General features: G+C 44.9%; 2 protein-coding genes, 1 pseudogene and 1 gene segment (V, D, J or C); 1 reads left to right on the top strand and 3 right to left on the bottom strand.

Annotated features, from left to right (window-relative positions):
* The window catches only part of LOC144674151 (galanin receptor 2a-like), a 2,316-nt gene extending 217 nt beyond the window's left edge, over nucleotides 1–2,099 (bottom strand). Inside the window, exons 1-2 of the mRNA XM_078535640.1 lie at nucleotides 2,030–2,099; nucleotides 1–712 (exon numbers count right to left, since the gene is read on the bottom strand). The exon at nucleotides 1–712 is cut by the window's left edge and continues 217 nt beyond it. Coding sequence (XP_078391766.1) covers nucleotides 1–712; nucleotides 2,030–2,099 — 782 coding nt within the window. The remainder of the gene's footprint in view (nucleotides 713–2,029) is intronic.
* A 21,631-nt stretch (nucleotides 2,100–23,730) lies between these two features.
* Nucleotides 23,731–24,273, bottom strand: LOC144674150 (T cell receptor alpha variable 21-like). The segment is given in 2 exon segments: nucleotides 23,731–24,038; nucleotides 24,240–24,273. Coding segments are annotated over 2 exon segments (342 nt in total).
* An 18,854-nt stretch (nucleotides 24,274–43,127) lies between these two features.
* On the top strand, nucleotides 43,128–49,800 carry LOC144674149 (uncharacterized; annotated as a pseudogene).
* Nucleotides 49,801–52,398: 2,598 nt separating this feature from the next.
* LOC144674148 (uncharacterized) lies at nucleotides 52,399–56,487 on the bottom strand. The gene is made up of 4 exons (XM_078535638.1): nucleotides 56,445–56,487; nucleotides 56,007–56,297; nucleotides 55,567–55,623; nucleotides 52,399–52,712 (listed from the first exon to the last, which is right to left on the bottom strand). Exons 1-4 carry the CDS (start codon nucleotides 56,485–56,487, stop codon nucleotides 52,399–52,401), a joined length of 705 nt encoding a protein of 234 aa, XP_078391764.1.
* Nucleotides 56,488–72,089: the final 15,602 nt, after the last annotated feature.

The raw sequence follows: 72,089 nt of genomic DNA, 5'->3' as shown, positions 1-72,089 counted from the left end.
TCGCCTGTGATCCGCACGTAGAGGAAATGTCCGATATAGGTGGCCCACAGGAGGAGGAAGCTGAGCGAGATGGCGAAAAGCAGGACAATGGACCTCTTGCGTTTGGTGATCTCCGCGTCTCCATGACTCTCGGTACCCCGGAGCCTCCTGCGGGCTCTGCTGGCCGCTAAGATATGCCTTACGGTCAGGGCATTGACCAGTAGAATGAGGAAGACAGGGAGAAAGGGGTTTAAAATGTGGTCCAGCCAGTCGTAAGCCTGCCAGACGAGCGAGGTGTAATAGATAGGCTTAATGCTGCAGAACCAGGGCACCCCGTCCAGGATGTACAAGGGCTGGTAGATGAAGTAGAAAGGGACGTTCCTGGCGCAGCTCAGGGCACTGACCAGTCCTATAACAAGTAACGCAATTTTCCCGGTGCAGTATCTGGCCTTCAGGCCCTGACAGCAGATGGCCACAAAACGGTCGATGGTGAAGGCCACAGTCAGCCAGACTGAGCCATCCCGGGTGGCAAAGACCAGCAGGTTGCTGAGTGTGCATGCGGGAGTGGTGGACAGGACACTGTCCTGAAAGTAGATGCGGCCGATCCGGTTGAGGATGACGGCAGTGATGATGACCAGGAAATCACTCACTGCTATCGCCACCAGGTAGTAGGTGATGCACCGGGAAAGTCCGCACCGTCCTCGGGATAATATTACGGTCCCCAGCAAGTTGGCTGTGAGAGATCAGATGAGAGAGTTGTTACTGAGCGGACTCCAAACAACAGCTACTACCTCATGCAACCAGTTACTGGATCCCTCCTGATCCACTACTCTGCCTTCCCCAGACTCCAGCTGTTCCAAAGCCTTTGGTCAGTGTTCGGTATCCAATGCTGCACCAAACACTTATCAATGCAGACGGCATTTCAATCGGGCCCCACCACAAATTCTGCTCTCCGGCCACTGAGCCAATCCCAAGGCCTAGCTATCCAACTTAAGATCATCCAAAACATGTGCTGCCGATGGCCATTGTCAAAGCAATACCCGTACATCCATTAAGCTTATGCTCGCTGGCATAGGTTGGGTCTCAGGCGGCAACGTCTCGGCTTTAACAACCAGCCCTCAGCTTTAACAACCACCCATTTCCAATTTTGGAATCGTTCCGTTTCCTCGCCTCTCCCAATCCCTCTACAACTATAACTAACTGAGATCTCAGTGTACGTCCTGTTCTGCTCTCTTGTGTCTCCCTAAAATTAACTGTTCCATGAGTAGCGTTTATGCCTGTAGCTACTGAGCCCTCATCTCTTTAATCCCCTCCCTCAACGGCTCCTTCTCTCATTCCTTCGAATTTTGATAAAACATTGGGTTAAATATCTCTTCCTGGTGTTCGGTATTAAATGTATTTATTCAGGCTCCTGTGAAGCATCCCCACCATACGCACTGCAGTGACTAAAGAAACAAGCGCAACTCCGCCTTTCAAGTGAGAAATAAAGATGAGAAATACACGTTGACCTTGTTGGTTTCACCCACATCCCGCTGATGATTAAAACATATAATTCTTCAAAATATGCAAACCGACCAGCACAACAATCGATTAACAATTTCGAATCTCCGCTAACCTCCATCAAACGTTTCCATAGTTAATTGCTAAGATTACATTAACAATCGGGACTGTCCAGTGAGAACTCACTGTACTAAAACTATCACATTATTCCACAGGGTCAAAAGTACATTGGTGTAATTACTAAATGTATTTTTATATTACAATTCATCTAATATTAGTTTTCTGATACTATGCACGAAAATGTATGTTGCTACACTATGATTTGCTATTATTCCGCTAGATTGTATTTGACTACCTTAAAATAAGATCCAGTGTTCAACAATATGACAGTTTAATGTTCATGCAAAGCCATACATTACAATTCATATTTCAGCAATCGAATAAACGGTATTCCTATAAATGTGCGGCATAATCAATAGTCCGGTCTTGAAAGGGGGCAGAAAAACTTTCTGGAGATTTGCAAAATAAAAAAAACTTATCTAACACTTACCAGGGGCACCAATGACTGCGAGAATGGGATAGAAAATGGCAAAGAAGATGCCTTTCGCTGGCCCGTGCATCGTCTCTCAGAAACGAAAGGAATTCCCGACGCTGTATACTTTAGTTCTGTGAGGCATTCAAACCGTCCCTCATTTATTCTGAATGAGCGTCTCCAGAGGGACAATTAAGTTACAATATGTACCTTAGTTACAGTTCAGTAAACAAACAGATTAATCCACGGTTTCAAGCCTCCCATTCGTAACATTGGCAAGGTGGATGATGGGCCAACTGCTGGGTGCAAATTCTGCGGCGCCCCCTCTCTACAAACCATGCCTTCGCGCCTACATCAAGTGGAGCCGTTGATGGAACATATTGACTTGGGTCGTATCTCTAACCAAAACACGTCTCTTCCTATGGCTGTCACTACGCTGGGCAGGGTTTGTGTCTGATAATTCACCCCTTCATCACTGCCTTATCCCTCTTGCTCAAACAGTAATACTCGTGCCATGCAAGACAACTGTTGAAAGCCTTTCATATTGCAAACTCAGAACGAATCACTGAATCACAGAACCACACAATGCAGAAGAGGCCCTTCGGCCCATTGAGTCTGCACCAACACGTGAGAAATACCTGACCTACCTAGCTAATCCCAGTTACCAGCACTTGGCCCATAGCCTTGAATGTTATGACGTGCCAAGTGCTCATCCAGGTAGTTCTTAAGGATGTGAAGCAAACCGCCTCCACCACCCTCCCAGGCAGCGCATTCCAGACTGTCACAATCTCTGGGTAAAAAGATTTTTCCTCACATCCCCCTTAAACCTCCTGCCCCTCACCTTGAACGTGTGTCCCCTCGTGACTGACCCTTCAACTAAGGGGAACAGCTGCTCCCTATCCACCCTGTCCATGCCCCTCATAATCGTGTACACCTCGATCAGGTCGCCCCTCGGTCTTCTCAGCTCCAACGAAAACAACTCAAGCCTATCCAACACTGTTGTTAACTTAAATGTTTCATCCTAGGCAACATCCCGGTGAATCTCCTCTGCATCGCCTCCAGTGCAATCACATCCTTCCAATAATGTTGCGACCAGAACTGCACACATTACTCTAGCTGTGGCCTCACCAAGGTTCTATACAACTCCCACATGACCTCCTTACTTTTGTAATCTATGGCTCGATGATAAAGGCAAGTGTCCCATATGCCTTTTTCACCACCCCACTAACATGCCCCTCTGCCTTCAGAGATCTATGGACACACACGCCAAGGTCCCTTTGTTCCTCAGAACTTCCTAGTGTCATCCCATTCATTGAATACTTCCTTGTCATATTTGTCCTTCCAAAGTGCATCATCTCATACTTTTCAGGGTTAAATTCCATCTGCCACTTACCTGCCCATTTGAAGATCCCGTCTATATGTTCCTGTAGCCCAAGGCACTCAATCTCACAATTAACCACCCGGCCAATCTTTGTGTCACCCGCAAACTTACTAATCCTGCCGCCCCACCACCCCCGCCAACCCCACCCACATAGTCATCCCTGTCGTTTATACAAATAACGAATAATAGGGGACCCAGCACAGATCCCTGTGGTGCGACACTGGGCACTGGCTGCCAGTCAAAAAAGCAGCTTTCTGTCATCATCCTCTATCTCCTACAACTAAGCCAATTTTGAATCCACCTTATCAAATTACCCTGTATCCCATGTGCATTTGCCTTCTTTCTACGCCTCCCATGTGGGACCTTGTCAAAGGCTTTGCTGAAATCCTCATACACTACATCAACTGCACTGCCCTCATCTACACACCTGGTCACCTCCTCAAAAACTTCAATTCAAGTTGTTAGACATGACCTCCCTCTGACAAAGCCATGCTGATTATTCCAGATCAAACCTTGCCTCCCCAAGTTGAGATCGATTCCCTCCTTCAGAATTTTCTCCAATTGTTTCCCTACCACTGACGTGAGACTCACTGGTCTGTCGTTCCCTGTTTTATCTCTACAGCCCTTCTTAAATAGTGGAACCACATTCTCTGTTCTCCAGTCCTCTGGGCACCTCCCCCGTGGCCAGAGAGGAATTAAAAATTTGGGTCAGAGCGCCCGCGACCTCCTTCCTTGCCTCCCTCAGCAGTCTGGGACAAAACACATCCGGACCTGGAGATTATTCCATTTTTAAGCCTGTCAACACCTCCAACACCTTGTCACTCCCGATATCAATTTACACAAGAACCTCGCAGCCTCTCTCCCCGAGTTCCATACCTTCATCCTCATTCTCTTGGGTGAAGACGGATGTGAAGTATTTGTTCAACACTTTACCGTCGTCTTCTGGCTCCACCCATAGATTGCCCACATGGTCCCTAATGGGCCCTACCTTTTCCCTGGTTACCATTAGACCATTAGACTATTAGACATAGGAGCAGAAATTAGGCCATTCGGCCCATCGAGTTTGCTCCGCCATTCAATCATGGCTGATAAGTTTCTCAACCCCATTCTCCCCGTAACCTTTGACCCCCTTACCAATCAAGAACCCATCTAACTCGGTCTTAAATAAACTCAATGATCTGGCCTCCACAGCCTTCTGTCGCAATGAATTCCATAGATTCACCACTCTCTGGCTCAAAAAGTTTCTCCTCATCTCTGTTCTAAAAGGTCTTCCCTTCACTCTGAGGCTGTGCCCTCGGGTTCTAGTCTCTCCTACTAATGGAAACATCTTCCCTACGTCCACTCTATCCAGGCCTTTCAGTTTCCTGTAAGTTTCAATCATATCCCCCCATATCCTTCTAAACTCCATCGAGTATAGACCCAGAGTCCTCAAATGATCCTCATATGTTAAGCCTTTCATTCCTTGGATCGTTCTCGTGACCCTCCTCTGGACCCTCTCCAGGGCCAGAACACCCTTCCTGAGATACGGGGCTCATAATTGCTCACAATATTCTAAATGTGGTATGACCAGAGCCTTATAAAACCTCGGCAGCACATCCCTGCTTTTGCCTTCCTATCTACCGACTCACCCTGAAAGTTAACCTTAAGGGAATCCAGGATTAGGACTCCCAATTCCCTTTGCACTCCAGATTTCTGAATTATCTCCCATTTAGAAAATAGTCTATACCTCTATTCTTCCTACCAAAGTGCATGACCTCACAGCTCCCCACGTTGTATTCCATCTGCCACTTCATTGCCCAATCTCCTACCCTTTCCAAATCCTTCTGCAGCCTCCCCGCCTCCAAAATACTACCTGTCCCTCCACCTATCTTTGTATCATCTGCAAACTTAGCCAGGATGCCCTCAGTTCCTTCATCTAGATCATTAATGTATAAAGTAAAAACTTGTGGTCCCAACACTGACCTCTGCGGAAATCCACTAGTCACTGGCCCCCATCCTGAGAATGACACCCTTATCCCCACTCTCTGCCTCCTGCCAGACAGCCAATTTTCTATCCATGGTAGTACCTTACCTCTAACACCATGGCCTCTTATCTTACTGAGCAGCCTCATGTGCGCCACCTTGTCAAAGGCCTTCTGGATGTCCAAGTAGATAACATCCATTGGCTCTCCTTTGTCTAACCTACTCGTTACCTCCTCAAAGAATTCTAACAGATTTGTCAGGAATGATCTCCCCTTGATGAAACCATGCTGACTTTGCTCTATTTTACCATGCACTTCCAAGTATTCTGAAATCTCTTCCTTAATAATGGACTTTAAGATCTTACCAACGACCGAGCTCAGGCTAATCGGCCTGTAATTTCCCGTCTTTTGCCTCACTCCCTTCTTAAACAGCAGGGTTACATTAGCGATTTCCCAGTCCTCTGGCACCCTTCCTGACTCGAGTGATTCCTGAAAGATCACCACTAACGCCTCCACTATCTCGTCAGCTATCTCCTTCAGAACTCTGTGGTGTAATCCATCTGGTCCGGCGTGATTTATCCACCTTCAGACCTTTCAGTTTTCCTCGCAACTTCTCCTTGGTAATGGCTACCATACTCACCTCTGACACCCGCCTCTCTTGAACTTAGGGGATGTTATTCGTGTCTACCACCATGAAGACTGACGCAAAGTACCTATTCAGTTCCTCCTCCACTTCTTTGTTCCCCACTACTACTCCTCCAGCATCATTTTCCAGGGGCCCAATGTCCACGTTTGCCTCTCTTACCCTTTTTATATATTTAAAAACTCTTGCAATCTTCTTTTATATTACTGGCTAATTTACCCTCATATTTAATCTTCTCCCTCCTTATTTCTTTTTTAGTTGCCCTCTGTTGGTCTTTGTAGGCTTCCCAATCCCCTGGTTTCTCTTTGCTCTTCGCCGCATTGTATGCTTTCTCTATAGCTTCTATGCTGTCCCTGACTTCCCTTCTCAGCCATGGTTGCCTCGTCCTCCCTTTAGTCTGCTTCTTCTTCCTTGGGATGAAGTTTTGCTGTGTCTCCCAAATTTCTCCCAGAAACTCCTGCCATTGCTATTCCACTGTCTTGCCTGCTAGGCTCATCCCCTAGTCAATGCTGGCCAGCCACTCCCTCATGCCTCTGTAGTTGCCTTTATTCAACTCCATTACCGTTACATCTGATTCCAGCTTTTTCCTCTCAAATTTCAGGGTAAATTCTATCATATTATGGTCACTTCATCCTAAGGGTTCCTTCACCTTAAGCTCCCTTTTCAAATCTGCCTCATTACACATCACTAAATCTAGAATTGCCTGTACTCTAGTGGGCTCCATCACAAGCTGCTCCAAAAAGCCATCTTGTAGACATTCCACAAATTCCTTTTCTTGGGATCCACTACCAACCTGATTTTCCCAGTCTACCTGCATATTGAAATCCCCCATGATCATTGTAACCTTGCCTTTCTTATACGCCTTTTCTATCTCCTGGTGTATCTTGTGCCCCACATCCTGACTACTGTTTGGAGGTCTGTACATAACTCCCGTTATGGTTTTTTACCTTTGCGGTTCCTCAACTCTACCCACACAGATTCTACATCATCAATGACCCTACGTAATTTCTTGCTATCGATTTAATTTCAATTCTTACTAACAAAGCAACCCCACCCCCTCTGCCAACATGCCTATCTTTTCGATAGGGTGTATATCCTTGGATATTTAGCTCCCAGTTCTGATCCCCTTGCAGCCATGTCTCCGTGATGCCCACCGCATCATACCTGCCAATTTCAATCTGCACCACAAGCTCATTTACCTTATTTTGTATACTGCGTGCATTCAGCTACAACACCTTCAGTCCTGTATTTCCCGTCCTGTTTCTCATTGTCGTCCCTTTATCTGATGTGTTTGAAGTTAGATTCCTAGCCCTTTCCAAACATGCTGTCCTATTTGGTGTTCTGGGGACTTTAATAGCCTCTCCTGGGCTCTCCATCCTTTTCAGTTTTTTCATAATTTTCCATGAAGTTGAATCCACCCTCCTCCCCCCCCTTCCCCCCACACGCTAACCTGCTGCTTTGTTTCCCATTAGTCATACTTCTTGGAGTTTTACCCTTTCCTTCCCATCCACTTTCTAGTATAAAGTCCTGTTGACCACCCAATTTACCCTTTTCGCTAGAACATTGGCCACAGATCGGTTCAGGTGGAGACTGTCCCAACGGTACAGATCTCTCCTATTTCAATACTGATGCCAGTGCCCCACGAAGTACAGCCCCTCTTTGCCGCACCACTCCTTTAGCCACATGTTTACATCCCTTATTCTCGCGTCCCTATGCCAATTTGCACTTGGCTCGGGTAGTTATCCAGAGATTATAACCCTTGAGGACCAGTTCTTTAATTTAGTTCCTAGTTCCTGATAATCCCCAAACAGGTCCTCCTTCCTAGTCTTACCTATGTTATTTGTCCCGACGTGGACCACAACAAATGGATCCTCCCCCTCCCCCTCCAATATCCTTTCAAGCCGGACAGAAATGTCCCTCACCCTGGCACCGGGCAGGCAACATACCATGCAGGACTCCAGATCCTGCTTACAAATGATGCTATCAATTCCCCTAATTATAGAATCCCTTACAAATACCGCTTGTCTTTTTGCTCCCCCCTCTTGAATGGCCTCCTGTGCCACGGTGCCGAGGTCAACTGGCTCATCCTCCCTACAGCCCTGTTCCTCATCCACATAGGGAGCAATACCTCGTACCTGTTGGACAAGGTCAAGAGCTAGAGGACGCAACAGAATGGTTATCAACAAATTATTACAGTATTAAACAATCTACAATTAAAATACATGAACTGTTTGTGTTTTAACACATTCAGTGAAAGCGCGATGGGCTGAAGGTTATCATTGAGAGAACTGAAGTATAATTGTTTAAAAAAATAGTTTTCCTGAAGAGATTTCTTAGAAAATAAGAGATTTAAAATAAAAGGGGGAATGTCTCAGAGAGAGAGAGAGAAAGGGGAAGAGGAAGAGAGCATTGAGAGAGAGAGAGAGAGAGAAAGAGAGAGAGAGAGAGAGAACAAAGTGGTTTAGTGAATTAGCCGCTTTCTCAGACAGACAGAAGAGGGAGATTAAACGATTTTTCTGACAGACATGACCGCCTCAGCAACGGAATGGCCAATATGAGACGAATTTCTAAACAAGAATGCATAACAGAAAATGATATCAATAAAAATGTTCGGTATTAAAAGATCTGCAGTTAAAGTTTGAAGAAGAGAAAATAAAACGCTGAAACATTCTGGTGAAGATAAATCTTATATCTCTGTGGAATGACAGTGGAAGCATGAAAAATGATTTGCTTTTATACAAACACGCAGAACAGGCGATATCTGAAATGTAATTCCATTGCTGCACTGAAACAGAATATCAGGCGCTGCGCAGAACGGACGGCCACTTCGGTACCGCTCGTTTTAGGCCAAAGCCACAGGCAAATTACGAGTACAACATCTTTACTTAGAATATTATCTGTCCATCCCACAGGGACATAGACTAATACAGTAATAACAGAGACTGGGTGTGTTATAATATAAGCAGAGATATGGGCTAGTGCAGTAATAAGAGAAACAGGGACTAGTGTTATATTAACAGATACAGGGCCCATTGCAGCTTTAACTGATTTAGGAAACTGTGTGATATAAACAGAGACATAAACTAATGAGGGAGAAAGATCTATCTATCTAAAGATAGAGACATTGACTTATAAAGAGAGCGAGTTAAAGCGAGAAAGAGACAGAATGACTGATTACGTGAGACAGAGCAAGGGAGCGAGAAAGACAGGCAGACACAGCCAGGGGTGGAAGGTGATTGGTCCGTCTCAGCTGTACATTACCCTGAGCCAACAGTGATTGGTGCATAGCTGACTTCATATCTGAGAGCCCAGCCAATCGTAGGGCTGAGAAACGCCCATCAGTTCCCCAAGAAGAGAAAACTGCCTTTGGCATAAGACTCCAAGCGTCAACATATTTTAAAGAGTGTGCTGTTTACTATCGAATCAGGGACCACGTGTTCCTTGTGTGCTTTACAAATAATAATGGTCGTGCTGCCCGGTGAGTCTGAGCTAAAATCCTCAGTGTCATATAACCCTTTCATGGGTTATATTTACTCACAGATTTTGACACATTCTATACACATTCACCTGTTAACTCTTTCAGGGATGAACCAATCGGCTGCGAGGTCCGGCTGATACTCAACAACTAAAACAATTCTGGTGAAATTCATTGTGTTCAAATCCACCATCAGCTCCGCGAACATGGCGGGTGTTACGTTTTACTCATTCCTCGCAGCTGCAGCTCTCTTAACTGGTAAGATTCACAAGTTACGCAATTTTCATCCTGATGGTGACACTGAGATAGTAATCTTCCCTTTAATTGCCTTTTCGCTGTATTTGCATATATTCCTTTAACTCGGTAACAATTGGTTATAATAAAATTCTCATAAAAAGTTTAAGTTCTGTATTTTTAAATTTGTGCAGGTGTTCATGCTGCAGACTCTGTCTCGCAGGAGCCGGTGACAGTGAAACAGTTTGAAGGAGACTCGGTGAACATTAATTTCAGTTATGCGACCACTGCTGGTTTCTATTTCATACAACTGTACCGTCAGCACCGGGATCAGGCTCCCACATTCTTTATCTCCACCCCTTCTGCTAGGGATGTTTTCAGAGCAGAGGGCGTGGACCTGAAATTGTTTTCATGAAGAGTTCGGTCAATATTGCGCAACATCCGGCGTCTCTGCCTATTGGTTCATTCCTGACAGAATCAGCAGATGGCATCCAATCAGGTTCTTTATTCTGTTATTCGTCCAATCGGCTGAGAGTTCCTTTACTCTCCAATTCGTGACATCAGGTCGGGCAACAGTGAATGGAACAGAGAGTAGGACAGGAATTAAACGCAATGTTATCCCTTCAACTGTTTGAGGCTGCGAGGTGTGTGGAATGAATGGAAAGACATCATATTGTGCTGTTATCAGTGTCGGAAGCTCACGTTAAAGGAGCTGCTGTCTGATGATTAGGGCAATTCACGGCTAATAGAAAAGCGGTTATAGAGGACCAGGGTGCTCTGAAAGCTTTGAATAAAGCCACACGGTTAAATGGACCAATTTCACCTATCATATGAATGAAATGTGGATTGACTGACAGGGTTAAACAGAATGGGAGAGGTAAGCAGCAGATGAGTTCAGACAAAACCTACTCAGTGAAATATATTTACAACATCTTTACATTCTTAATAACTTAAACGTTCATCATAAGTTTTAAAATGAAACAGACTTTTCATTTGAAATGGTAATCTCTATTCCCGAATATTTTTCGTTACTTCCTTTTTAAAATGAATTAATTGAATAATGTTACAAACATGTGAATGAAGAATTGTCTTGGGTTTGGGGAAAGAGTGGAGATGTGGGATTAATTGTATTGGTCATGCGAAGAGCTGGCACAAGCACAATGGGCCGAATGGACACCCCGTCTGCTGTATGGTGCTTTGATCTCCGCCTGACTGAACTAAACACTGTTTCCGGCACAGACCTGGCCAACAGTCAAGAGCTGAAGGTTAGCAATATGAGAAAATGATAGCAACAAAACAGTAACAGGCTTCAGCCGACCCTGTTAACCCTTTCCCTGCTGAACGGATGTTGTCTGTGGACCTGTAGTTCACAAAGGAGTCAACCGTATTGAGGACAACAGCGTTGGGTGTGGAGGTTGTCAGTCCTCGCTAAAGATCAAAAGGATGAAGCTGTAATTCCATTCATTGTGTTTCCTAGTTTCTGCACTCGGTGGATCAGGAATATTACTGGAGATTTGATTTTATTGGGAATTATTGGGATTTACAATCAAGAATATTACTTTCGTGGTAAATATCTTTCATATCGTCACGGAGGGCAAGGGTTCAATCCAACGCTGATGCGATGCTCTCGCTGATGCGATGCTCTCGCTGATGCGCTGCTCTCGCTGATGCGATGCTCTAGATGATGCGCTGCTCTCGCTGAAGCGATGCTCTCGCTGATATGTCCCCTGGAGCCAGATTTCTCATTTATCCTTTTCAATAAAAGCCACACTATCTCCTTTAGCTCAGGAAGTACTAGGGGGCCAGTCCGGAATTCGGAAGGAGAGTAACATTGGACACGAAACGTTCAATCTGCTTCTCTCTCCGCAGGTGTTACCAGACCTGCTGTACCTTTCCAGCATTTTCTGCTTTCATTTCAAATCTCCAGCACCCGTATTATTTTGCTTTCATACAAAGGTACACATCTATTGTGTCTGATGCAGACTGAGCGCATCAGTTGTTTTAATACTACAATTTCCCCTGCATTTAATTAGAGCTCAAAAATGATGAATTACCGCATTTGGTTTTGGAAACGAATGCCTTTAATGTACGCGCATTTGAGGCCTGTTGTGCCCAGGCCCGGATACTCATGAATTGTATTGCCTGCCGTGGTTGCACATTATTGACTAACCTCACCTTTTACAACAGGAAGCGGCATCTAACGCTGATGAATCTCCAGGGAATGGAATGTACAAGGAACACTTGGATATTTTCAATGCATTGAGAACTTCAGGTGGACTAGAACACTGCCATTCATCTAAATACTTGTTTTTTTTAAAAAACCTGTCTATGAATGGGGAGTCTGGGGGAGAATCATATCGACTGGCAGACAGAAAAATATCAGGGAGTGACAAAGGTAGAAACACGGATTGAGAAATAGAGAGAAAGTCTGAGTGAGAGACAGTGAGCAAAACACAGATGGATATAGAGGGCGATAAGCAGGAGGGAAGGCAATGCTAGAAAATGAAGGTGAAACATGGAGATACACAGAGAGAGAAGCAACGAGAGAAATGAGAGAAGGATAAAGGGTAGAAATAAGAGAGAAAGAGAGGGAGAGAGACCCAGAGAGAGATAGAGAGAGAGGATAGGATTTAGATGCAAATACAGAATGAGAAACAGATGTAGCAGTACGGGCACATTAAACCACGAAACGAAGAGAAACAAATGAAAAGACTGTGAGTGAATCAGAGGGAGAGGCTCTGATAAATATAGAGGCAGAGACAGAGGCAGGGAGAGAAACAGATGGAGATACAGGGAGATAACTAGAAGGGACGGGAACGATAGAAATGAAGGAGAGACTGGGAGATAAACAGTAGGAGAGAGTGAGAAAATGAGGGAGAGACGGAGATAGGAAGGGAAATGGATGAAGATACAGGGAAGGGAAAAGTTGTAGAAATATGAAGATATTATAGAGGGAGAGACAAAGAGAGACAAACGAACAGACAGCAAGGTAAACAGAGGTATACATATGAGAGAAACTGTGTTATTGTGAGAAAAGACGTGCCCTAATTAGAAGCAGGAATCCCAGGAGGGAAAGAAAAATAACATTATGCAGCACATTATATGGAAAGGCTGACTTCCGAGAACTACATGGCCTCCTGGATTACTAGATCAAGATCATAACCGCCATGTTATTGTGCCCGTACCTGCGGCAGTAAACAAACAAACACAACGTAGGCGCTCCATCTGCTGGTGACCTGGGGTAAACGGACACTGCCTGGAAAAATCACCGGATTCTCAAATTATTGAAGGATGTTGTTGCATGATTTTGTTGTATTATTCCTGTTCATATTATTACTATTGTAATATATTGTAATGCAGAAGAGTAGATACACGGGAGCTAATTCCAACTTCATTTTAAATCCGGCGATTCCCTGTGTTTATTTACCTGCACCACATGCATTGAAGCGGTTCAAGAAGGCAGCTCGCCGCCACCTTCTCAACGGCAATTAGCGATGGGCAATAAATGCTGGCCTGGCTAGCGAAGCCCACATCCCCTAAATGAATAAAAAGATGCACTGGTAATGATGTTGCTGATGATGAGATGGTGACTATTCCCAACATTTATGTCAGAACTGAGCCATCAACACACAGTAGAATAGTCGGCTGCTGAAATGACGGCAGGTGAGGGAAGTAATATCACCCTGAACTTCACCTTCAAACCAAGCTATTGTAAGCCCTATGTACTGTGGAGTAGTCAACACTTCAGGCACCCTCCGCTGTCCACCCTCTCCATGGATGGATAGAAAACTGGAAATTCTACTTTGCGACCCGATTCTCGCCTAGGTTTGGTAAAACTACTAAGATCACCGAGTTAACGATTAGTAAAGCCCTGATCTCAGATCCCGGTGTGTTGCTGTGCCATGATTCCTTTCTGCTGTAAGGAGATATACCAGGATGCTGCCTGGGCTGGAGGATCTGAGCTATGAGGAAGGAATTAATCGGCTGGGGTTGTTTTCCTTGGAGTAGCGAAGGTTGAGAGGGGACCTGATAGAGATGTATAAGGTTATGAGAGGCATAGATTTGGTGGGTAGGAAGGCACTTTTCCCGTTAGTAGAGGGATCAATAACCGCGGTGGGTGGGTTGGGGGGGGGGGGGGGGTGGAGCGAGGGGGGGGGGTGGGGGGTGCGGTGGCTGGAGGTGGGGGGTGGGGGGAGGGGGAGGGCATAGATTTAAGGTAGGGGGCTAGAAGGCTAAGAGAGGTGTTGAGGAGGTTTTTCTTTCACTCAGAGGGTAGAGGGAGTCTGGAACTCGCTGCCTGAACGAGTGGTGAGTCAGAAACTCTTGTAACATTTCAGAAGTATTTAGATATTCACGTGCATTGGTATAGCCTCCAGGGCTATGGGCCAAGCACTGGAAAATGGGATTAGTGTGGTCAGATCTTTGTTCACCGGCGCGGACAAGGTGGGCCGAGTGGCCTCCTTCTGTGCTGTAAATGCCTGTATATCTACGCGAGTAAGGAGGAGTTTGCAGGTCCGACAGGGTTAAGTTTGCCGTTGTCGTTTCCGATGTCTTGGTCGATACGTGTGGTCCGCCCGTTCCTTTTTGAGATTTCGTAGTGTTTTGATACAACCGAATGGCCTTGTAGGCCATATCAGAGAGGCCAGACCAGGTAAAGACAGCAGGTTTACTTCCTTAAAGGACATTAGTGAACCAGATGGATTTTTACAACAATCGACAGTAAGACTTTTAATTCCAGATTTTTATTTAATTCAAATTCCACCATCTGCCGTGGCAAACCGTGGGCCCCAGGGCATTTCCCTGGGTCTCTGGGTTACTACTCCACCGACAATACCAGTGCGCCATCGCCTAAGTCTGTTCATTTGTTTGTGCAGTAACAACAGAAATCGTTGCTCTAATATGATCAGTCCATAAATCAGTCCGACAAGATATAAAATCATAGTCAGATTACTCGTTAAGTGGTTTACGAGGGAAATCTCACTGTTGCTCGTGTCCTGATAGTGAGGCGAAAATAATTATAAAGAACAAATTTACCCGGAATAAACCAAACCCATGAACAATCCTGTGTTTGACAGATTCACTATCCAGACATGGGTTTAATTACCGCCATCTTTTGTGCAAAACTGAAACAATCACCCGATGAAGCCACTGACTGAATCCCAGTTCAGGGTGCTTCTTATCACTGGCAGCCAGCTCACCATCTACCCTTGTCACAACAGCACCGGTGAGACAAGGAAGTGAGGTGAGGACATCCTGAGACATGACAGCAGGTTATTGAGGGTGGGGCTTAGAACGAGTATCTTCGAATATCCAACTCCCCTTTTACAGAGCAGACAGCGACAATGAGGCTACCCAGCATCGGGATTGTGCGGGCGGTATTTCCGACAAGTAATTGTGGACCACACACATTTAATTTTTTCTCAGTTTTAAACCATGAGGGGACGCGGTGTAATCCAGAAACTCAGGTTAATGCTCTGGGGTTCCAGGTTCGGATCCCGCCATGGCAGATTATGAAATTTGATTTCATGAGAATCCTGGGATTAAAATTACGATGAATCGATGGTTGTAAAAACCCATCAGATTCACTGATGTCCTTTGGGGAAGAAAACCTGCCGCCCTTACCTGGTCTTGTCTCTGCGTGACTCCAGGCCCACAGCAATGATGTTGACTCTTTGAAAAAATGCCCTCTGAAATGACCGAGCAAGCCCTCAGCTGTCACCACCAAGGGCAACTGGGATGGGCAATAAATGCTGACCCAGTATACATCCTGTATCTCCTGAATATTTAACAAAAACGTAAATTTTGAACAGTTCTGGTGAAGAGTCATTCGGACTCGAAACTTCAACTGTATCCCTCTCCGCAGATGCTGTCAGACCTGTTGTGTTTTTCCAGGTATTTTTGTTTTTGTTCTAACTTTGAACAGTCGTCGTTTTTCTGTTTGAACATGTTTTTCAGATGCAGGTCATGGAGACTCTAGCACTCAACCGCTGTCCTCACATGTTAAGACAGAAGGAGAAGCGGTGACTTTAATTTGTACCCATGAAACTACACGGAGGAGCTGTCATTTATATTGGCACCGGCAACACCCAGGTACACAGCCTGAGTTTATATTATGGAAACATTGGAGCGGTAGTGAAGGTAATGCAGGCTTTGCTAAAAGCCGTTTCTCAGTCGAGCTCCAGACCTCGAATAAATTCACCAGTTTAACCATCTTGGGTCTGCAGCTCACTGACGCTACCGTGTATTACTGCGCTCTCAGACTCACAGTGATGGAAAACTGCCTGGCCCCTGTACAAAAACGGCCTTTAGACTGTGGATAGGAGCTCCTGTGTGATGGAGTTTGTACCGAATCTCGGGAAGATGCAGCGCCAATCTACAGAGGCGCTGTCAGCCCCTCAAACACACATCGAGAAGAAAACACCTTCACCTCGGATCAAACTGTCACCAACTGTTTCCAGGAGCGGCCAGGAAAACAAACTGCAGAATCCGATCCAACCAAAAGGCCATCACAGAGTCAGATTTGAAGGTATCAGTTCCAATCCCCACGCTCAATAATTTGCTGTCATGTCTAGGAATGTTCTCACCTGACTTCCTTGTCCCTTTCTGGTTCTGTGAGATCCGTTGGTGGTGAGCTGTCTGACATTGAATGGAAACACTCCGAGCTGGACGACAGTCAATGGCCTGATGGAGGAATGGCTGCACTTTTAGAGATGGGAGTAGGAGGAGTGAAACCCTGGTCTGTTAATTATCACCAGTGAACTCGGGATTAATAATGGTGACAGTAAACATCCCAGCATTAAGGAAGCATTCTCAAACTCGATGGGAACTCTGTACCTGAGGTTTGTGTTAAAGATCTAGTGAACTCCGCTCATTGTGTACAAACTGTCTCTTGCCCAGCAACATACTCTGATCAAATAAATCCTGTGAACAGGCCGCGGCCAAAGGCTCCAGGAACCTGACAGGGGAGATGGGGGAAAGGGGAACTCACTATTAGAGACAGGCACTGAAACTGCATTAAAAGGCAAAAAGGAAATTAAAGTGATCAAATAGCTTTATGACGGTCTGTTATCCTACAAATTCGACTTGAAATTAACTAATACAATTTCACAAGTGTTTTTCACCTCTTAATGTTGAGTTTTGTTATTTGTTATGATTTTTTTGGAAGGTCGCTGTGACTCTCGCTGTGGAGGCGGGATTGTTGTTTCTGTTAATCAGGGAATTAACAGGAACACCCAGTGGGGTTTTTGTCTGGCATCCGCTATCTCTCTGCAGCAGTGTGGGCTTCATGGCACAGAAATACACGGTGGTGTTTTAGAGAAGATCCCAGGCGATATTTGAATGAAGAGTTTTGCTTCCTCAGCAGAGAATCTACCTTGTAAACCTGAAGACATTTCTTCATTTCCCAAGCTATACACCTTCAGTAAATTTCTCGGAACTTCCCTGAGATACTGGAAGAGAATTGGTGGCAGGGCAGGATGCCGAGTAACGGCAGTCCGGAATAATGTTCTGCCTTTCCCAAACCGCTAATTCACACTGAAACCTCGTAATTCATTCCTGCACCACAAATGCATACCTTTTAAACAACTCCTGGAGGCACACTGACTATTTGAACATAGACTCACCAAGCAGCAAGACCATTATTATCAATTAGGAACATGGGGAACATATACTGTTCGGTTTAGAATTTGACAGAAAGTAACATAATATTCTAAACATATTGATACTCCTAGTATGATATTATAATATAACCCAGATCAGAATCAGATTTCCCTTACTGAGACACTGAGGAGTGTTTTCCAGGGACAAGGTTGCTGTCAGAACTGATTACAGTTGCGCTACAATCAATGAGAGCTGCAAACCAGAGTTTTCTCTGATTGGTTCTTTATCTCTCTCCGATGTTATCGGAGTCTCGGTCTGTTTGCCGCGACCTCTGTCTCCCTGGTGAGGCAATCTCTCCTCGAAATGAATTTCCTCGCTTCTGTAAAAATGCATGGAGGTGAAAACAAATAATTCAGGGAATGAATGCAGAGTTTGACAAATTCGGCAAACACGCAGTTACACTAATACACCACCAGGAGGCATGAACATTAATGTGGATATCAGATATAATTGTGATATCAGACTTAAAGTCAATCAAACAATGTCGTTTCTGTTTGTCTCTTTCAATGAAACCATAGTGACCAGAGACATAGGGGTGGCATAGTAAATATAAACTAGAGGAGTAAGGAAAGGAAATATGAAGCAAATATGCATTTCAAGATAAAGGAGCAAAAGGAGTTACGAGTCCCGAGACAGTGAATAAGGAACAAACAAGCAAAGCTGTTAAATTCTATGATTCTAAGGAGCGATGACCTTTGGAGTTTGAAATACTACACATCAAACCTTCCTGAAGCATTTAATAGAGAGTGAGAGAGAGAGAGTGGGGGTGGGAGGAGGAAGAGAGTGAGAGAGATATGTACGTAGCTAGATAGATAGATAGATAGATGAGTAGGTAGATAGATAGATGAGTAGGTAGATAGATAGATGGGTAGATTTATAGACGGGTGGATGGATGGATGGATGGATGGAGGGAGGGAGGGAGGGAGGGATGGAGGGATGGACGGACGGACGGACGGACGGACGGACGGACGGACGGACGGATAGCTAATATTAATTGGGTGGGGATCTTTAGCCAAAATCACAGTGTGCACTCCCATCTGATCTATTATGGATGTGGCCTGGGTAGCAGCGTGTGCACTAATATACCGGGGGCATGGTGGTCTGAGGATGGAGAATTCACTGCACATTGACACACAACATATATAATCGTTTCATCGTATTAAACAACCAACATAACCATTGCAGAGAGAACATTTCACCTCCTGTTCTGAGCTTGCTCCAGGGCCGGGAGCGAAACGTCCATGTCTGTCGTGCTGCCAGAATCAGTCCCCGAGGAGCGAGTGGAAACATCCATCCCAACTGACTGGTGCAGTAGTTAACCCTGGATCCCCAGAGTTGCAATGTCATTGCCTGATCTGATGCTCAAATCCGTTCCCGAGGTGAGATCGATCTGCATCTCCTCTGTCTGGGTCTTAATTTAACCCCAATCCCAGGAATTAGTGGAGAATATACCACGATTCTCACCAATCCTGGCAATACAACGAGTCACGCATGAGGAGTCCAATCCAAGAAGCATTGGTGGGAGGAGTCTGAGTTTCCTTTGACGTAGGCGAGTGGAGTTATTAGATCAACTGCTGCCTGGGAACTATAAAAAGCCGCCAATCCTCCCAGCTGCTGATGTCTCTTGGAAGTTGGGTGAAGGGTTGTCTGAAAACCTTTCACTTTTATCTTGCTCTGCTACTAAAACCGACTCTCAACAATAATAACACATGACGTTGTGAGTCCACGTCGATATTCACTGATACTGGATCAATTTACAATTACTTCAGTCCAAAACGTAGACATTGGGAGAACGTAGAAAATGAGCGGCGCTTTCAGCAGTTGTATGAACAGGGCTAGATTCGGCGCAGAAAATGCAGCGGTCAAGGATAAAGAACGGGGATGGGTCAGTAGCGATCTGAAATGGTTGGGAAAAGAATGGGATTTGGAGCGTAACGAGTGGGAATCAGAAATTCGTCAGTGGCGATAGGGGATGAGGAGTGGAAATAGGACATTAGAGAGATGGAATGGGGGATTAGACAGCAGGGTTGGGAGAATAGGAAATGGGCATCAGAGAGTAAAATGTGCGGGCGGGGGCAGGGGGTGGGGGTGTGGGGGTGGGGGTGGGTGTTGTTGGAGAGCGAGGGATGTTTGAGCAGATATCGGGAATGTGTAAGTAGATTACTGGGGGAGGAAGACTGAAGGACGCCGGTCATTCTAAATAAATATCCGCCAGAATAGACCGATAAATACGAGTGTGCATGTATATCTCTCAGGGATACTATCTGAGAGACACTGGGGAATGCCCAGCAATGTGGGAAATTGCCCAGGTGTGTCCTGTGCACAAGAAACAGGACAAATCCAACCGCCCGATCAGACTACTCTCGATAATCAGTAAAGTGATGGAAGGGATCATCAACAGCGCTACCAAGCAGCACTTGCTTAGCAATAAGTTGCTCACTGACGCCCAGCTTGGGTTCCGCCAGGGTCATTCAGCCCCTGAATAATTACATCAACAACAGTGCGAGAAACACTGATCCTCAGATGAAGAGAGTACCTGAGATACCGAGAAAGACAGGGAGAAAGAGAAAGTCAGGGGAAATAATCGGTACAGAACTAATGGGTGTTGAACCCTCATCAGTTCTGAGACACCAACCAATCATAGCGCTGGGAAACGCCCCTCAGTTTCTCAATAACCGAAGCCTGCCCCTGATCCGAATTTCCTCTTTATATCAGAACAGAGTGTCAACGTATTTCAAATATTACCTGATTTCTTCCGACCTCTAATCTTGACACCATGTGCTCCCTCTGTTCCTTCATGATAATAATAGTCTTGCTGCCTGGTGAGTCAATGTTTAAATGGTCAATGTCTGTTCCACCTGCTATCTTCAATTCCAGGTATTTGACACATTATGTGTTTTGTTATAGGAACAAATGGCCAAGATTCAGTGTCCCAGGATCCCCCTGAATTAACGGTTCTGGAAGGACAGAGAATAAAATTGGACTGTAATTACTCGACAACTGTTCCAGCTCTGTTCTGGTACACCCAATATTCCGGGGAAGCTCCGATATATTTAATGAAGATATATAGCTCAGGGAATGCAGATAAGTCTCCAGATTTCCCAGACAGGTTCACTGGTGTTTTGCACAAAGAAATCAAAACGGTTCATTTGAATATCGCCGGGGCTGTTCTCTCCGACAGCGCCGTGTATTTCTGTGCCATGGACCCCACACTGCTGCAGAGATACAGCGGATGCCGTACAAAAACCCCAGTGGGAGTTCCAGTCAGCGCTCAGCAGAGGGCGGTCTCACACCGATAAAGAGAAACAATTCAGCCTGTAGGTGTCACAGAGTCATTAATAAAATATCAAACCCAAGCATAACACTGAACAAGAACAGGTGAGTAGCAATTGAGCAATTCTATAAATTGGGTTCTTGCCATGCATCTATACTAAAAATGAATTTCACAAATTAATTTGTGGTGCGTTAAGTCACATTTTGCATTTTGATGATCTTTCCTTGCCTGTCTGAATTATTGTTCAGCTCTCGAAAACTGTCCTTTTCGAGGTTTCTTTGGGCAAAGCCGGCACATGCTGTCTATTTGATCAGAGTACTTTTCTGGTTCAGGGAAGGTATATGGAAAATGAACACATTTCACAAGGTAATGATTGCGCTCTTTTAAACAAGCCCCAAGTACAGAGTTCCCTCAATGTTCATTGTCCTTTCGAGTGTCTGTTTCATGTTTTCTGACATAATTCACAACCCAGTGTTTCTGTTTTTCGATAACCAGACAAGGGGAACCATCCCCACCCCTGTCCCTAACAATGTAACCATCTCTGTTATACGGACACTGACTATAGACCCGCTCGGACTGTTTCCACTCACTGACAGCCACTCCCCCACTTACAGGTCTTAAAGCGTCAACTGAGGCACAAGGAAATGAGATGAGAGGATCATGAGAATGACAACCGATTATTGATGGTGCAGATTAGAGTGAGTTTCTTCCAATCTCAATTTCCCTTTTACAGAGCCGACAGCGACAATGCCGTCAGGCAGCAACGGGGTTGTATGGGGCGTGGCCGGGGTATTTCTGACAGGGAACTGTGAAATAAACACATTTCATCTCATTTTCAAAACATGGTTTCAATCTGAATTTTAAACACTCTTCGGTATGAATATTTCCTGTTTGACTATGTGTTTCAGATCTGAGTAATGAAGGCCCTGTCACTCAGGTACTGTCCTCAAATGTTAAGACAGAAGGATAAGTAACTGCTTTAAATTTCACCTATTATATTACATGGAGTGACTGTGTTTTATTCTGTACCGGCTGGTCCCGATCGGGCTGTATTTACAGGGACAGTCTTACTCATGTCTGCAGGCAGTCGGTGAGACAGACAACAGCAAATGCCCCGTTCTGGGAGTCAAACCTCTCTCTCTGAGCGGAGAAAGTTGATTAGAAGCAGAGCTCTCAGCCGGAGTTAATGATGGGAAGAAGTCTCACCCCCCCGCACTTTGAGCTATGTCTGGGAGCTCCTGTCTGTTGAGTTTGTATCGAATATCGGGCAGGTGCAGCCACAATGTTTAGCGGCGCTGTCAGCCGCTCAAACAAAGAGAAAGGAAACCACATTCACCTCGGATCAGACTGCCACCCATCTGTTTCCAGCGGCGGCCGAGAGAAACAAACAGCAGAATCTATTTCTACCGAACACACCCATCGTCAAATCAATCTACAGGTTAAACCGTTATTCCTGTTTCTGGTCAGCATTTAATTCCCTTAAACTCAGGGCTCGATATTCAGATCAGCTCCGGGAAGGATGTTTCTGATCCTCAAACCTGACTGGCTGACGTCACACAGACTGCAGGGTGGCGTCATAAATATTACAGGGCGAGGTCACACAGGCGGATGTCCTGACGTATGCGCACACCACCCGCCTCCCCCCCCACCACCACCCCCCCCCCTCCCCACCCCCACCCCGCCCCCGACATCCCATCAAGTCCAAGAGACCCGGGTCTAGCGGACACAGTGTAACTGGTGTTGGGCTCAGTTTGATTTGCCGCAGGGCTGCCTCCTCCGACAGCCTCCCTTCGCCAGAATCTGTTTAGATTTACTCTACGCAAGTCGATAGAATCCGACATGAAGCTGAGCTTCACTTCAGTGATTATCTCCCTGGATTTCTTACTCTTCCCTCCATGTGAGTGTGATTGCTATTTCAGACAGGAATAATTTACACGTAATTTTACACATCTGTTATGCTGTGTTACTTTGTACTTTGCTTTATTGCATATCATGTAGTATGTTACGTTGTGCTCTATTGTGCTCTGCTATATTTTATTGTACTAGATATTATTGCTTTTATGATATTTCTCTATATCTACATATTATGTTCAGATGCAACTGGCAGTGAAGAAGTATCACAGTCTCCTGAGTCACTGGGTGTTACCGAGGTTGACCTGTTCCACCACAGTAGCAGGACGGAAGCTACAGTGGTACAGACAATACCCGGACCGCACCGTGCAGCACCTGGCGACTGGTTCCAGCGATCGGGACAGGATCACGGCTCAGTTCATTTCAGCAGAGAGGAGCAGTGCTCTGAATGTTAGTGACGCTCGAGTGATAGACACCGCCACCTATTTCTGCGCGGTTGAGGCACAGTGCAGCAAAGATCAGGAGGGACCGTACACAAACCTGCCAGGGTGACCCTCGCGGTTTGTAGTCGGTGCAGGCATCAGAGAGCTGGGAGCTTCATAGCTTTCGAGTAAGGAAACGTCCGTCAGTCGCCCAATAAGTCCCTGATCGGAGATTCCTCTTTAATTTCAGATGAGAATGTTCAACATCCGTTTAAAATTCAGTTATTTTCTGTCGAAGCCTGAACCAGACACCATGTTTTCCCGATTGTCCTTTCTGATAATGGCCGTGCTGTGCGGTGAGCCGATGTTTAAAGGGTCATTGTCTATTTCATGTGTTAAATTCAATCCCAGACTTTGACACATTCTGTGTTTGTTACAGCAACGAGCGGTGCAGTGGCGCAGACTCACTGCCCCTGGATCCCTCTGAGTTTACTGTCTGGAAGAACAGACCGTAATGATCAGCTATAGTTACTCCATATCTGTGAGCTTTCTCAGCCTCTGTTGGTACAACAATATTCCGGGTAAGCTCCAAGATATTTACTGAGGCACTATAACTCGGGGCATGGGAATAAGCCTCAACATTTCCCAGACCAGATCTCTGCTGATTTGGCCATAGGTGAACATAGCAATTCTAATGTTTCACACGTAAAGCTGTCAGTTTCTGTTCACTACGAACCCGGAAACAAACTAACGTCTCAGTTTGAGCCACCAAGAACACTTAGCCTAACTCGCTGAGGTTTTTGTACGGGCTCTTGGCTTTTACGTGAGGCTGTGCCTCACTGCACAGTAATAGACCGCCCCGTCCTCCACACTCAGGCCGCTTATATTGAGATAACCGGACTGTTTAGACTTGTCAGCAGCCGCCAGGCATCGTCCTGAGATTTCATCTTTTCTCAGTTCTACTACTTTGGTAATTATCCAGCTTGGAGGCTGTGCCGATTTATGCCGATACCAATGCATACTGTATATAGCCTTGTCTGTATATTCGCAAACTAACTGCACCGAACCCCCTTCTGACACGGTTAAGGTCACTGGGGTCTGAGTTACTGGATCAGCACACAGCCCGCCTGTGAAAGTAGAGGAACAGAAGAGTATACGGTTAAAGAGGATCCATCTAAATATGTGTCTATCTCAATGACTGCGCAAATTCCCATGAACCAAGCTGTTCATAATATGTATACATCTGATCGTTAATCCTATTAATTGCTAGTGCAAGCCCTTTGCCTCAATCTGCTAACCTGTTTTTATGAACATAATTCAGTACTTACCGCCCCAGACAGCCGCCAGTATAATGAGAAACATGTCTGACTGAATCTCTCTCAGTGAATGTGAATGGAATAAGCCAGAGATTGAAAAAGAGAGAGGGAACCCGGGCTTTGTTCAGCTCATTGTTCCACCCACGCTCTGCAGGGGGCCAGGCCCGTTGTGATCTCACTCAGGAAACCATCTCTATTGGCTTTGACGTTGGCCGCAAGTGACTTTCTAATTAGCATGCTTGAGCTTGGCGCCCTCTGCTGGTGGATTCTGTTTTCATCCGGTTAAGGGGGTCATTGATTGGATTTGGGGTTTATTGATTTATATATCAAAACACGAATGTTTTTTACCCCAGAAGTCTAAATTGGAACTGATCAGAATCAATCTTTTTTTCGTTGATGTTTATGTAGTATTTAAATAATATTAAAAGTGTATAACTCGCTGTTTAGGCATTAGGGAACCAGCATTTACATAGAATGTCAAGATATTGGAGGTAATACACCAGAATGGTACCAGGGATGACGGCCTCCAATGTGAATGGACGAAGGAAATTAGTAATACTTTTCTTATGTCAAAGAATTAAAGGAGGTAGTCAATTGAAGTACTCAAAGTTATAAGAGGTTTGATGAACTAGATCGTGTACTGTTGTTTCCACAGAAAATCCGATAATCCAAGTACCCAAGTTTAAGAGGAAAGAGACAGGGAAAGGTTATATTCACTTATTACACCGCCATGTATTCACATCTGGATTGTACTGTCTAAAGGGATGGCAGAATATTCATTAGAAACTTTCAGAAGAAAATTATATGTAACTTAGAAGAAAATTATACGCAACGTAAAGGAAGAAAAAAAACTGCCGGCCTTCGTGGGAAATGTGGGGTTGAAAGATGAATTGGATAATTCTTCCAATGAGGCATAGACATGATAGGCCGAATGGCCTCAATTCCTTGCTCTTAAAGATTCGATGATTCTAGTTCCTTCATGTCCCTCCCACTCTATTTGTTGTCAGTCACTTGAACAGTCAGCAGGTGCGGGATAGTCATTGACCTTGAAGGTTCAACCGTCACTATTTCCGCTCCATCATTTCCGAGTGCAGCTGAGAGTCACCACACACTTCACTCAATATTGAGTCTACGGTATCCCCGCCCACAACTTCCGTTTGCTGCTCTGCTCTGACTCGATTTTGTTATTGGGAAGATTGTTGCCACTGGTCCATTCCTGTTATTGGTTGGATCAGCAGTGCAGTGGGGCGGGGATCTGTATTTCTGCTCCGGCAGAGGCTTTCTCGCACTACAGGGTTACAAAATCAGGAAGTGTCATGGGGAACTGTTTCGATTTTTTCCTCATCATTATGTCACTTCTCAGTAAGTATTTCATTCCCAGTGAATAATCCATTTTCCTCTAATTACTATGACACAGATGTTGTTGTTGACAAAGCAATAGTGATGGTGATGATGGTGATTCTGTTGATCAATGTGAGTCCGATACTGATTGTTATTATTGCTATTGTTTTATGTTAGAATAGAGCCAGCAAGACACAGTGGAACAGCCGGTTGCTGCAATAACTTTTGATGAGGAAAGTAATATCACAGTGGTTTGCATATTGAAAACAAGTACTCATAACCCTTATGTGTACTGGAACAGTCAGCGCCCCGAGCAACCTCCACAGTACATGCTTCATATTCTGGGAGGGAAGCCATTCAGACATAAGGATATCAGTGATCGGTTTTCAACAACGTTCAATAAAACTGCCAAGATTACCGAACTCATGATCTGTAACATCCTGATCTCTGACAGCGCGCATATTTCTGTGCCTTGGAGCCCACAATGCTGCAGAGATATAGCGAATCCCGTACAAAAACCCTCACTGAGAGTTCCCGTTAGTTCTCAACAGAGGGCGCTCTCAAACTGATAAACAGACGCAAGAATCCCGCCTCCACAGTGAGAAAAGTTACAAAAATCCACAGCCTTCTGCAATAATGGAAAATGACAATTTCTACAGTAACATTCATTTGCGATTTCAACTTGCATATCTGATAACATTAACATTACGGACCAATTTGTGGAGCCTTACGTCACTTCTTTCTCTTTGGATGCCTTTCCTGCCGACTTGACCCTTCTCACGCCCTGTCTCCACGCGTTACCCATATTTTCAGACATCTCCTTCTTCGGTCTTTGGTTTAAAGGTTTCAAACCTTTGATACTTCTTTAAGCATTAACTCAGAACTATGCTCACTCAGCCGGCCATAGGCTCTGGCCCAGTTTTAACCGATTTAGCCAAAGAAAACGTAATTTATTATTTAATTATTTACTAATCCTGACACGCCCGTGTTCACCCTGCTCGCCCCCAATTTGGAATAAATATGAAAGTACAGCATCTGTCATCGAGAGGCAGAGTTATATCATTTTAGAAGGGGACATAAATATTGAATTAAGCTCCTTACAAATGGATTCGATGTGTGACAACTCTTCCTGCTGCAGCCCCGCCCACAGCTTCCGTTTGCTGCCTTCTCTCTGATCCGCCTTGCCTGCCCTGTGTGATTGGACAGATTGCTGCCGCTGTTCCCTGTCTGGTATTGTTTGGATCAGCAGTTCAGCCGAGCGGGGCTCGGTATTTCTGCTCTGACAGAGAATTTCCAGGGCTGCAGAGTTACAGAAAGAAGAACCATCATGTGGAACCATACTGTACCGCTCCTTATTATATCAATAAGTATTTCCTTCCAAGTAAAACTTTATTCTCCCTCGGGTACAAGCGTACGAACAAGGAGCAGGAGTAGGCCATTCAGTCCCTCGAGCCTGCTCCGCCATTTAAGAAAATCATGGCTGATCTGATAGTAACCTGAAATGTTCTCCCCACCTACCCCCGCTATCCAGTCACCACCTCCCTTACCAAGAATCTATCCACATCTTCCTTAAAATATTCAAGGACTCTGCTTCCACCGCCTATTCAGGAAAAGAGTTCCAAAGGCTCTCGATCCCCTGAGTGAAAAAAAATCGCCCCATCTCTGTTTGAAATCAGGTCCCTGGTTCACTGTACTGCTGATCTATCCAACGGCAAGAACAAACCAACGGAAGCAATACCTCTAAGAACAAAATCGGGCCAGAGGAGAGGAACAAACGGAAGCTGTGGCCGGCGATGCCGCAGATTGAAAACTGATAAAAGTGCGCGGCGGTGATCAGCTGCAGCCGAAACTAATGGAGCGGAAATAGCGACGGTTGAAACTCCAGAAGTTTGTGAGCATCCTGCACCTGTTCAAACATCAAGTGGCTGAGAGAAAATAGTAAGGGAGGGGCAGGAAGGGACCAGAATTATAAAAAGGCACCTGTCGGAATGAGGACTCCGCTTACTGTATCTGTGTCTATTTGAAAGACCCATCACAATCGTCTTTCACACCGCACATTTTCCACGTTGTTTTCTTTTCTCAACTATAACAATTCCATGTTGAAATTTACGATTGGATCCTCTTCCCCCATTATTTCAGGCACCTATTCCAGATGTTAACACGTACAATGTAATAAATAAAACAAATCTTTCCCTCCCTGTGTTTTCATGAAATCGAAATGATTTGGTTATTGAATCTTCTGATAGTGGAAATAATTGCGACCTAATCTGTCAAATGGGCATAATTTTTAGCACATCAATTGAGTCTCTGTTTTACCTTCTTTGTTACGAGGACAAGAATCCAAGTTTCTCTAGACTATTCCCGTAAACGTTCCTCGTCTCTGGTGCCATTCTGGTGTACATCGTCCGCACTTTCTCCAAAATCTTGGCATTACTTCTACTTCGTCGCGCCCAGGGTTTGGACAGAGAACTCCAGCGATGATTTCTACAGATTTAACAACACTCTCTGACATAAACATCAGCAGCAACAACGACTGTGTCTAAACAGCTCCAATTTAGGCTTTTGGGGAACCTTTGTGTCTTGATAAGCATTTCAATGAACCCTAAATGCACTCAATGGCCGCATCCGAACACGGATTGAACCGGATTTACCAGCGGAGGGCGCCAAATTCAAGCATGGGCGTCACTAAGTCACGTGGTGGAAACGCCAAACGGGATGATTCCCTGAGTGAGGTCACAATGGGCCTGGCCCCCTGAAGTGTGTGGGTGGAACAATAAACTGAACAGACCCCGGGTTCCCTCTCTCCTTCTCAATCTCTGGCTCATTCCATTCATATTCACTGACAGAGATTCAGTCAGACATGTTTCTGATAATACTGGCGGCGCTGCTGGATAGTAAGTACTGGATTAAGTGCATCAGATCAGTAGACTAATGTAGAGAGATTGCGTTGGTAATTAATACAACTAACGATCCGAAATATCCATACCATCGACAGCTAGGTAGATAGGAGGTTCTACAAACTCACACAGCTCCAAACAAATATTGATCAACACTGTTTAACTGCTTGATACTGCTCTACCTCACAGGCGGAATATGCGGAGATCCAGTAACTCAGTTCCCGGCTGCAATAACGGTTTCAGAAGGCGATTTGGTGCAATTAAACTGTCAATACGCAGAAAAGAATATCTACTCCATGCAATGGTACCGGCAGCAAACGGCACAGCCACCAAGATGGATTATCGCCAATATCTTAGCACTAGAGGAAGATGTAATTTCAGGACGATATCTGGCGGCTGCTGAAATGTCTCAAAAGAACGGTTACCTCAACATAAGCGAACTGAGTGTAGAGGACGGCGCGCTGTATTATTGTGCAGTGAGGCACAGCGTCAGATCGCAGCGAGTAATCCGTACAAAAACCTCAGCGGTTTTTGCTCCCGGGTTCCAGAGATGTAAAACAGGCAGGTCTATGTACCGCAGTTTTATTGCTCTATTTGTCCTTGTCCAAATCCACAGAGGAGCAGTTTTGGGAAATATGCAAAACTATCTCCATGCCGCCATTTATAGGGTAAATAGCTGCGAGCCTAACCGGGACATCGATTTGCCAACAGAGGTAAAGAAATCTCTCAGAAATGGAGTCCCTGTAGCTGATAATTATGGGCTGTTCTTACAAAACCGTTAACTCAGGTGGACCCAGGGTGAATTGGTGGATGGGTGGATTGATCAGTTTATTCTACCTATTTTCACAAGCACTTGAGTTAATTTTCCTTTTCTATAACATTATGTTAATTTCATTCTTGTTTTGGAAGCTACTCCTTGTCACTGGGGAAAGAATCAGATATTGGTTTATCGGGAACGCAAGGAGATTCATTTCGCTTCACCATAACTCTACTTTTGCTGCAAACGAACTTATATTCTTGCACCGCCAATTCTCTAATCGCGGTCCAGAGCCCCCGTCCCCATATTCAGTGATGAAAGAGTTGAGGGATGATTTAGAGTATCTGTGGACCGTGAGAAACGCTCTACCACTCTCACCGTTCACTTGGTTCAGTTCTCAGATGCAGTAGTGCAGTGCGGTGAAATACGGGGAGGCAAAGAGGTCAGGGGACTGTAGGAGAACTTAATCGACATGGGGACTGGGGAGGCAATCAGGACATGGTCTTTAGAAGCGAGAGTGCTACCAGTCAATTCTACAAAAAAAAGCAGTTCGTCATCGGAATAATTTAATGGAATGAAAATATCTTTATTATTTATGATAACATAATAACATGCAGATTAATCCTCTGTGCAAAAATCAAGCAAACATGGAAAGGATCTTTCCTCTTGTAGGTGAATCTAGAACTAGGGGACATTGCACAAAAATAAGCGGTCTCCTATTTTAACAGAGATGATAAGAATTTTTTTCTCAGAATGTCGGGGGTCTTTGGAACCCCCTTCCTCAAAGGGCAGGGGTAGCAGGGTCCTTGAATGTTTTCAAGGCAAAGGGAGATCGATCTTTGATAAACAAGTGAGTAGAAGATAACCGGCGGTAGGTGGGAGGTTACAGTCAGATCAGCCATGACCTTATTGAATGGCGGAGCAAGTTCGAAGTGCCAACAGGCCTACTACAGCTCCAATTTCCTATGTTCGTATATATGTGATTTGATTGACATCGTCCTCTGATGATTAGGGTGCTCGCAAGCCTTTAATTCTTCCGAAATGAGCAATCACAACCTCATCAGTTGCGTGTTTATGAATTTATGAACAAGATTCTCATTTATTTATGCAAATGAACAGGTACTGCCTTAATGACGTGGGCACGTCAGAAAGCTGAGGCAAATAATCGAGGAATGAATATTAAATAGTAAAGGTAGCATAAGCAAAACAATGAAAAGGTAAAAGTTACAGTAATAGTAAAACTAAAGCTGTAAGAACCATAATAATGTGGCAGAATAATCATGCAGCATTATCATGCAGCAATGTTCGAGAATAAATTGAGAGTCGTTATTTTACCGACAATGTTCCACTAGATGGCGCTCCAGGACCTTGCCTTTGGAGAAAACTTAACAAGCCGTCAATTCACCGCTCTGACAGGTGACAGCTGGGGATTACAGGAAATATTTTGGCGCTGTGACACGTTACTGCAAACAATAGTGTATATAGGGCAAGAATTGATAGGTGAATTACACAAGAGACTTAAAGATGGAGGCCTATAAATCATTATATTTCATGGCCTAATGTCACTGCGTTGTAGATTTTCATTGTTAATTCATGTGTCAGGTATAGGAAATGTAGATGTACTTCATGATTATTGTCTTTCCATTGCGTTCTGAGATTTTAATATAACTGCTGCCTTTAAACTTTGTTATGACTAGCTTTGACCGATTGTAAACGCAATTTAAATTACAATCTAATATAATTTCACGAGTGGGCCTCACCTCTTGTTATTGAGTGCTCTGCTTCGTTGCAATATTAAGAAAATCCCTGTGAATCTCAGTGGAGGCTGGATTACTGTTTCCAGTTATTGGTGTGAGAGCGCCCTCTGGTGAGCGCCAATTGGGACTCTCAGCGTGGGTCTCTCTCCAGGATACGTGATATCGCTCCATCAGTTTGGGCGCCATGGCATGGAAATCCAGGACAGCGTGAGAGATCAGAGTGTGGCTGATCTTTAACTCGGTATTATTAGTAATTTCGTTAACATAGAACGGAATACATCAGTGAATGACGTGCAGGTTCATGTTTACATTCCCCCATAAGACAAGATGAATTATGTATTGTGGAAACTGGCCTTGTTGCTGGCTGTACCAGTTCACGAAGGGGCGAGAATCATTTGTCTTCAAGATACTACTAGGTGTGAAATGACTTCCCCCATCAGACGGCATTTTTGGGAAAGGCATCTTGGTTAAAACAGGTGCGCGGGGAATGGATTTTTAGGGGGGAAATTATTTATATTATTTCGTTGGACGGGGGCGTGAATATCTTCATCCATCTTCAACACATGCATTTTTTGAGACGATGGTCAATTAGATATCAAACAATCTCTCAGATCAATTAGAGATCAAGCTGTCTATATTTACTGGCCTGCCTCTCCGATCAGCAAAATACGCCGTTAATGTCTCAGTTCTCTGAAAACAACAGATTTGTGGTTACGGAAGTGACATCAGACCAATCAAGTCCAGTGATCTCAGCTCTTCCTATGGCATGATCTGCAGGGTGTGACATCAGACCAGCAGTAGCCAGTGCTCTCAGCTTTTTTTTGTTTGATATTCTGCGGGTTTCTGACACACAAAGAGACGCATGAACCCCGGAGCAACTGAAATGCGAATCTCCGTTCTCGCTGTGATCTAGGTGACATTCGCTGTCCGTAAGAAATTTAAAATATTTTTTAATAAGGCTTCAGTTTCCGGAGGGATAAATTTGAAGAAAAAGAACAGGGAATTCATGTTAATCAAGTGCCGGGTCTGCGTTAGAGCGCACTTGAGTTATTGTGGGCAGATTTGGTATCTTCCTGTAAAAAGTATAAAGAGACACAAAACGCAATGTAAGAACTAATTATAATGACGATGTCAGAATTGAGAGAAAATAACTATCAAATAACATTACATAGACTGGGGCTCATTCCTCTGGTAAAGAGAAGACTGATTGGTAACCGGATAGAGCTCTTTAACATGATGAAGTGGTTCATTGGGGAGATATGGGGAAGATGTATACACTTGAGGAGGATTCCAAAACTATGGGTCATAAATAAGAGTCACAAAAAGATCCAAAGGGGAATTCAGGAGATATTTCTTTCCCCTTTAGAATATGGAACTCACTGCCACAAGGAGCAGATGAGCAAAATACACAAATACATTAAGGGGAAGTTAGATAAGCAGATGGTGGAAGAAGTGACGGAGAGATTTGCTGATGAAATGAGATGAAGAGGGAGGGAGGATGCTCATGGAGATTGGAAACACCGACAGAGGGCAGTTGGGCCGAATGAGCTTTTGAGCTATAAATTGTAAATATTTTTATGTCACACTTACTGTGAATTTTCACTGTCAGTTCTGTTCAGTTGAACTTTTAATCAATGGTTTCCGCTTTCTTTAACCGTGTCTTCCAGATATGAACGATGGAGATTCTGTTACTCAGGGGGAATCATCACTCACACAGGCAGAGGGAAAAGATGTCACTTTAACCTGCACCTATACCGACGATGCTGATTACTTATTCTGGTACCGGCAGGAGCCAGGCAGAAAGCCCGAGTTTGCATTCCGGAGGTACAAGGGCGGTAGTTCTGAATTGAAGGCGGATTTCACTCAGAGCCGGTTTTCTGATACAGTCCAGCAGTCAGACAAGTCGTATTGATTGACTATCTCTGAGCTGCGGCTGTCTGACACCGCGGTCTATAACTGTGCACAGAGTCGCACAGTGCTGGAACCGAGCGAAGCACTCGGACAATAACTGCTGCAGCTTTCTGGGTTACAGCTGCTGTCTGCTGAGGGCTGTTGAAAACAACGGGTAAGACACTGACACGTGAATCCATTCTGTGCGCGCAGACCCCGAGCATAATCCACATAAACACCATCTAAAATCACTCACATCGAATACTCATTCAGTCTGATTAGTGTATTAATTGTGTGAGGTTAAAATTGGTTGTTGTTTGAATGGGGCTCTCTGGAAACTCGCAACTCCCATTGAGAATACATACCCCTGCAGGCCGCCTGGAACTAGGCATATCCATGTGCCGCTGTTATGGAAAGAACCCAGGGCAAAAGAACAAATCATGTTTGCTTTGAAATATCAGTCTATAGTGGGACTTCAGTCACGTGTTGGTCAGACAAGACAAGGATGCCAAATTTCCTTCCCAAAAGGCATTGGTGAACTAGGTGGGTTTTTATGTCAATCGATGTCACCACTTAATTATCACCATTACCCAGATTAGTTTTATATTCTAGATTTATTAATTGAATTTAAGTTCCACCAGCTGTCGTGGTGGGATTTGAACCCGTGTTCCCCAAAGCGTTGGCCTGGATCCTGGATTACTAGCCTCGTGATATTGCCAACACTCCAACATCTCCCCACATTTGGCATCAATTCCTGGCAGTAACATCAAAAACAATAAGGACGGCGACTACTCAGGTACAAAATCGATTCCTGTGAGAGAGACTGTCTGACATTCGCCCTTTAATATGTAAACCAATAAGCCCTAGATCCCATCAATGAGCGCATTCTACATATCATTGGCCCCATTCTAAACAGGACCGAACAGAATTCGCCAGTAGAGGGCGTCTAGGGCATCACCAAGTCTCGTGAAACGAATACCAAAGCCAATAGGGATGGTTTGTTGAGTGACGTCGCAATGGGCCTGGCCCCCTGCAGTGTGTGCGTGGAACAATGAGCTGAACAGAGCCCGGGTTCCTTCTCCACTTCTCAATTTCTGGATCGTTGAGTTCACATTCACTGAGAGAGATTCAGTCAGACATGTTTCTGGTAATACTGGGTGCTGTCTTGGACTGTCAATGCTGGATTATGTTCATCATTAAAATAAACAAATTAACACATTGATCCAATTGCAGCTTGTACAGGTAGTCAATGCTGTTAGCGATCCTATATATGCATATTATGGACAGTTTGGTAGGTGGGAATTTACACAAACTCATACAGCTAAACACAGGTTTAGATCGATCCTGTTTAACCTCCTGGATTTTGTTCCTCTAACTTCACAGGCGTACTATGCACAGATGCAGTAACAGAGTCTCTGGTGACAATGACCGTGTCAGAAGGGGGTTTGGTGAAGTGAGATTGCGAATATAAAACCCTGTATATATACATCATGTAATAGTATCGGCAGAAACCGGCACAGCCTCCAAGCTGGATCATTAGCAAAGCAGCAGCACTGAAGGGATTGGAAACCTGAGGACGATATCTGGCTGCTGCTGACCAGGCTGCACAGTCCGATTACCTCAATATAAGCGGCCTGGGTGTGGGGGACGGGTCAACTCATGTGCAGCGAGACACAGTGTCAGATGAAATTCAAGAACCCGGACAATAAGCTCAGCGAGTGTTCACAGATCCATTAAGTTCTCTTTGGCTCTTTCATCTGCGGGAAACAAAGCCGACGGAAAACAAAGATTGGCAGGTTTGTTTACCAAACAATTGCATTGCTGTTTTTGTCCTTCTCCACATCAACAGGGAACAAGTCTGCGAAATCTTGAGCCTTATCTTCATGTGCAGAGCTCTATCTCCTCAGTAAATGTCTCAAATCTCACCTGGAATATTGATGTGTGAACAGACGTAGAGAAAGCTCTCAGATATTCAGTAACTAACGCCTAACATTACGGACTATTCTTCCAGGCCGTTAACTCAGGCAGACCGAAGGACATTCTTCGCCACTCATTCCTGCAACAAAATGTAGAATTTATCCAAGTCTGGGACTAGATGTAACATATGAAATATACAACGGCGGTTTATACATAGACTCACCGTATAACACGACCATTGTTACCATAAAGGAACGTGGAGAGCATCTGATTTCGATTTCGACACGGAATAACTGAACTTAGAAAGTTTTTTGGTATTTTTGCTCTGATATTAAAGAGTGATCACATGTCAGGGGCAGAAATCACTTATTGGGATACCGAGGGAGAGTGTTAATAAACATCCAGCTCTCTGATAACGGCACAGGCGACAAACGGTCGTAAGAACAAACATAAGAGGCCGCGCGTTTGCGAGTCGCTGGCACTTCAAAACATTAAAATGTGAATCGAGCACCGATCCACATGGTTTTCCAGGCAAACGATCCTGCTGGAATTTCAGAACCAATATCCTGAAATATGATGCACCCTACTGGGGCTTTCACCCTTATATTTCCATGGGACTGTTCTGACTTAAGGAAACTAGGTTGGATAATAACGGTTGATTTGCATGTTTAGTTTGCATTTACAGGGGCCTGTGGTGAAGAAAGGATATCCCTAAGCGAGCAGGGGACGGAGCAGGTGGGGCGAGAGGCCCAAATCCGAGTACCAGGAATGTTTGGATTCGGGCTGGTACCGGAAATTATCACTCCCGACAGCAGAATTTATAATTTCTATCAAAGCAGAGCAGCCGAGGAAACCGGACGGTTGGGAAAGTGTCTTGACAGGAAAATGATTATAACACTCTTTGTGGGTAAGAAATGGCTGCTTCCGTCACCGGGGTGTATGACTGCGGGAAGATGCACATTGTGGGAAACGGTTACCGATCCTTTACAACAACTCTCATTCTTCTCAATCATCGAGTTAATTTCTTTCATCCTCACCACCTCGAGTGACCCTTTGACAGTACAAAAAAGAAGAATTGTAGTATTGTCTTATAGTGTCCTCTGACAAAGATCTGAAAGGTTAATGGTGTCGATGCTGTGGGCAGACACATTTGTTGGAACCCGAAAGGACCAGGGATTGATGTGTCCGTGATTTCACCCGGAAACATCAAATATGATGGGTTACTTGTGGCAAAGGCGGTAAAGGTGTGTATGTATGTGTGTGGGTGTGTGTGTGTTTCCGACAATGTCCAGCAGACGGTAATGTGGTAAAGGTGTGTGTGTGTGTGTGTGTGCGTGTGTGTGTGTGTGTGTGTGTGTGTGATTTTGACAGTCTCCAGCAGGGGGTAGATTGGTAAAGGTGTGTGTGTGTGTGTGTGTGTGTGTGTGTGTGTGTGTGATTTTGATAGTGTCCAGCAGGGGGTAGATTGGTAAAGGTGTGTGGGAAAACCAGGGATGCATTATAGATTGATATAATATTTCTGCTGTTTAATTGTATACCTCTGGAAATTAGCAACAGCTCCCTTGTTATGTAATGGCCTAGTGAGCCTGGTGACTGTTGAAAATAACGTGTTAATCAGTACATCTGGGATCAGCTGCTCCTATTGAATAATTCACCCGTTATCTCCGACGTTAAGTTTAAAGACCTGAAGTGTATGTGAGGAATTTAATCTCTTATTGTCCAACGGTAAAGTTTGCTTCATTGCAGTGAATGAAGTCAGTTAAAAACAATCTATTGCTGTGAGCTTGCTTATGTTTTGTGTGAAATCACCAGATTCAACGTTTCAAATCAAAAATGAAACGGAGCTTGATTTCCACAGGAGAAAGTAAGCAGTTTCTGTTTGTCTTTCACTCCTTGATCGATCTCCTCTAACAATACACTGAATAGCTTCAGAATGGTATCTACAAAATGCACTGCAGGAACTCACTTTCCACAGCACCTTCCAAACCCTCGGCCACGGCATCTAGAAGGACAAGGGCAGCAGATAGATAGGAACACCATCACCTGGATGTTCCCCTCCAAATCACTCACCATCCTGACTTGGAAATATATCGCCGTTCCTTCACTGTTGCTGGGTCAAAATCCTGGGTCTCCTCCCTAACAGCACTGTGGGTGTAATGAAAACTTCAAATTGATGAATTAGTCTCTAGTAGCGATATGAGGGAAATTGTGCTCTCGCAGTTTCTGAAACTTAACGAAAAAGTATCAGCAGCATCTTTTGTGGCCACCTAATGTGGCTATTTGAATGTATATGCGTGTTTGCGCTCGTGTGTTTATCTGCATGTACCCGTGCGGTGTTCCGACGTTCTCCAGTGGAGGGCGCCCAGCTGCAGGAAGAGTTTTTTCATTCATTTATGGGGTGTGGGCGCCGCTGGCTGGACCAGCATTTATCGCCCATCCCTTATTGCTCTTGAGAAGGTGGTGTTGAGCTGCCTTCTTGAACCGCTGCTGTTCTTGTGGTGTAGACACACCGACAGTGCTGATAGCGGGGGAGTTCCTGGAACTTCACCCAGGGACAGTGCAGGAACGGCTAACATATTTCCAAGTCAGGATGGTGTGTGGCTTGGAGGGGACCTTCCAGGAGGTGTTGTGTATTTGTGTGATTATGACAGTATCCAGCATAGGGTAGATTGTGAAAGGCGTGTGCATGTGTGTGTGTGTGTGTGATTATGGCAGTGTCCAGCAGAGGGTAGATTGCTAAAGTTGTGCGTGTGTGTGTGCGTGTGTGTGTCTGAGATTCCGGCAGTGTTCAGAAGAAAGTAGAATGATAACGTTGTGTATGTGTGTGTCTGTGCATGTGTGTGTGTGTGAGAGAGAGAGAGAGATTTCAGCAGTGTCCAGCAGAGATTAGATTACTAAAGGTGCGTGTGCTTAAGAAAGTGTTCAGCAGAGGGCAGGTTGCTAAAGGTCTGCGTGTGTGCTTGTGTGTTTGATTATGTTAGTGTCCAGCAGAGGGTAAATTGCCAAAGGTGTGCCTGTGGGTGATTATGACGGTTTCCAGCAGAGTGTAGATTGCTAAAAGTGTGCATCTCTTTGTGTGTGTGTGTGTGTGTATGTGTGGGTGTGTGTGTTTGTGTGTGTGTGTGTCTATGATTATGGCAGTGCCCAGCAGAGGGTAGGTTGCTAAAGGGCTGTGTGTGTCTGCATGTGACTGTGTGTGTGAGACAGAGTGCGTGCGATTGAGTGCGTGTGTGTGATTGTGACAGTGTTCAGCAGAGGTTAGGTTGCTACAGGTGTGTGTGTCTGAGTGTATGTGTGTGCGTGTGTGTGTGACTGTGTGATTCCCAAAGTGCCCAGCACAGCAGCAAACGGCGTTATCGAATTGAAGGGCCGCATATTAAGGGAACCATTTCGCTTTCTTCGTGTAAAACAGCAGTCACCATGACTGGGAGATGTGGAAACATTTACCCTGACACCGAGCTCCAATACTCAGTGAACATCTCAGAGCTTCCAAGCGATAGTGGAGGTGGCAAAACAGAATTGGCGGAGGTTGACGAGTAACCACAGTGCAGACATATCCAGGGCAATATACAACCCCATCATTCTGAAAGATGTTCAGAACCTGAATATTCGCCATTTCTTCCTGAAAGACAAAAGTAGAACATTTCAAAAGTCAGAGAGTTATCCCGGAAAACACGCTGACTCTTCAAAACTGGGTTCACTGTGCAATTTGAGTTCTCTAAATAATCTGGAACTAAAAACCTAATGATGACCACGGAACCATTGCCGATTGTCGTTAATAAGCCCATCTGGTTCACTCATTTCCTCTGGGGACGTAAATCTGCCGCCTTACCTGGACTGGCCTACATGTGACTCCAGGCCCACATCAATGTGGTTGACTCTTAAATGTCCTTGAACAAGGGCAATTGGAGCTGGGCACTAAATGCTGGCCTAATCAGCGACGCCCACATCCCATGAACGAATAAAAGCAAATGTTTAGAAGGTCCATTTTCCTACAGCCTCTGGGTGCGATGAATTTCCACGTGCAGTGCCTAATAAACGGTAGGCGTTAAAATCGATAAAATATAATCCCCGCAGCTCAGAGACAAGTTAAACACAGCAGGGGTTCCGTTCAAAACGCACACGAAAAGCTGAGAACCACAAATGCTGCAACTCTGAAATAAAAGATCAGAAAATTCTGGAAAAGTAAAGGTTAGCCGGATAGGATGCCTCCCAGTGGAGAGAGGATCAGAACTAACGTTTCTGATCGGTGAAATTTTATCCGAACTGGAAAATCTGGAAGTGCAATAAGTTTTGTTCAATGTTTTGGTGTGACAAGGGGTGTTTCATTGTACGGGATCCGGTTAATCTTTCTAGCAGTGTGAGGCTCATAGCGCAAGGACACACCGGCGGGGCGGAGGGTAGTTCTCAGCGATATTTAAAGCCATCTGATTTCCTTTTGCAAAACAACAGATACTTGTCCGGAGTCACAAGAACCAGGCAAGCGTTTGATCCGCACCACTAACTGTAAATTAGGAACCAGCCTCTCTGTGAGCAGGGTGACTGCAGTCCAGCTCGGGGCGTCTCCATTCACTGGCAGTCAGCTCCCCACCCAACACCACTGGCGTGAGGAGTGAGGCGGCACTATCCTGAGTCACGACAGCAGAGTATTGAGGATAGGCTTTAGAACAGGTGCCCTCAAATATCTGACTGCCCTTTTACAGAGCGACAATGCAGGGTTTAGAATAGTCGTCCTCACCTGAGGCACGTCATCAGGTTATTAGGTCGGGTTTTATAATTGGTGCTTTCACCTGAGGCACGTTATCAGATCATTGAGGGCGGGTTTTAGAATGGGTGCCTTCACCTGAGACACGTCATCAGATTATTGAGGGCGGGGTTTAGAATGGGTGTTTTCGCCTGAGATACGTCAACAGATTGTTGAGGGCAGGGTTTAGAATGGGTGTTTTCACCTGAGACACATCATCAGATTATTGAGGGCGGGGTTCAGAATGGGTGCCTTCAAATACCCGACTGCCCTTTTACAGAGCACACAGCGACAATGCAGCTACTCGGCACCTTGATTGTGTGGGGAGTATTTATCACAGGTAATTGTGGACTTAACATCAAGTCAACTTTGCTCCTGTTTCCTCGTCATGGTTCAAGTCATGTTTTAATCAGCCACCGTTCATATCTTGCCCGATCTTATTTTGTTTTCTGATCTATGCGATGGCGATCCAGTCACTCAGCTGCTGCCCCCGCGTGTTAAGGCAGAAGGAGAAGCAGTGACACTGACCTGCAGCTACGATTCTACAGCGAGCAGGTATAGTCTATTCTGGCACCGACAACACCCAGACACACAGCCCGAGTACACGCTCAGAAAGGATAGTGATGGTGATGAATTTAAAGCAGATTTTGCTGAAACTCGCTTCTTTTCTGTTCTTCAAATCTCCAAGAAAATCATCTGTTTATCCATCTCGGGTCTGCAGCGGACTGACCCTTTCGTGTATTACTGCGCTTTCTGGGACTCACAGTGACTGAATGCAGCCTCACCGTTGTACAAAAACTGCGACTGAACTGCGGAGGGGGATTCAATGACTGTTGCGCATTGTGGTGAATCTCGGGCACATTTAGCCGCTCAAACACACACCAGGAAGAAACCAAATAAACCTCGGATCAAACTGTCACCCAGCAGTTTTCTAAGAGAGGCTGAGAGAATAAATCTGCAGCTTCGTATCGGGCAGAGAGACACAGACGACAATCCTATTGGGAGAGAGCTATTCACTTCCCCACCCTTACTTGCTGTCAGGTGAGAACGGTCGATGCTGAGCTGCACGTCAGTGAACGGGAACACCCCGAGCTCGGCTACACTCAATGCCCTGATCGGAGTAATGGTTCTTCTGTTCGAGACCCGGGTGGAAATGGGAACGCCTGGCCCACTACTGATCAACAGGAAAGCAATGTTAATGGAGGAAAAAAATGTCCCAGCATTAGGAAGATGTCCTGAAGCACAATGGACACTGAGGGCGGTCTATGCTTGCGTTTGTTTCAATGACCACAGTTACTAATTTGCAAGATCGTCTGACTGTGGAGAAACTGATTATGACCAATAAGTCACTCTGATTCAACATACCCTGTGAACAGGCCTTGTTTCCGGGAAACTGTCAGGGGAGATGGAGATAGAGAAATGGCTGCTCAATATTGCTAGCAGGGACAGGAAAAGATTTTTTAAAAAGATATAGGCGCATTTATGACATTCAACATGGGTTTATATTGCGAGTTGAAATAAACTAATATAAATCCAGAACTAATTCTCACCTGCATTCAATGGGCACAATATGAATAAAGGAGAGAAGGCTGCGTGCAAGGGAAGGAATTCTAAGATCTAACAAGTGTGAAAATCCTTCAACATCTCACAACTCAATGCTGCGCTGTTTTCTTATATATCAGGCAGGTCTCCTTGACACTCGCTGTGGAGCTTGAATGACCCCTCCCCCTCATTGGTGTGAGGAAGCCCTCTAGTGGACATTGACCTCGGTGTGAGGTTTTCCACAGGCTCCTGGAAGGCACGTTCACTATTTATTTGTTATTCATTCACGGGATGTGGATGTCACTGGCTGGGCCAGCATCTATTGCCCATTCCTTGTTGCCCTTGAGAAGGTGGTGGTGAGCTGCCTTCTTGAACCGCTGCAGTCCATGTGGTGTAGGTGCACCCACAATGCTGTTGAGGGTGGGGTTGGAGGGAATGGGCTGGGAGGAATTTAAAGATTTTCACTGGCAGTTGAATATTTGCCTGGTTTTCAGGATAACCCCCCACCCCCTCCCCGTTCTTCAAATGCTACCCATGACATCTGTTATGTGCACCTGATCGAGCCAACGGGGTTCCTGCTTCCGCATCTCAAATGGAAGAGGGAACTTCCAGCAGCGCCAAAACTCTCTCAGTAACGGGACCGGCAGGATCGCCCTACATTTTGGGTTCAAATCGCTGCACTAAGTTTTAAACACAGGCTCTACTGCCTCAGATGCAAGAGCCTTACCACTGACTGAAATCTAAACAGCAGAATCTGTACTTTAGACAACGCTCCTGTTAATCAGAACGCGCTCGAGGGGAGGCGGCGGCATCGTGGTCTTGTCACTGGACTAACACCAGCGTGATGCTTTTAGAACCCGGATTCGAATCCCACCACAGCTGATCGGGAAATTCGAATTCAACGTTACTCTCATTTAATATAAGTAAAAAAAAACACCTAATGACCTTTAGGGAAGGAAATCTTCTGTCGTCGTTGCCTGGCCTGGCCTACATGTGGTTCAAGAGGCCCCTCAGATCAATTAGAGTTCCATCGGCATTGTGTGTACATTTTATTTTGCTCTGATCAGTCGGACACGACCTTTATATTTAGAGTCTGTGAATTTAGCCCATGGAAGTGCCATCCGCCCACCCCTCTCAGCTCTTTGTATTTGGTGCTCCCCAGGAAGTGACATCGGACCAATCCCAGCCCTTTCCTATAGGAATGTGACATCAGCGCTTTTTGATTGGATATTCTGCAATTCTCTGAGACTCAGAGAAGCACCTGGGATTCTGGAGCAGCAGCAATGCGGCTCTCTGTTCTCGCTGTAGTCTGGGGGACATTCATTGTCGGTAAGGGGATGAAACGTTTATAAAAAAATAATATTAATTTCTGGATGAATCAATGCGAAAAGCTGAGAATTAATGATATTCTTTGACCGACCCGCTGTTGGACCACATTTGCAGTATTACTAAAAGGAGACAGAAGATCTGGAGGAATAATTGGAGAGAATGGGGTTGTTCTCCCCAGTTAAGCCTGGACTGAGGGACAATCTGAAAGGGATTTGTGAACGGATGAAGGAGTCTGATAGGGTTGAAATGGAAATCTTTCCACTTGTCACGGATTATAAAGCTCCGGGCCACAATTACAAGAGTGGGAAAAATATCCAATGGGGAATTCAGGAGAAGGCTTGTTCCCATGGAATGGGTAAAGTGTTGCATTCACTATCACAAAGAGGGTTTCGGGCGTAATTGGACAGGTGATGGGGGAATGAAGAAAAGGATATGCTGAGAGAGTGAATGAAGAGTGATGGAAGATTATCCTGGCGATTATAAACACCCGCAGGCACCAGATGTGCCCAATAACCTTTTCTGTCGTCTGAATTATAGCCACATCTATATAACACTGCCTGTGAATTATTGCTGTCAGTTCAGTTCAACTGAAATTATAATCGCTGATTTCCGCTTTCTTTAACCATGTGTTCCAGATCTGAGCGATGGAGATTCTGTTACTCAGCGGGAATCCTCACACACACAGAGAGGAAGGAGATGTCACTTTAACCTGCACCTATACCGGCGATGGTTATTACGTATTCTGGTACCGACAATACCCAGGCAGACAGCCCGAGTTTGGAGTCCGGAGACACACTGGCGGTGATTTTGAATTTAAGGCGGATTTCGCTCAGAGCCGGTTTTCCGATGCAGTGCTGTGATCACTCAAATGGTACCGATTGACCATCCCGGAGCTGCGGCTGTCTGACACCGCGGTCTACTACTGTGCACTGAGTCTCACAGTGATGGGAACGAGTGACAGCCTCGTACAATAACTGCCGCAGTTTTCTGGGTCAAAGCTGCTGTCTGTCGAGGGCTGTTTGTCACAGCAGGTCAGACATTGACATATGAATCCATTCCTGTGCGCGCAAAAGAAAAAGCACAATCCACATAAACAGCATCTGAAACCGTTCCCTTTGAATGCTGACTCTCTTTATGATGTCGCATTAACGACGTGGGGGCTGAATTGGCTGCTCGCCATTTCCCATTTCCCTCGAACAATCTCCAGCCCATTTCCTGGAACCAGTTCTGCCAGTTTAGCGCTGCTTCAGAGACAGCTCGTGGCAAGCAGGCAAGGAATAATTGTTCTTAAACATCAGTCTGCAGTGCAAACAGAAGTACGCCAAGCAGAAAGGTCGTAATAGTTATATGAATCTGATTAAATGTTAAAGACATTTGGGCGTATTAAAACACAGCATGTCCAATCTGAGAAGTTCCTGAAGGTTTGCTGCCATCTTGCGGCAGAAATCAGAATTGTCCCCGTCATTGTTTCCTTCGGTTCAGAGAGCTGTGTTTAGGAATTATGTTCCGAAGACACTCAAAGGACTACACAGACCCCTAGGGCAATCCACATAAACACCATTTAATTAGGTTCACGTTGAATACTGGCTCTCTCCTTGATGATTGCATTAAAGGAATGAGGGCAAAATTGGTTGCTTCTCATTCCCATAAACAAAACAAACTCCCACCCGCTTTCCTGGAGCCAGTTAAATTGGTTTCCTGCTTCTTCTGACATGTTTGTAATAATTGGTTGTATATACCAGCCTGCAAAGGGAAGCGGGAGTCCGCCAGCTGGAGACGATCGTAATAATTATATGAGCCTGATTAACCGTCCCTCAGCGTTAAAGACAGTTGGACATATTGAAACTGAATATCTACGGTATGAGCAGTTTCTGAGGGGTTGCTGCCACCTGGTGGAAGCAATCAGAATGTCCCCGGCAATATTTTCTTCAATTCGGAGCCACTGCGTAGGAGTAGTATTTCTAGGAGACTCAAAAGACTACACAAGATCGATTGTTGTAATTATATATCGTGATATTCATATATTTGCTGCACTAAGGTGTACCTCCTTTTATATCACACTACACCGAGTGGTCAGCACTGATTGTTGCTTGAGTACACAGTGTGTGAAGGCGTGAGTTTGGTGAGTGGGAGTGTTCAGTGAAGAGATATACTACAAATTAATTAATCAAAATAAATGTAATTAGCTCAATAAAGATGGCAGGATAGGTGATGTGTCACGTCTGCAGCACGTGTGCGCTCCTGGCTGACACTGCAATCCATGACGACCACATAAGACCACAAGACTTAGGAGCAGAAGTAGGCCATTCGGCCCATCGAGTCTGGATCCGCCATTCAATGAGATCATGGCTATTCTGATAATCCTCAAACCCACTTTCCTGCCTTTTCCCCGTCACCCCTGATTCACATACTGATAAAAAAAAACCTGTCTTTCTCAACCTTGAACGTATTTAAAGACCCAGCCTCTTTGTTAAACAATTCCATAGATTGACGACCCTCTGAGAGAATAAATTCCTCCTCATCTCTATTTTAAGTGGGTGGCCCCATTACTCTGCGATTATGCACCCCCCCCCCCCCCCCCCCACAACCCACCCCTCCGTCCTAGGAAACCCTACGCCAGTCTGCGTAACATCTGTCGTTGGGAAAATGCTAGAGTCCATTACTAAGGAAGTAATACATCCTAACTAGTGTCTAATAAAAGTTCAACATGACCTCGTCACTCTTTTCCTAAATGCCCCCATTAATAAAGCCTGACATACTGTATGCTTTATTAGCTGCTCTCTCAACATGCCACACCATCTTCAATGGCTTATGTACATATATATGCCGAGGTCCCTTTGTGCTTGCATCTCCTTTAGAGATTGTCCCTTTAATTTATACTCTTCCTCCATATTCCTTCGGCACAAATGAATCACCTCACACTTCTGTGTATTGAACTTCATGTGCCACTTGTCAGCCCAAACCAGTCACGTGTGTATGTCCTTCTGAAGTTGAAACCTATCCCACTCAAAGTTCACAAAGTTTCTAATCTTCGTATCATCTGCGAATTTTGGAATCTGTCTCTGAACAGCACAATCTAATTCCTTACATTCCGGTCACAACAAGAACACAAGTGTTACTCATGGGAGAGTTGCTGAGCTGGAAGTCAGTGAACGGAGAACCTCGAGCTGCGCTGCAGTCAGTGTCCTCAGTGTGGGAATGGTTCCGCTGCTAGAGACCGGGGTTGGAATTAAAGGGCTCTCTCGATGTCCTGGGACAATATTGACCTGTAATGAACACCGCCCAGTACAAACACATGCGCCGACCTCCCAGTTCATTACTGTGGGGAAAGGAAGGTGGTAGAAGAAAAGCTCCCCTGTACACCAGAGTATTGTGGGAGGGGCTTTCACATCCGGATCACAATCCAAATGTAGAGTCAGAAAATTGCAGCCTCCTTTCATAAACCTGTCTCTTATTCACACAACACTTAGCCAGCGACCCGGGAACCGTGTGGCCCTTCAATGGTCTCAGCGACACTGCCCTGTGCAAATCAACTCGATCCCCCTAAATCATTTCAGTCCAGCTCTCAGGTACGGTCTCCAAGTGCAGTCCAGGGCTGCAGTCTCCAGCTCCCCGTCATATAAACCCCCAGCTCCAGGCAGCAGGACGATGGGAATCCTCCTTATTTTTACCCTGTGTGTCTGTTTACCCCGTGAGTACTGACCAAACAAACAGACATTGTGTGGATTTAATATAAAGCTGCCCGAGTCCATCCCAATTACAGACACTGTCCGGGGTTTAGTCCCGTTCTGTGGTTCGGCTCTGATGGTCCATTAAACTTTCTCTGTTCAATTTCCAGGCTCTTTCATTCACTCAGTGACACAGACCCCGGCAGCGGTGACCAGGAAGGAGTGTCAGTCTCTCGCCATCATCTGTGTTTTCTCTTCGTGGCATTATTTACAATCGGGACATTTCTTCAGAAACACCCAGACCGGGACAGAGCGGGAGCGGATCTCCGGCGGCGGAAGATTTGTTGTGTCGGTGAACAAAGCAGGAAAGACATTTTCGCTGGAAATTCGGGATGTGAGAGTTGAAGACACCGCCACCCTATTACTGTAAAGCTCAGTACAAGTACAACATCGGTTAATCACAGTGGAAAAGGCCTGAACAAATAGCTCTATGCAATTAAAACATAAATTAGCTGGGCCCAAATGGTGAATTGTCGATTATTATCGCTGGAATCTGGTTACATTTCATTGTAATTTCCACCATTCCGTTATCTTTCTTTGATATTTCTCTCGGATTATATGAAGCGAAAATCTCGCTCCCGGGACCATTTACTCAGGACTCAGGGCCTCACAAAGAACAGTTTAAAGCGACAGAGACTTTGAAACATTGAATAATGTTTATTTAAATCCGCGAATAATTGGGCAGTTTCTACTGTCTGATGATGATTTACCGCAGGTTGAGGTGTCGGTGGTTCTTGTACCGGGGAGTTTGTGAGCGGTGTCACTGTGGTGGGTTACTGATTATGCGTATGGATCCGGGACGGTGGTGAATGTCACAGCCGGTAAGTGAATCCAACCCCAACCCCCCGCTAACGCCGCTCCACTTTACCAATCCCGCCTCCCCCGACCCCCACCCGCCGTGTTACAGCCTGTCCAAAGTAATGTTCACCGTCTGCTTCTCTGCTAATTATTGTGATCATTGTCAGTTCAGTCCCACTAAAACGAAAACTGATAGGTTTTCTAAGGAAGCCCCTCCGTTGTCTTTTTCGATTTGGGAGCAGAATCTGATTCAGGAGTCGGGTCGACAGTCCTGGCGAAACTATATGTGAGACCTGACGGACTAGGCGTTCAGCGGGATCAGGGTGCGTGGAGGTTGGGGTGTAGGGCGGTGGGGGAGGGGAGGAGGGGTTGGATGGGGAATAGTGGTTGGCTGCACCTGGATCATTATTGGTTTCAATGGCAAATCGGGGGCCATCAATGCCTCGGACTCACAATCCTAATCGTTTTTAAGTTTGGAACTGCTGACATTTATTATTTCAAATGTAGATGCTTGAGAGATCGGATTGCTTTAATTTATCTGTATCTCTGATTTCTATAAATTAAAACAGCCCTGAGCAGAGACAGAGTGAGGATGATGCACTAAATTGATAAAGGAGAACAGGAACATAAGGGAACAATGATCATCGAAATGAAGAGAAGGGTTGGATGATCTCTGGGGGCCGTTCAAAATACTTTCCGGCACGAGGGTGGGGGATGAGGTTTATGGAGGGGATGGCTGCAATGGGCTCCAGTCTGGAATGCTAGGTAAAGCCTTGACCTGTTACTTAGGGAAAGATCTAAGCCCTTTGGAGTGAATGCAACAAAGGTTCATCAGAGTGATTCCTGAGGTAAAAGGATTGTTTTATGTAAAGAGATTGAGTGGGCTGGGCCTATGTTGCCCTGAGTTTCGAGGAATTGAGATGTAATCTCATTTAAAAATATGCAAAATGGAGGGCAGGGCAGATTCCCGGTGGATGTTTCCCTAGGCTGGGAAGTCTATAACTATGGGTCAAAGTTTCAGAAGAAAGATTCGGCCATTAGAACTGAGAAGAGGAGAAATCAAACCATTGTTGTGAGTTTGTACCTCAGAGAGCTGTGGATACTCAGTGCTGACCGTATTTAAGGCGTTATTCGATAGAATAAAGGGATTTTTGGACATTGCTGTAATGTGATGTTTTTGAATGGCGGAACAGGTTTGAAAGGTGCTGTGGCGCCACCTCCTCTTTGTTAGGTTCTCTGTTTTGATTTCTCACATTCCTGAGAAATGAGGTCAGCAACAATCTACGTCTCTCTGTAAAGATTGAACAGGCTGGGTCATTATTCTCTGTAAAAGAGGAAATCACGAGGAGAAATCAGAGAAATCTGTTTATCATGAACGGGTTTAATCGGGTGGAAGTGGAGGAACGGTTAATTTGTGGCCGAGTCCAGAGCAATAGGAGATTATTATAAACTGGCCACTAACTGAAAAAATAAAGACACTAAGAAGAATTCATTTGCATTAACACGTGGCAGAATGTGGAACTGGAGGTCACATGGAGTGGCTGGAGCAGGGAGCATTGATGGATTTATGGGAAGACTTGAAAATACAAGAGGGAGAGCGGAATAGACAGGCAGAAGGATATGGATCGAAATGGTCATTTAGATTTCGGGCAGGGCAGGCTGGACTGGAGTTTAAACATAGGCATCAATCAATTAGGCCAAATGGCCTATTCCTCTTCTGCAGATTGTGTATAATGCAAAATTCGAGAAACTCCGCCCAGAGAACGCGCTCAGAATCAGTCAATGGGCGGAAAGAATTGAAATTGTCAGGGAGCCGGAAGAGGCAGTTCCCAGTGAGTAACAGTAAAACCACTGCGGAAACTGAGCAGACTGAAACCAAACGACAACTGACAGAATTTGGGACAAGTTCCCACGATTGCAAAAAGCGCAAACAGCACAAAGTTAATGTAAAATAAAATGAAACTAACTGGAAATATTTCAGATTAAAGGGACATGGAGAAAATTGGAGCCCTATTGTTAGATGAATATAGAGAAGCAGGTTAAAAAGCTTATAGAAACTCCCGAGCAGTGTTAACCTTCAGCACCTTTGTCCACCGATGTTCACTATCGGTTTGGCCCAATCGGTGCTGATGAATCTCATCAGGTTCTTTTGGATCTTGTTGTGCTCAGTGATGTTATACCATTACATGCAGCACCGCAGGTTGAAATCCGGTCCATCGTGTCGGTGCTGCCCCTCTTAAAATGCAACCCAATTACCACACCACTCTTTTTCCCCGTAGCCCTGTATTTTTTTCATGTTCCAACATTCGTCCATTACTCGTCTGGAAAATACCCTTAACCAAGCTCACCGTCCTTTCAGGCAATGCATGCCAAACAATAAGAACTCGCTGTGAAACACAAAATAACACCTCATCCTTTCACTGGTTCATATTTCAATAACAGTGAATGAAGATAGAGCAAGTTACAAATTAAACAAACTTCATCCAAAGCCAGAACACCTACTGCGATAAACAAGTTTCCTCGAATAAACAGTAGCTAAAAAGAATAATATCCAATTTTTCTCCTGCAGATTCTCGTTCAATGATATCCCAGAATCCGCCTCTGAAAACCTCTGCTGTTGGTGAAACCCATACTTTAAGCTGTGAATATTCAGGAATCTGTCATTACAGAGTTCACTGGTACCGTCATTCCCCAGGACAGGCTCAGGAATATCTGCTTCAGAGACACATTTCAGGAGAGGAGAATAACGAAAACGCTGACAACTGCTGCTTCTATCGATTCTGCCGAGAATCAGCCGGTTAAATATCTCCAAACTACAACTGAGCGACTCCGCTGTGTATTACTGTGCACTGAGTCGGCGCACAGCACAGTGATACAAAACACGGAGGGTGCCGTACAAAAACCTGAACATGGTGGGATTACAGACACACAGTGATACAGAGCACGGAGAGACCTGTACAAAAACCTGAACATGGTGGGAATTACAGACACACAGTGATACAGAGCACGGAGAGAGCTGTACAAAGACCTGAACATGGTGGGATTACAGACACACAGTGATACAAAACACGGAGAGAGCTGTACAAAAACCTGAACCTGGTGGGATTACAGACACACAGTGATACAGAGCACAGAGAGAGCTGTACAAAAACCAGAACAGAGTGGGATTACAGACACAAAGTGATGCAGCGCAGGAAGAGAGCTGTACAAAATCCTGAACATGGTGGAATTAGAGTCACACAAAGGCACAGAGTACAGGGAAATTGGGAATACAAATATTATTCAAGAATATTTTCTCAAAGGTTGTTAGCATTTTACCGTACAGGATAAAGTGATTAAACTGATTAGCTCTGCATTTCCTTCTCGCTCCTCCCACCCTTTAATTTTCCTCTCCGTCCAATGTTCCTATAAATATAATTCGTGAAATTATTTCACGTTCTCACGCCCCTTATTTCCCAGGAAAAATTTTGGCGTATTTTGCCGATTCATAATCACCCAAGTGTGAGTTTATTGGATAGAGCAGTTTGACAAATCAATTACGAAAGTATACGGCATGCCAGGCTTTATAAGTAGGACATAGAGGATAAAAACAAGGGCATTTTTATCAAACTGTGCAAAACACTCGGCCTCAACTGGAGTATTGTGCTCCGTTCTGGTTATCGCAGTTTCGGAGGGATGTCGAGGCACGAGAGAGGGTGCCGAATAGACTCATGGGAATGGACCATTTAAATAAATTTCAGTTACGTGGATGGGTTAGGCAAGCTATGGAGACTATAAAAATCCTGGAAATGGGCAGTGTAGATAGGGAAGGATTGAGCACCAGAGGAAACTGATATAAAGAGATTGGCAAAAGAGCCAACGGCGACATGATGAAAACCTTTTTCAATAGACTGAGTCATCCACATCTGGAATGTGCAGTCTGAGTGTGTGGCGGCAGCAGATCCAATCGATCATTTCAATAGGGAATCAAATAATAATCAGAAGAGCAAACAAAACATTGCAGAGCTAGAGAGAAAAGACCGGGAGCAGGAAAATTGCACTTGAAGTGAGTCAGCACGGTCAGCACGGGCCGAGAGGTCTCCATCTGCGATATAATCACTGGACGATTCAATGATTTTATAGCACGATATAATTTCTACTTGAGAAAACAGTCCCTACACAGAAAGCAGGTGAGGAAATGGAAGAATTGAAGGAATGTTTTTAACAGGGCTAATGGACAGGAAACATGAAATTTACTCTTTCATTTGATATGGGTGTCGCTGGCAAAGCCAACATTTGTTGCCCATCCCTAATTGCCCCTGAACTGAGTGGCTTGATGGGCCATTTCAGGGGGAGGTTAAGAGTTAACCACATTGCTTGTCGCTATGGCGTCACTTGGAGGCCAGACCAGGTAAGGGCGGCAGACCTCCATTCCGAAAGAACATTAGTGCAACTGATGGGTGTTTGCGACAATCTATGATAGTTCATGGTCTCTACTTTTGAGGCTAGCTTTATATTCCAGAGTTATTAACTGAATTACGATTCCACCAGCTACCGTGGTGGGATTTTAAACCATGTCCGCCTCGGTTTTTGGATTACAGTGAAATAGAAGATCAATGAGTGTGAGGATTGAGAAAGAAAATACAAATTTAAAGATCTGAATGACTTTATTCTTAGTGATAGAAATTCGCAATAAATTCAGTGTACAGTTTTGAGGACCATTTAAACAGCTCTCTCCGTGCCTTATATCACTGTGTGTCTGCAATCCCACCATGTTCATGTTTTTGTACAGTTCTCTCCGTGCCTTGTTTCACTGTGTGCCTGTAATCCCACGATGTTCAGGATTTTGTACAGCTCTCTCCGTGTTCTGTATCACTGTGTGTCTGTAATCCCACCATGTTCAGATTTATGTACAGCTCTCTCCGTGCTCTGTATCACTGTGTGTCTATAACCCCACCATGTTCAGATTATTGTACAGCTCTCTCCGTGCTCTGTATCACTGTGTGTCTGCAATCCCACCATGTTCAGTTTATTGTACAGCTCTCTCCGTGCTCTGTATCACTGAGTGTCTATAACCCCACCATGTTCAGATTATTGTACAGCTCTCTCCGTGCTCTGTATCACTGTGTGTCTGCAATCCCACCATGTTCAGTTTATTGTACAGCTCTCTCCGTGCTCTGTATCACTGAGTGTCTATAACCCCACCATGTTCAGATTATTGTACAGCTCTCTCCGTGCTCTGTATCACTGTGTGTCTGCAATCCCACCATGTTCAGTTTATTGTACAGCTCTCTCCGTGCTCTGTATCACCGAGTGTCTATAACCCCACCATGTTCAGATTATTGTACAGCTCTCTCCGTGCTCTGTATCACTGTGTGTCTGTAAACCCACCATGTTCAGGTTTTTGTACAGCTCTCTCCGTGCTCTGTATCACTGTGTGTCTGTAATCCCACCATGTACAGGTTTTTGTACGGCTTCCTCCGTGCTCTCTATCATTGTGCTGTGCTACGACTCAGTGCACAGTAATACACAGTGGAGTCGCTCAGTTGTGGTCTAGAGATCTTTAACCGGCTGATTTTCTCGGCAGGATCGATAGAAACAGAAATTCTTCCCCCGGCAGCGTTTACCCCATTCTCCTCTCCTGAAGTGTGTCTCTGAAGCAGATATTCCAGAGCCTGTCCTGGGGACTGACGGTACCAGTGTACTGTGTACTGACAGGTACCTGAATATTCACAGTTTAAAGCAACGGTGTCACCAACAGCAGAGGTTTGTACAGGCGGATGCTGGGATATCATGGAATTGGAATCTGGAGGATAAAAAGAATGGACATTACCTTTTTATTTAGCCATTATTTGTCCAGGTGAATTTGCGAATCGCGTGAATGTCTCTGCTTTTTGCAGTAATTTTATACGTTTGAAGCCTGTGCGAACCGTATTCACTGTTATTCAAAAAGGATCAAGTGGGGAATGAGGTGATATTTTCTTTTCCATAGCGAATTCTTCCCATCAAGAATGTACCGTCTGAATTGATGGTGGGAATAGATTCCATTGTAGCTTTCAAACAAATAATGGATCTATGCTGGAAAATGAAATAAAAATGCAGAGCTATGGAGAAAATTCAAGAGCAATGGGAAGAATTGGATTGCACTTTTGAAGGGTCAACGCCTGCACGATGGGCCGAATTTCATCCTTCCGTGCCGTATGATTCTATAATTATATTAAATCCCTGTGTCTGTTTTCCCTGGTGAGGGGCAAACCTGAGGGAACATTTTGTGATCAGTGAGGCAATCAGTTTCAAAAAAACATGTTTGTTGGCGAGGAACACAGCTGTGTGACATCACTGAGCACAGCAAGATCCAAAACAAACTGATGGGAATCATCAGCACCAATTGGGCCAAACCGAGAGTGAACACCAGTGGTCAAAGGTCAATCATTTACTGCGGTTTAAAAGTGCTCGGGAATTTCTCTCCGCCTTTTGCTCTATTTCTCTATGTCCTATCAATAGGGTCCAATTTTCATTTGAAATATTTACAATTAATTTAATTTTATTTATTTTATTTCACATTTCCTTTATTTCACGTTTACTTTGTGCTGTTTGCGCTTTTTGTAATCGTGGGAACTTGCCCCAAAGTCTCTCAGTTGTCGGTTGGGTTCAGCCTGTTCAGTTTCCGCAGTGGTTTTACTGTTACTCAGTGGGAACTGCCTCTTCCGGCTCTCTGACAATTTCAATTCTTTCCGATCATTGACTGATTCTCTCCACGTTCTCTGGGCGGAGTTTTCTCTCAATTTTACATTATAGAGGAAAAAGACTACCAAAGAGGAATGGGCCATTCGACCTGTGCATATAATCATTTCCAGCCTTACCTCCACCGAAACCTAATTGACCATTTCTATCCAACTCCCTGTATCGGCCTGTTCCTTAAAAACATCAATAATATCTGCAGCCACTCCCTATGACAGCAAGTTCCAGATTCTGACTTGTCTTTTTTTAAATTTATTTGGCTTAATATTTTTATTTGTTTTGTTAATGACTGTCATATGTTGATGGTCCATTGCTTTGGGCTCAGCCACAAATAGACAATTCCTCCATACTAAAACCGTTCATTATTTAAAAGGTTACTATAAATTTTCCCAGTGGTTCCCTTTTATCCAGAAAAAAGAGACACAGCCTGTTCAATCTTCCCAGAGAGATGTGGAATGTTGCTGATTTCTTTTCTCAGGCATGTAAGAAATCAAATTAGAGAATCGAATTGAAGCAGGAGGCGCCATATCACCTTTCAAACCTGCTCCGCCATTCAGTAATTTCGTGGCTGATTTGCAACCTCAACATTACATTCCCACTCTGTCTTCCTGTCAAAAATCTACTGAATGTTGTCTTGAATACACAGAGATATGGAACACTCACAGCTCTCTGAGTTACAGGATGCCACAGATTCACAACAATGGTTTTGCTGAAGATATTTTCTCCTTCTCAGTTCCAATGGATGACCTTTTATTCTGAAACTGTGACCCCGAGTTCTATACTCCTCAGTCTGAGGAAATACAGACACGATATCTGCCCTGTAAGGCCCCAGAAGAATATTATATGTTTTCATGAGATCAGCTCCCATTCACCTAAACTCTAGGGAATATTGGCCCAGACTACTCAATCACTTGACAAGGAACAATCCCTTTATCTCAGGAATCAGCCGGATGAACATTTGCAGCACTCCTTCCAAAGTAGATTGATCTCTCTTCAGTTAGGAGACCAAAACTTTACACAGCAGACTTTACCAGACTAGAGACCATTTCAGCCGTTCCCTCCATAAACCTCACACCATGGGGTCGCATTGTACTTTGAAATGCACCCAGTGATCATCCAATCCTTCTCTCCCTTTCCGTGAGCTATTTCTTACTGGTTCTCAATGAACTTGCCCCCAGTTTATAATTGTTCCGTTACGTCCCTGTTCTCCTGCAATAGATTAATTCATTATCCTCACTCTCTCACTGCACTTTGTTGTTTCCATTAACAGTCATCAGGGATACAGTTAACTTAAGGCAAGCCCATCTCTCAAACATCTACATTCAATATAGAGACGTGTCTGCAGTTCCAAAATTTCACATTTCGGTCTGAGGGCGGAATAGGAGGAAAGTGTTTGGTTCTATGAAGTCAATTGAAAGAAATGGCGGGGACAATGTCACTAATTTCAGTCACTGATTGTCCAATAATAAAATTCCATCAGGACCCACATCAGGATCTCTTGTATCTGAAGTCCGTTGTGTTACTCTCCCGTTTTTCTGCCGGGTCAGGTATTGAACTTGTATCCGAACTGGCCGCAGTTGTGTTGAGTTTATTCACCCGGTACCTCATTCACATTGCGCGGCTCGGACTGCAATCTGCTGCCCGGGAGAGAGCTCTGTGACCCCGCTCCCTTGCTCCCTCGGTCACAGTTAACAACGGGAATGGAGTCCAGTTAGTCGACAATCTGCGCTCATTAAAAGCGATTCAGAGTGTGAGATTCAGTGATGTTGATGGTGTCCCCCATGCGCCCGTTAAACCAATAATGGTCTAGATTCCGTCAACTCCCACATCCCACCCAAACCCCACTGATATCAATAATAAACTGACGGTGGACTTTACCCGGGACAGGCTGTAACCCGGCGGGGTTTGGAGCCACTTACCGGCTGTGACAGTCACCACCGTCCCGGATCCATCCACATAATAATCATCATCATCCCAGTGACACCGCTCTCAGTCTCCCCGGTACAACAACCACCGACACCTCAACCTACCGGAGAATTATCATCAGACAGTGGAAACTTCCCAATTATTCAGCGGATTGAAATTAATAAACAATATTCAATGTTTCAACGTCTCTGTCGGTTCAAACCGTTCTTTGTGAGGCCCTGAGCTCTGAGTAAATGGTCGCAGGGACGAGATGTTCCCTTCATATAAACCGAGAAAAATATCAAAGAAAGACAATCGAATGGTGGAAAGTACAATGAAATGTCACCATATCAAAGCGATAATAAAATCAACCCGACAAAATCACTATCCGGGCCCGCAGAATTTATATTTAAATTATACAGAGGTATTTGCTCAGGTCTCATTCACTGTGGCTGCCCCAAAATGTCGTGGTAATGAGCTTTACAATAATAGTTGGCGGCGTCTTCAACTCTCACATCCCGAATTTCCAGAGAAAATGTGTTTTCTGATTTATTCACCGACACAACAAATCTCCCCCCGCTGTAGATCCGCTCCCGCTCTGTCCCGGTCTGCATTTGTTTGAGGAAATGTCCCGCTTGGAAATAATTTCGCGAATCATCATCGAAAACACAGGTGATGGTGAGAGACTGACATCCCTTCTTGGTCACAGCTGCCGGGGTCTGTGTCACTGACTGACTGAAAATTCCTGAAATTAAACAGAGAGAGTTTACTGGACCATCAGAGCCGAACCGCAGAACGGGACTAAAATCCCAGAAAGTGTCTGCAATTGAGATGGACTCGGGCAGCTTTATATTAAATCCACACAATGTCGGTTTGTTTGATCGGTACTCACGGGGTAAACAGACACACAGGGTGAAAACAAGGCGGATTCCCATCGCTCTGCTGCCTGGAGCTGGGGGTTTATAAGACGGGGAGCAGGGGACTGCAGCCCTGGACTGCACTGGGAGACCGGACCTCAGAGCTGGACTAAATACTTTAGGGGATCAAGTTGATTTGCACAGGGCAGTTTAGCTGAGATAATTGATTTGCCGCACGGTCCCCGGGTCGCTGGCTAAGTGTTGTGTGAATAAGAGACAGGTTTATAAAAGGAGGCTGCAATTTTCTAATTCTACATTTGGATTGTGATCCGGATGTGAAAGCCCCTCCCACAATACTCTGGTGTACAGGGGTGGGGGAGGGGAGCTTTTCTTTCTGCCAGTTGTGCTGCCTCCTTCCTTTCCCCTCAATAATGAACTGTGAGGTCGGTGCATGTGTTTGTATTGGGTGGTGTTTGTTAAAGGTGGAATGTGGGCCCAGGACACCAGGAGAATCCCCCTTCCCCGCTCTAATCCCAATATTCCGGAGATTGTTACCTGCTTCTTGTGACCTCGGACAGGGTATCTGCTGTTTCGAAAATGAAATCACAAGGATTGCTTTAAATATCCCTGGGAACTTCCCTCCACCAACACCGGAGTGTCCTTGCGCCATGAACCCCACTCTGTCTGCAAAGAGTAACCGGACCTCGTACAATGAAACACCCCTTGTCTCACCAAACCATTGACCAAAATTTATTTCACTTCCAGCGTTTCCAGTTGGGATAAAATTTCACCGATCTGAAACGTTAGCTCTGATTCTCTCGCCACTGACTGGCATCCTACTCGGCTAACCTTTATTTTTCCGGAGTTTCTTGTTCTTTTATTTGAGATTTTCAGCATTTATGGTTCTCGGCATTTCGATTATTGCATCGTGTGGGATTTGAATGGAAGCCCTGCTGTGTTTAACTTGGCTCTGAGCTGTGCTGATTATCTTTGATCGATTAAAACACCTCCTGTTCATTGGCCACTGCACGAGGGAAACTCTTCGCACCGAGAGGCTGGAAAAAAATTGATGTTTTAAATATTTGTTTTATTCGTTCATGGGATGTGGGCGTCGCTGGTAAGCCAGAATTTATTGCCCTGCTCTAATTGCCCTTGTTTAAGGGCAGTTAAAAGTCAACCGCATAAATGTGGGCCTGGAGTCAGATGTAGGCCAGACCAGGTAAGGACGGCAGATTTCCCGCCCTAAAGCACATGAGTGAACCAGTTGGGTTTATTAACGGCAATCGGCAATGATTTCGTGGTCATCATTAGACTTGTAAATCCAGATTATTTAGAGAAGTGATATTGCTGGACACTGTGATCCAGGTTTGGAGAGTCAGCGTGTATTCGAGGGTTAATCCCTGTCTTTTGAAATATTCTATCATTGTCTTTCAGGAAGAAATGGCGAAGATTCAGGCTCTGAACATCTTTCAGAATGACGGGGTTGTGAATTGCCCTGGATATCACTGCACTGTGGTTACTCGCCAACCACCGTCAATTCTGTTTTACCATCTCCAATATCGCTTCGAAGCTCTGAGATGTTCACTGAGTATTGAAGCTCGGTGACAGGGTAAATGTTTCCACATGTCCCAGTCATGGCGTCTGCTGTTTTACACGAAGAAAACGAAACGGTTGCCTTAATATTGATGCGGCCATTCAATTCGAGATTGCCGTTTGCTGCTGTGCTGGACACTGCCAGAGTCACACACACACACACACACACAGACACACACACCTTTAGCAATCTATCCTCTGATGGACACTCCCGGAATCACACACACACACACATAACTTTAGCAACGGAGCCTCTGCTGGACACTGTGATAATCATACACACACACCTTCAGCAATCTACCCTCTGCTGAACACTGACGGAATCACAGTCCTTAACCTTTCTGCTTTCCAGTCAACGACGTATGATGCCGTGGTTGAGGGGCCTTGTCACTGCACCAGTAACCCAACAACTCTAGATAATATCTCGCGTTCGAATCTCACCACGGCAATTGGTGGAACTTGAACTTAATAGCTATCTCAAATTATCTGCAGGAAGAAATAATTGTCATGAAAACCCATCTGGCTCACAAATGTCTTGTCCTACAATGGACTCTCGACCCACAGCTCGTTAAAAATAAGAATGGCTGCTGACTCTCACTTGCTTGGGCTCTATCATCAGAAGCGAGTCTAATTATCAGCATTTATGCTCCCATCCAAATTCTTTTGGGGTATATTGACAGAAGATCATGGCCACATTCGGCAAATCGGGGAACATCGGTGCAGAGCGAATCAGAAGTAAGGATTCATTTCTGCAACATTTCACTTGAGTTCAGTTTGAGGAGTTGCTGGTTTTTGGTGAAAAGTCACAGGCTGGAACTTTCGCTCTGTTTCTTGTTGTACTTCGAGCATTTTCTGTTTGTGTTTCGAATTTGGTTAATATTTTGATGCGAGACACAAAAGAGGAGGGGGAAATGTCACCCGCAGGTGCATTCTTTCAGATAGCTGTTTGGTCATAATTTGGGACGAGAGTATACGAGAGTATGCCTACATTGCGGAAAGCAGTTAAACACTGGATTTTACTGTATAATTATACTAATGTTCTTTAGGAATCATCACACAACGGCATAAAATAAACACTCAGGGTCTCTCTCGGTTCCCTGGGAAACAATCAGACAATGAAACTCCCCACGTAGCAAAGACCGCACTGACTAACTGCCCCCTCAGTTCGACACTCTCTGCTGTGACCATCAGTATCTCTGATGAAACATCGTCTCGATTATTATTTACTAGACAACCCGCGGCAGCCCTGCCCGTTTCTCCTGTTAGTCGTTCATGCTCTGAGCCTCCTGGCCCGCCTTGTGCTATCAGAGAGATTGATGCCGCTCTTCCGAAACTGTAACCAGGAGCAAGATTTTTGTACAGTCACTGCCGCGTTTTGTCTCAGTGTGGAGCTCAGCCGCACAGTAATAAACCGCGGCATCGGCGTCCTCAGTGTCTACAATGAGCAATTGACCGCGTTTCTCCGACTTGGAAAGATTCAGTTCAAATCGCCCGCTTCTCTTTTTGCCATTCGATTCTCGCCTTAAAATCCACTCAAGTCCCTGACCGGATTTCTGTCTGTACCAATGCATCGCGTAAAAGCCAGACACCTCGTAGCTGCAGTCCATTTGCACCGAATACCCGCTCTGGACTGTTTCCGAAGCGGGAGATTGAAGCACATGGTCCGACAGACAACGACCTGGAAAAATATTCACGGTATGAAACACTGGAACAACGAGAATAATAGTGAAAACCTCACTCTGGGTCATTGGGTCACTGTCATGTGCCTACCTGTTCGCATCGCCAGGATGACGGATAATAGCTTTAACTGTGCAACACAACACATGTTTGCTATGAGAATGTCAATATGAAAACGGGACACAACTCACAACGGAAGAAAAGGAATCGGGTGAAGAGAGTATAATGTTGGCTGATTAAAGTCAATGATGGATATCCAAAGTCTCGGTCACGTGTTTATTTTTCCCGCTCCTCATTGGCACGAAATTGATATTGTTCACCGGATATAAGGAGGCGGTTTGTTGGTCCGCTGCTCATTTCTCCCGTGGTTCACGTCCGAACCTATCAGTTTGTCTGAAGACCAGCTGCGTCTTTTGCTCCGGGTAGAGGCAAGTGAGGCACATTTCTTTATGAGAGTCACTCTCTGAAGCGACCAACCTGACACTGGGTGTTCGAATCCAGTGGAAAATGTCCCTGACAGAACGAATGAGCTTCCGAGGGACTGTACCTCAGTAAACCGTCAGGGCAGCCCAAGGACCCATTGCCTCGCAGAATGAGTGGAGCCTGTGGACCTGTGCCTCATTAAGCATTTGACACACTCACCATGGTCTATGCACACCTTTCCCGGGAGGGTGGGTGAGCTCGATGATATTCTACCTACCAAGAGAGTCAACACATTCAGGAGAATCTTGTTATCATTTTCTTGTAGGATGGGTGAAGCCTGTGGAAAACAGCTCCCATAATAGGACCTGTGTAGGCACTGGCTGATGGGAACCCGCAGAAGGTGTTGTATGGGCCGGCTCAGTTTTTGTCTCACCATGTCTCACTGCACACCAAACACTCCAACGGCTGATGCCGCGATATTCTCAATATTGAGAATGTTATAACTTTTCCTTCGGTGAAGATAGAGCCTGGACAGCTCCGTCATTGCTGAGCTCCCAGATATGATGAATCCCGGCCCACGGTTTTGAACTTGTCTTTACATTTTACAAGGTAAAAAAAGAGGTGACAAACGTCCAGGAGGAAATGTAATTTAGCACAAACTGTTTACTTCAACATAGGTTCACCGGTCAGCACAGTGATTATGATCAGAATTAAACATAGGGAACACATGATGACTGCTTTAGATTTCAGAGCAGAATAAGAGAACGATTTCAATATGCAGACCGTGCCGGGCAGGTATGGAATAGTAAACACGGCTCAGAGGCATGCTTCGCTTCATGAGAGACAGAGAGGCGTTTTCCATGGGCATGGTTGGCTTGTTCCTGAGTCTGACGTCAGCTGAACACCAATCACTGTTACTTTTCTACTTCATTCACGGGATGTGGGCTTCGCAGGCTGGGCCAGCCATTTATTGCCCATCCCCAATTGCCCTTGAGAAAGTGCTGGTGAGTTGCCTTCTTCAACCGCTGCTGTCCATGTGGTGTGGGTACACTCTCGATGCTGCTAGGAAGGGAGTTCGAGGATTTTGACGCAGTGACAGTGTAGGAACTGGCAAAGAAATGACTTCCGTCGCCCTGCGAACTCTTTCCTTCACTGTTTTCCCCCTTTGCCCCTGTCCCGCTCTCTTGTTCTATATCTCTCTGCCTCCTTTTTTTTTTTTGCCTTACCTGTCTTCCTGTCAAACTCAGTTTCTCTATTGATGAACAGTTTGATCGACCCATGGTATACCAGAAAATTGAAGAGATTCCAATTAGTCTGACGCCTGGTATGATTGAATATTCCTCCGTCTTTGAGCACCATTAATAGCTACAGTCATACCACCACCAAGAATATGATAAGTGAACACACCATTCTAACTGGAATGCAGATGCACTGAGGTTAAGTTCGTAACAGTACAGGGTGCTGATTCCAGATGTCAGTATGTCGATCCATGCACCAGCAGCCGTCGCACGGCCTCACGGTCAAGCAGCACCATTGGGGAGGCAAGGAGGTGAGTGGGGAGACCTGAGACACTGGAAGCAGATGTTTGTGGGTGAGGATTAGACCGGGTGACTTTAAATATCGAACTCCCTTTTGCAGAGCGAACGGAGAGGATGCGGTTACTCAACAGCTGAGTTGTGTGAGCCAGAGCGGACATGATAGGCCGACTGGCCGCTGCCCACAACCGCGTCTTAACAACTTCTACAGCCGCTGCCCGCTCACGTCTAGGCAGGAGCAGAAGGGGTAACTTTAAACTTGCACCAGGACGCTGCATTGACAGTCCGGGCATTATTCCGGTAGCGGAATGAGTCAGACACGCAGCCTGACTTCATCCCGTGGACGGTTTCTTAGGGTCATGATTGCAAAACAGATCCTGCTAGTACACGTTTCTCTACCGAGATACAGTCAGCAGCTGAATCCACCATCCTAACCATCGACAGCCTGTCGCTGACCAACGCTGCCGCCTATTAGAGCGCTCTCACTTTTGATCTGTGCCCTCTCGCCCTTGATCTTTTTACGAGTGGGAACAGTTTCTCCTTATCTACTCTGTCCAGCCCCCTCACCATTTTGAACGCCTCTGTCAACTCTCCTCTTGGTCTTCTCCTCTTCAAGGACAACAGTCCCAATCTCTTCAATCTATCTTTCTGGCTAACGTTTCTCATCCCTGGAACCATTCTTGTAAACACCTTCTGCACTGTCTCCAATACGTTCACATCCTTTCTATAGTATGGCCTCCAGAGCTGTGCCCAATATTCCAGCTGAGGTCTAATTAATGCCTTATATAAGCTCAGCATAATCTTGCTCTTGCAATCTGTCTCACTATTAATAAAACCCAGGATACTGTCTGCCTTATTACCTGATCTCTCTACCTGTTCTTCGACATTCAGTAATCTATGCACATATACGCCCAGCACCCTCTGTTCCTGCACGCCCTTTAGAATGGTATCCTTTATTTTTTATTGTCTCTCCATGTTTTTCCTATCAAAATGCAAGGGCGAATGGCCTCATTCTGTGTTGTAACGGTGCTGGGATTCTATGACTGTATCGGGATTACTCATCATTATTATCGTGACTTTCATCTCATCGCCTGAAGCAACATCGTCGTTTTACCTGGAATAAAACCTGGGCAGGGGGAAATGCATTTTTGCTGGGAACGGAGTGAGAGGTTGTTACTGGGAAGTGATATATTGAAGAGAAGAGATGCCAAACGGTTCTGTATGATGCAGTCAGAGTCAGCGGCGCAGGGCATCCTCTGTGGGCAGCAGGAATACAGATCACCCTCATACTACACTGCTCCTCAAGACAGAACCAAAGAAGGCAGTCGTGCGGAACTTTCCACAATAAAAAAGGGCAAGCGATGCGAGTCCGAAGGAGAGAAGCAACGGGGATACCGCGGGAAGAGTGGCCAGACGAATGTTCAATCTGTAAGGGACTGAATTCAGTAATAATACCTCATTTGAATACTGTACAAGTCTGCATGTTTGCAAAGGTCACGTTACTTTGGCATTGACTGCCTGTCGGGACAAGCAGGACAGCGACAGGAATTGAAGAATTAATATATTATTCAGCTGCATCAATGGATTGCGTTGAAAACAAGGGTTGAAGTCAGCTTCGGGTCAGAGAAAAACACTGCAGAATGCGCACGGCTTATTTACACAGAGCTCACATGTGACATTATGCAAAATTGGGAACGTATGGAGATTGAGGTGAGTTCAAAGCAATTTCGCCATAATTGACATTGAGCAAGTTTCAGTCTGTGTTGGTGGATGCGCGGGTCGCAAAAGTGGCAACCTGTGATCTCTCACTGCCACCTGGTGGCCGGTTTCAAAATACTTATTTGACTTGATCTCACAGAACACGGTTATCTCGAAGTAATTTTATGCGACACCCTTTGCGTATTATATCGTGAGTAGAGCTTCTGTACTGGGGATCCCCGGCACTGACACGGGAATAACATTTAATGCTTCGCTTCGCTTCTGCCACCTCAAAGATTGCCCCTGTTCAAAGGTCAGCATTGGCGTCACTTCTGTTCCCGTTCCCTGTCGTAAGCAGAAAGATTTCGATCGGTCCCCTGCTCCCTGCACGGACCTGATCAACCGGAGAACAACTCGGCTAGGCGCTGATTGGATGGATGGTGGAACAACGGAACGGTCAGTTGATTGGATGGCATCTGATGTCTCGGTCCAGGCCGAACCAATGGGCAGAGAGGCCGTATGTCACCCAACATCATCCCATCTCTGGACGGCTTCCATTTAGGCTCCTCGTCAGAGAATTAAATGAGACAGGATCTATCATGACTTAAACAGGAAAGAACATAATGTTTAGTGCAGCAGTAGCTGAAACATGTCCTTCCATAGTATGAACAGAGTCATGGCCTATTGTATTGATAAATTAATCAGTGCATAGTGTGGCATAAGCAAATAATTTATCCAATGCAGTAACAATGAAACAGGGCCCAGTGTAATTTAACGGGAGGCAGCGAAATGTGTACAATGAACAGAGGCACGGTCTAGTGTAGCGGAAGCAAATATAGAGCCCAGAGCAATATTAACACAGACTGGGCATTGCATAGCAATTCACGAGATAGTGTTTTGTGTAATATAAATAGAGGTAGGACTTGATGCAATAAAACAGGGAAATTATCCAGTGCAGTATGAGACAGGGTCTCGTGCAATACAAAGAGAGATAATTGCCTTGATAATCGAGACATTCGCAAACGTGAAATATCACTCGGCAAAATGTAGATTTTGTGATGTAAATGGATTTCAACTTCTCACGACATCATTCCGAACCTTATTGGGGAGTTATTGACAGAATAGGCATTCGAATCGATTGAGGTGAGAGAAATCTGTATTTTTTAACCTGTGGATCATCGGGTGCGACAAAGAGAAATGAACTGACCAATTTACTCCAACTTGGTTCTAGAAGCGCAAGAACAATTGAACCACTGAGCTTCTGATACACAAGTCCAAGGCCAGGATGGATGCAGTTATCTCCAGGAAATTTCGCTTGTCAGTTGTTGGCTGATTCTATGTGTGACCTGTCTAATGTTGACAGAGATCGGCACTTCCAGACAGAGGCCGCAGGTGTTCCTGGGGTTTTGCTGCCATCTGGAGGAGTAAATTATAATTTCACCCAACCAATATTTTCATCACAAAACAAAAATCAGCTTGGAGAACGATTGTTTACAAATTTATTTTGCAAGACATTCAGAAGATTGTGATAACTAAATAATTGCATTTAGTGCAATATAAAGCGCAGTTAACTAATCAGATTGCTAAGAATCTTGCCAGCTACGGCAATGAATAAAGTTTGAAATGTTTGCACAGGTTGCCGCTTAGAACAAAATCGATCTATAAAAATACCGACCCGATGTGAAAACTATCCGTTGCAATGAAGAGTTCAGTCTTTCCTTTGTAGCTGCAAGGATCCCGGAACATCACCTTTGGTCCTGGGTCGTGATTTACATCCTTCAAAATATCCTTGATGTTTCTTCACTGCCTCAAGCTCGCATCTTTCACATTTGGAGATTTTATGTGTTTTTTTTAATTAAGTTTTAGGAACGTCTTGGAAAAAGGGTACCATGCCATTTTGTTCTCGTTACTAATAATTAGTGCAAAACAGAAAACCATTAACATCTCTGGAATATTTACCACTCTCTTGTGAGAGTGCGCGTGGTCTTATCTAGACTTTGTGCACTGTCCTTTCCCTAGTTTGTAACTCGTTTCCGCAGCCGTTCGGAGACTTTTACAATCAGGCTTTTGTATTCAGTCGGTTCCTGACCATCTGTTCCGGTATCCAGAATACACCGCGCCCGGCTTTATAGATTAATACTCCAATAAACATTGCTCATCAACCTCTAATCGTGTCCTGAAAATAATTTCTTTGTACATGTTTATATTATGGATCATTAGTTTCAATATGTTTAAAGCGCCTTTACTATTTAGAAGTCTTTATCTATCAACATTATTAGCATCGTCTCCCCCCGATCCATCTGTCTGATAAAAACAGATATTTCAAGCCAAAAATTATTTGTACGTTTTCCATGTGTTCATTGTGAAACAGCGATACACAAATATAACTAGGTCCAGGACAACTGCAGGTGTTTGCATTCTCAATGGTAGTGGCGTGCTCCCAGAAATCCTCAAATAAATAGAAGCTAATTTAATCAGACGGAGTCAGTATTCGATGTGAACGATTTTAAATTGTGTTTGTGTAGATTGTGGTCAGGTTTTGCGCGCACAGGAATGAATTCATATGTCAGTGTCTCACCCGCTGTTATAGACACCGCTCAGCAGACAGCAGCTGTGACCCAGAAACCTGCGGCAGTTATTCAGTCGTTCCCATCATTGTGAGGTTTTATGCGCAGTAATAGACAGCAGTGTCTGACGTTCGCGGTGTCTGATGCCATTTCCATAACCAGGACAGGAGTGTTTATTGCAGAGAAATGAGACATTAACACCGCTCTCTGCTGATCAGAGGGACACAAGAGTAAATATAGACGGTTTCACCTCTCATTGACCCGAGAGACAGCTAGATATCTAATTGATCTGAGAGACAGTTTGAAATTTTATTGACATTAGAGACAGTTTGCTCTCTAATTGATCTGAGAGATAGTTTGATCTCTAATTGCCCTTTGAATCAGTTGGATCTTCATTTGATAAAAGAGAGAGTTTGAACTTTAATTGGCCTGATCGACAGTGTCTTGATGGACTCCTCCTCTGCTGTACTGGTTCATTGATCTCCACCTGCAACTGAACCTGCCTCAACATCTCGGTGATGAACTTAATTTGGTTTAACATTTCCAACCCAACCATCAAGAGCTGATGATTAGCAACATGAAGAGAAAACGATAGCAGTGAAATTGTAACAGGCTCTAGCCGGCCCTATTAACCCTATCCCTGCAGAATGAATGGCGTCTCTGCACCTATAGTGCACAAAGGAGTCAGCACATTGAGGAGGTGGTCAGCTCGGAATGGTTGTTCTATCTCTCAGTGCCTCACTGCACAGTCACATACCCCAGACCAATAAACCCCAGTTTTTGATCCCACGGTGCTGTCCCTACCAGGAATGTTATAACTTCTTGTTGGGTAAATTATTGGTCGAAGAATGTGCTAACAGCTGATATGATAAATTTTGGGCCACGGTTCTGTCGAATCCTGTACCAGTGAATACTCTCAGAATCTCTGGTGATTACATTTTACTGCATTTCAATCGATTGTCCCTCTTGCGTAAAGATCCGCTGTGACTGGTGGATCACAGCCTCTCCACCGATAGCAGCTGATACTAAAGAAAAGAAACATGTTCTAATAGCGAACACTATTCTCCACAAAGTCCTCACCTAAAATCAGAACCAGAAGCTGTAATTCCATTCATTGAGTTTTCCTGGTTTCTGCACTCGCTGGATCAGGAATATTACTGGAGAATTGGTTTAATTTGGAGTCATTGGGATTTACAATCAAAGATATTTTTATGGTAAATACCTTTCATATCGTCAACGAGGGCAAGGGAGCAAACCGACGCTGATGTATCTTTTCCTCTAACATGCCCTCTGGAGCCAGTTTTCTCATTTTCTCTTTTCACTAAAAGACACAACTGTCTCCCAAACCTCAGGAAGTGCTAGTGGGCCAACTCGGAGTTCCAAAGAAGAGTCATATTGAACTCGAAACGTTAACACTGTTTCTCTCTCCACAGATGCTGCCAGGTCTGCCGTGTCTTTCCAGCACTTCCTGTTTTTTAATTCAGACCTCCAGCATCCACAGTGTTTTACTTTTTTACAAGGATGGACATCTATTGTGTCTGATGGGGACTGAGGACATCAATTGGTTTGATGCTGCGATTTCTGCTGAATGTAATTCGAGCCCAGAAAATGAGTCGAGACCGCATTTGGTTTTGAAAACGAAGGCCTTGATATAAAATGGAGAGTTTTTGAGGCCGGTTGTTGTGGCGAGGAATGTACATGGCTTGTATTGTTGCTGCGCCCTATTGACTAATCTGCTCTTCTACAACAGTAACAGGCTTCTAATCCTGAAGACTCCCCAGGGAATGGAATGTAAAAGCAACACTTGGATATTTTCAATTAATCAAATAATTACGATGGACTAGAGCGCCGCCTGGGCGGCGAAATACTTGTTCTTCAAACGTGCCCGTTAGGTGACAGGCAGAGGAGCACATTGAGAGACAGAGAGAAAGAAAATGAGGGAGAGACAATGGCAGAAACACAGATGGAGAAAAAGGGAGAAAGGCTGAGTGAGAGGTAGAGAGATGAACGCAGATGGAGATATAGGGAGAAAAACGGAGGAAAGGCAACGTTCGAAATGAAGGAGAGAGATGGAGGTAAACAGAGAGAGATAACAAAGGAAGAGGCATTAAGAGAAATGAGAGAGAGAAGTAGGGAGAGATTTAGCGGGAGGTGATGGCCTAGTGACATTGCCGCTGGACGAGTAATCCAGAGGCCCAGGGTTTTCCCCCGGTCACGCTCTGGGGATGCGGGTTGGAATCTCGCCATGGCAGATGGTAGAATTTGAATTCAATTCAAAAAATCTTGAATTGAACGCCTAATGATGACTATGAAACCATTTCCGATTGTCATAAAAACCCACCTGGTTCACTATGTTCCTTTAGGGAAGGAAATCTGTTGTCCTTACCTGGCCTGGCCTACATGTAATTCCAGATCCGCAGAAATGTGGTTGACCCTTAAATGTCCTTTGAACAAGGGCAATTAGGGTTGAGCAATAAATGCTGGCCAAGCTAGGGACACTCACATCCCATGAATGAATAAAAAAAGATGAAGATACAGTGAAGGGAAGAGATGCAGCAATATGAAGACATTGAAACTGAGAAATGAAGAGAAAAAATTAAAAAGACAGCGAGTAAATCAGAGGCAGAGACTGTGACAGAAATAGAGACAGAGAGGGTAAAATATATGGAGATACAGGGAGATAAACAGGAGGGAAGGGAATGATAGAAATCAGGGAGATAAACAGTGGGAGAGACAGTAAGAGAAATGAGGGAGGGACGGAGACAGGGAGGGAAACAGATGAAGACATATTGAAGGGAACAGATGCAGAAATTTAGAGACAATATAGACTGAGCAACGAAGAGAGACAAACAAAGAGAAACCGGCATAGACAGTGAGGGAAACAAAGGGACATCATGAGGAGAACAATGCTCGAAAGGGAGGCAGGAATTCAAGGAAGGGAAAGAAAAATAACATAACATAGGACGCGATATGGAAAGGATGATTTCCAATAGGCACTTGGACTCCTGGATTACTAAAGCAGCCTCATAACCACCATGTTATCGTACCCGTACCCGCTGCAGTAAGCGCACAGTGGCGATCAGGGAGCTCCAATTACTGGTGCAAGATACTGTTGCACGATTATGTCGCATTTCTCGAGTTCTTCTTCTTATTATTATAACGTATTTTAGTGCAGGTGAACTTTTACACGCGGGTTAATTCAAACTTTACTTTAAATCCGGGCGGCCCCCTTGTTTATTTTAATATTTCGGCCATTAATGCTTAAAAGAAGCTTGTTTTAACGAAATGAAACAAACGAGATCCCGAAGGGACGCCGAGTCTTAAATATCAACACAGACAAAGGATCTAAATAGGACGCCTGCCACGTTTGGGATTTGAATATAACTGTTTCCATTTTAATGCCGCCTCTGAGCTGCGGTTAAATAATGTATGTTTTGTCGCTGCTCCTATTAATTGAGCACTTTTCTGAGCTCATTGAAATGGGAGACTGAGATAAATCGGATTTTCTGCGCTCTGAACTTAGGGAAATCGGGAGAAAGAAAGAGGCAGAGAAAGCGTGTGTGAGGGAGGGTCGGAACCAGTGAAAGGGGAGATAGAGCCACAGAGTCCGAAAGTCAAAGCGAGACAGAGAGATCCTGAGACCAAGAGAGATCCAGGGAAACCGAGAAAGGCAGGTTGGAAGAGGAAGTCAGCAGCAATAATCGGTCCAGAGCTAACACTGATTGGTACCCAACTGTCATCTGTTTTGAGAGACCAACCAATCCTGTCGCTGGGAAACGCCCCTCTGTTTCTCAGTAAGTGAAGCCTGCTCCTGATCTGAATTTCCTCTTTAATATCAAAACAGAAGTGTCAACATATCTCAAATCTTATTTATTTCGTCCGAACTCTAATCCTGTCACCATGTGCTCCCGATGTTCCTTACTACTAATAATGGTTTTGCTGCCCGGTGAGTCAATGTTTAAATGGTCAGTGCCTGTTCGTTGTGTTATATTCACTCCCAGATATTTGATACATTCTGTGTTTTGTTGCAGGAACAAATGGTAAAGATTCAGTATCCCAGGAACTCCCTGAATTAAGGGTTCTGGAAGGACAGAGCATAAAACTGGATTGTAATTACTCTACAGCTGCCGTTCCAACTCTGTTCTGGTACATCCAATACCCAGGAGAAGGTCCGAGATATTTAATGAGGATACATAGCTCGGGTGGTGCAGATACGTCTCCAGAATTCCCAGGCAGGTTCTCTGCTGCTTTGCACAAAGGAAACAAAACGGTTCCTTTAAATATCGCCGGGGCTCTTCTCTCCGACAGTGCCGTGTATTTCTGTGCCATGAAGCCCACAGTGCTGCAGAGATATAGGGGATGTCGTACAAAAACCCCACTGGGCGTTCCAGTTAGTGCTTAGAAGAGGGCGCCCCCACACCTACAAACAGAAGCAATAACTCAGCCTGTGAGAGCCACAGAGCCTTTAATAAAATATCAAAACAAAGACAACGCCGAAGAAGAGCGGGTGAGCAGCAACTGAGGGATTACATTAGTTGACTTTAACTTGCAAATATACTAAAAATGAATTCCACAAATAAATTTGTATTGCGCTAACTCACCTTTAGTCTTTTGATGATCTGTCCTTGCCTTTCTGAACTCTTATGAAGCCTTTTCCCTTTCTCCACTCTCTCCTTCTAGTCAAAGCATGTACATAGTGTCCATTTGATCAGAGTATTTTTCTGGTTCAGTAACAGTGAAGATATGAAGACATTTCACCAGTTTGTGTTTGCACTCTTTAAAACAAGACCCGAGCACAGGTTTCGAGTGTCTGTTAAAAGTTTTCTGGCACCATTAACAAACCAGTGTTTCTGCCTTGCAACAACGAGACCAGAGGATCCAGTCCCATCCCTGCCCCTAACTGCGTAACCATCCCCCTTATAAGGACACTGGCCGTAGCCCAGCTCGCGTTGTTTCCATTCGCTGACAGCCGGCTCCTACCTACAAGTCTTCAAGCATCAATGGGGACACAAAGAAGTGAGGTTAGAGGATCCTGAGACTCATCAGAAGATACTTGATGATGCAAATTAAAACGAGTTTCTTCTAATCACACTTTCCAACTTACAAAACGGACAGCAACAATGCAGCCACCCAGCATCTGGGTTGAAATGAGGAGGTGGGGGGAAGTGGGTGGTTGGGGTGGCGAGGAGTGAGGCATTTCGGACAGGTAATTAAGGAACAAACACATTTCGTCTCTTTTCCGAATCAAGGTTTCAATCCGAATTCTAAACAACCTCCAATCAGGTAATGTCCTGTTTGCGCATGCATTTCAGATCTGAGCCCTGGAGAATTTGTCACTCAGCTACTGTCCTCAAATGATTAGACCGAAGAGAAGTGGCTGCTTTAAGTATCATCTATGATATTTCTTGGGGAGAACTGTGTATTATTCCGGCACTGGCTGGTATTTGCAGGGAAAGTCTTATTGATGTTCTCAGGCAATCGGAGAGACAAAAAGAAAATAGCAACAGCACCGTTCAGGCGGCCAGACCTCTCTCTGAGCGGAGAAAGTGGACTCTGAAGAGCTGATCAGAAGCAGGACTCACAGCCAGAGCTTATGGTGAAAAGTAGTCTCATCCCCGTACTTTGTGCTGTGCCTGACAGGTTCTGACTGATGGGGTTTGTACAGAATCCCGGGCAGGTGCAATCACAATGTTCAGCAGCGCTGTCAGCCGCTCAAACACAGAACGAAAGGAAACAATTTTCACCGTGGATCAAACTGTCACCCAACTGTTTCCAAGAGCGGCCGAGAAAACAAAATTCAGATTCCAATCCGACCAACAGATCAATCACCAAATGAATCTGCAGGTTAAACCGTCTTTCCTATTTCTGATCAGCTGTTAATTCCCTTAAACACAGGACTTGATATTCAGGTCAGCTCCGGGAAAGATGTTTCTGATCCTCCATCCAGACCGACTGGCGTCACACAGACTGCAGGGTGACGTCACAAAGGTTACAAGGCGATGTCAAGGACACCGCAAAATTACGTCTCACGGACGGATGCTCTGACGTATGCGCACCCCTCTCCCTCACACCCCATCAATGCTGAAGCCCCCTCGCAGCTTCACTTTGTGATCAGAAGTCCCAGAGCCCCGTGTCTGGTGGACACAGTGTAACTGGTATTGGGCTCACTTTGAAGCACAACAACGAT

Source organism: Cetorhinus maximus, unplaced genomic scaffold (assembly GCF_964194155.1).
Source record: "Cetorhinus maximus unplaced genomic scaffold, sCetMax3.hap1.1 HAP1_SCAFFOLD_569, whole genome shotgun sequence".
Taxonomy (NCBI): domain Eukaryota; kingdom Metazoa; phylum Chordata; class Chondrichthyes; order Lamniformes; family Cetorhinidae; genus Cetorhinus; species Cetorhinus maximus.
This window is presented reverse-complemented; position numbering and strand designations above follow the sequence as displayed.

Excerpts from the sequence above, each read along its gene's own strand:
- LOC144674148 (XM_078535638.1), bottom strand. The coding sequence starts at position 56,487 with ATGGGAATCCGCCTTGTTTTCACCCTGTGTGTCTGTTTACCCC. Across the intron at positions 56,298-56,444 it reads CCTGTGTGTCTGTTTACCCC|GAATTTTCAGTCAGTCAGTG; the intron begins GTGAGTACCGAT and ends GTTTAATTTCAG. Across the intron at positions 55,624-56,006 it reads TTACCACGACATTTTGGGGC|GGGATGATGATGATTATTAT; the intron begins AGCCACAGTGAA and ends AGCGGTGTCACT.